The 71,514-nt window shown below is 39.1% G+C and overlaps 3 protein-coding genes across 4 annotated transcripts; 2 read left to right on the top strand and 1 right to left on the bottom strand.

Moving 5' to 3' along the window:
- Positions 1–19,235: 19,235 nt before the first annotated feature.
- Positions 19,236–32,872, top strand: SYF2 (SYF2 pre-mRNA splicing factor). Its single transcript, XM_031962570.1, has 7 exons — positions 19,236–19,274; positions 19,386–19,538; positions 25,491–25,616; positions 27,094–27,211; positions 29,007–29,097; positions 30,834–30,932; positions 32,339–32,872. Exons 1-7 carry the CDS (start codon positions 19,251–19,253, stop codon positions 32,502–32,504), a joined length of 777 nt encoding a protein of 258 aa, XP_031818430.1. The 5' UTR covers positions 19,236–19,250; the 3' UTR covers positions 32,505–32,872.
- Positions 32,873–34,863: 1,991 nt separating this feature from the next.
- On the bottom strand, positions 34,864–41,791 carry RSRP1 (arginine and serine rich protein 1). The gene is made up of 5 exons (XM_031962567.1): positions 41,637–41,791; positions 40,716–41,221; positions 37,775–37,926; positions 35,817–35,900; positions 34,864–35,358 (listed from the first exon to the last, which is right to left on the bottom strand). The coding sequence occupies exons 2-5, from the start codon at positions 41,206–41,208 to the stop codon at positions 35,194–35,196; spliced, it is 894 nt and encodes a 297-aa protein (XP_031818427.1). The 5' UTR covers positions 41,209–41,221; positions 41,637–41,791; the 3' UTR covers positions 34,864–35,193.
- Positions 41,792–41,921: 130 nt separating this feature from the next.
- TMEM50A (transmembrane protein 50A) lies at positions 41,922–70,344 on the top strand. Of its 2 annotated transcripts, none has more exons than XM_031962568.1 (7): positions 41,922–42,079; positions 50,507–50,621; positions 60,553–60,665; positions 62,722–62,789; positions 65,008–65,100; positions 66,731–66,791; positions 69,807–70,344. In XM_031962568.1, exons 2-7 carry the CDS (start codon positions 50,529–50,531, stop codon positions 69,850–69,852), a joined length of 474 nt encoding a protein of 157 aa, XP_031818428.1. In that variant the 5' UTR covers positions 41,922–42,079; positions 50,507–50,528; the 3' UTR covers positions 69,853–70,344. The 2 variants fall into 2 exon arrangements, with proteins under 2 accessions (XP_031818428.1, XP_031818429.1); XM_031962569.1 differs by having other exon boundaries at positions 41,926–42,049.
- Positions 70,345–71,514: the final 1,170 nt, after the last annotated feature.

Below are 71,514 nucleotides of genomic sequence, written 5' to 3'. Positions count from 1 at the left end.
CACTTACTAGCTGTGTGACCAGTTGTAGAGAATAGAGAGATAAGTGAAGAACTTACAGGAATGTGTGAATTCTTTTCTGTATTTTATTTTCATTATTTCTGTGTTTCCCCTATGACCTGTATATGTGCAGGCTCATATTTAAGTGAGCCTTGGCCAGCTAGAAACATATTTACTTAACTTGAGCTGATGACATTTATCAGTATTTGACATTTATCGATATTTAGCCTATTAGCTGGACCACTATCTGCTTGATTAAGCCTGAAGGCCTGATTTTCTGTTTCCTAGAAATCAGGAGATTTCAGGGAAACAGAAACCTTCAATATCTTCAATCTCTTCAGATAGCAACAACCAATTAGATGCCTCCTACTCCCCTTCTCGATGCTCTCTTACTTGTGATATAATCTCTTGTATAAAAGCCATGTATCTTTACTACTTCTTTAGCCCTCCTACCTCAAGCTTTCTCTTTGTTATCTAGAGATGGGACGGCTCATCCTCCGGAGGTTTTCAATAAACAACTTTTCTGCCTTCTACTGAATAATCTCTGAGTAATCATTCTGGGTAAAGGTCTTCTACATCCCTCACACCCTGAGCAAGCACTTAATCCTATTTGCCTCAGTGTCCTCCTTTGTAAAATGAGCTAGAGAGGGAAGTAGAAAACCACTCCAGCTTTTTTCCAAGAAAATTCCAAAGCTTCCACTTTTTTTGGGGGGGGGAGGGAAGCAATTGGAGTTAAATGACTTTTTTATTTACCTGGATAAATGGTTTTCTTTTATATCTTCTGTGTGGGTTCATTGTAGAACTGCTATTTGATCAAGCCTTGAATATAGAGCTTGGGGTCTTCCTTGCTCTCCCAAATGACAAAGTGATCACAAGTTAACTAGAATTTGTTCATAGCCCCTAGACTAATAATAAAGCTATTTTCTGGGGAGAGCAGAATGGTAACCTCCAGTCCCAACCTCCCGTTTCCCCTCCTGGTCGGAATGAAAGTCTTCCTTGGAAAAGGGTGAAGAGAAAAGTTAGAAATGTCTGCACTGTCTCCCTTTGAGACACATAAAAAGACAATCTCTTGAAACACAGAGGACTTCATTATATACATGGGGCTCCATTCCTCTTACTTCCATTAAAAAAAAATCCTTGACCTTGACTCCTAGGTTTCACTCAGCTCCCTGGAACTACCACTGACCTTCCAGAAAAACTAATTGCTCTTTTCTCACTACCCATTCATTCCTAAATGCCCTTTGATCTGGCTTCTGCCCCCTACCACTTTACTGATGTCTCTCCAAGATCACCCTTTTAATTGTCAAATCACAAAATCAAAGACATTCAAAATTAATTGGAATTCAGCACTCCAATTACCTGAAAAATCAATCAATAAATAAATGTATTTATTAAGAGCCCATAATGTGCCAGGGACTGTTTTCCCAGGTACTCTGAAAAGCAAAGGTAACAGTGAGAACAACTCCTGTCCCTCAAATGCAGAAAATACAAAGGAGTCAATTTAGGTGTGATATCCAGAAAAGCTTCCTAAAAGGGAAAGCTTGTCCAGAAGAGGGATGGACACCCTTAAGAAGGGAATGGGTTCCCCTCACCCCCAACCACCCACCTAGGAGGTCTTCAAGTAGAGGCTGGATAGATACTTATTGGAGGTATCATAGAGAAGCTTCCATGTCCATATGGGTTGAGCAAAGTGACATTTTCTGTGATTTTGTAATTCTTTGGGGGAAAAAAAAATTGTACACATGTAACAATCCTCCCTCTACCTCCTCCCTCCTCCTCATGGCTACCACAGATGTGGAGCCAGATTGCTGCTCACGCCTCTGGAAGGAGTCTGCTCTCAGGGTTCAAAAGCAAGTGGCATAAGAAGCAAGCAAATGTGTCTGTGCCCTGGATCCCCATTTTTTCCTTCTCCAATATCTTTCTTCATATCACTGTTTGAATCATGCATGTGCTAATTAATAACAATGTGACTATAAAAATCACTTAGCCTTTTTAAGACTCATGTTCTTCACTTCTAAAGGAATTGTACTAGATTAAGGGTGCTTAATTATTTTGGGGATCTTAGACCCTTTTGGCAGTCTGGTGAAGTCTATGTATTCCTCAGAATAATGGGCTTTTAAATATATATATATAGAGAGAGAGAGAGAGAAAATTGAATGAATAAAACACTTATTAAGTACTTATTGTGTGCAAAGCTCTAGGAATGCAAATTATATATATATATATATATATATATATATATATATATATATATATAGTTCCTGTTCTTAAGAATCTCACATTCTAATGGGGAAGAAACAGTTATATGAAAAATTTCACCTGAAAGTTAGAAAGCATTCCCATGATGCAAAGCAGAGACAATGTCTCTTCTTTAATGCCATTATTGATAAAATAGTATCAGTTTCTGATTTTGGAGCATTTGATAATGCTAAGGACTTTGCTTCCTTTCCAAGTCTTCAGCAGCTGAGATTGTATTTGAATTATAATTATAGAAAATACTCAATTTTAATTAATGTTTAGCAAAAGATAAAGATGTTGTGGGCGGGGGTGTTCTCCTTCCTTCTCATGGATCTCCTTAAGTCTATCCAGAGGTTTCTGGACCTCAGATTAATATCCCCTGGACTAGAAGACCTCAAATAGCCTTCCCAGTTCTGTATCAGTGACCAGAGAATTCAGAGCACAGAGCAACTGACTTGAACTTATTGAGGACCCCTGCTGTTGGCTGTGGGTTATAATCATTTTTCCCCCAGCCAAAGGAAAATGGAGCTAGAGCTGAAAGAAAGGGAGATCAGAGATCATCTAGTTCAAGCTCTTCATTTTATGGTTGAGGAAACTGAGGCTCAAAGAATTGAAGACTGACTATCCCAAGGTCACACAGATTGGTTTCCAAGGTAGCATTTGAACTCAGGTATTCTGTCACCTTTTTTACATCCTTTAGTTGCCACTCCTTTTGATTTCTGAAGTTATTGGGAATCTTCCTTAATGTGGAACAATTAGAACTTCCCTCACTCTCTCAACTACTACAGCATTCTCCTCAAAAAAAATTCTCCCGCCCATCCTTAGATATCTCATAGAATCAGAACTCTCAGAATGATAAGGAACTTTTTCTCTTTTTGGTTGAGATCTATGATTTACATCAGTTTGGAGGATTCGGGGTATAGAAATTCTCTCCCTTGCTATATAGATCAAGAATTCAGCTATAACCCACAGGGTGAGAGGATGTCTGGAGGGCAGCAAAATTCTACAATCTGTTGCACAGTAAATATTCAAAGAATTCATCTTCTTGGCTCTAAAACCAATCCAGTCTCTATAAACAGTGTTACATCTGGAAGGGCCAATCCCATGGAGAATATTCATGCTGGAGGGGCCCTTTGTATGTAAATAATCAATACTAGAGAGCCTTAAAACTCTGAATGTCAGAGCTAGGTGGAATCTTAGAACACAAAATGTCAGAGTGAGAAGAGACTTTCAAACACAGAAAGTTAGAATATGGGATGTCAAGAGCTGGAAAGGATCCTGGAACAACGAATGTTACGGATGGACTCAAACTCTTGATAATATGTATACCTACAAATAAACTTTTAAAAACTGGACCTGTAATTTTAATAGCACAGGGAAATGCCAGCATAGAGGGGTACCTGCTATGGAATTTAACGGTCTGTGGCACTGAGAGCATCAATGACCTTTACAAGATCAAACAGCCAGGGAGGACTTGATTCCAGGTGATCCTGAGCTCAGACAAGCTCACAACTCTCTACTGTATACCAATAAAGTGAGGATGACTCATTGCCTGTTATCTCCTCCATTGGATTGTAAGTTCCTCTAGGGAAGGGACTGTTTTTGACTCTTTTTGTATCTCCGATGATTAGCAGAGTGCCTGGTACAGAGCAGGCTCCCAATAACTGTTTATTGATGAATATAGCTTTTACTCTGAAGAACTGACAGGGAGTTGTCTTTTTGTCTTATCTCTTTCTACTTTGTCCTTTCCCCTTTGAAGGATGGGGGGAGTTGTCTGAAAGGGCCCCAGGAGGCTTTTTAAAAGAATTCCCCTTTTAAACGTCTCTTCCGCAAAGAGCTATTTTCTAGAATTGTTGAGTTATAATCCTCTTTATTGTGTGAGCTCTGGACTTAGTTTGAAGCCAGGTGACATAGTAGTAATAATAAGAATCATGGATATAACTCTTCATGATTTTCAAAGCGCTTTAATATATATTATTTCATTTGATTGTCACAGAAACCTTATGGGGAAGGTGGTGTGCAATAATATCCCAATGAAGAACTCATTTATAATTGTCTGATCAATTATAATATATTGTGCAATGGTATAATCACCCATAGGTGACTGCCCTAGAGCTACACAGCTAGTAAATATTGATGTAGGATTCCCACTATCCCTCCCAGCTGTTAAAATAAGAGATGTTCCAAGGGATGTGACTCCTCAACCTAGATTAAAATTCTGCTGCTCTATTACCAGAGTACCACAAGGAGGCGTCAAAACAGCTGAAATCCTACTTGCTCCCATTGCTCCACTGAGTCTTGCAGGTTATTTAATTCTAGCTCCCTTCCTTATTTTCTCCCTAAACTCTTGGTTTATGACACTTTCCCTTTGTTTACTTCCTGTCACAGAAGCCCCTGCTCCCTTGTTCTCAAATTGTTTTCGGATAATTATCTGACCCTGGTACACACAGAATGGTCCTAAGATTAACTTCTGGCGGGAGTAGGGACACAAAAGGGGCTTCTGTGTTTCTGTCTGGACAATCACCCCCCAGTGATGACTGACAGATCTCAGTCCCACCTTTCTTCTTTATCATCCATCAAAATATATTACCGGGAATGCTTTAGCCTAAAATGGAGCCATCCTATTCTTTCTCCCTTAATTGTCTCTCTGAAGAGATGTCCTTGCAAAGTGTGCTATTGGAGGTAGGGAGGGTGAGAGGAAGTAGTGTAGAGCCAGAAGTGGTGGCCATGGGACAATTAACAAATTAATTAATTGTCAAATAGGAAGAGAGCATATCACATTCCCAAGTGGGCCCAAATAAAATTTAAATATAATTGGGAAAGATTTATCAAACTGAATAAATATACAATAGAATTTAGATATTAATATGACATTTTTTTCTAAATTAATAAGTAGCCTGCAAGGATCTTTATGGACAATTATGGTACAGTAACCTCCATTTTTAATTGAATTTGACATGACTATTTCATTTTTTTTAATTAAAGCTTTTCATTTTCAAAATATATACATGGATAATTTTGACATTCCTCCCTACAAAGCCCAGTGTCTACTTTTTCCCTCCTTCTCCCCACCCCCTTCCCCAATTGGTAAGTGATTCAATATATGTTAAACATGTGAAATTCCTCTATACATATTCCCACATTTATCATGCTAAACAAGAAAGATCAGATCAAAAAAGGAAAAAGTGAGAAAAAAAAACAAAATGCAAGCAAACAACAACAAAAAAGTGAAAATACTATGTTGTGATCCACATTCAGTTCTACTGTTCTCTCTCTGGGTGCAGATGCTCTCTCCATCACACCACCATTGAAACTGGTCTGAATCACCTCATTGTTGAGGTGCCACATCCATCAGAATTGATCGCTGTATAGTCTTGTTGTTGCCATGTATAATGACCTTCTGGTTCTGCTCATTTCACTCAGCATCAGTTCGTGTAAGTCTCTCCAAGTCTCTCTGAAATCTTTCTGTAGGTCATTTCTTACAGAACAATAATATCCCAAAACATTCATATACCACAATTTACTCAGCCATTCTCCAACTGATGGGCATCCACTCAGCTTCCAATCTCTGGCCACTACAGAGGGCTGCCACAAACATTCTTGTACATACAGGTCCCTTTCCCTTCTTTAAGATCTCTTTAGGATACAAGCCCAGTAGACACTGCTAGATGAAAGGATATGGAGAGTTTTATAGCCCTTTGGGCATAATTCCAGATTGCTCTCCAGAATGGTTGGATCCGTTCACAATTCCACCAACAATGTATCAGTGTCCCAGTTTTCCCACATCTCCTCCAACATTTGTCATTATCTTTTCCTGTCATCTTAACCAATCTGACAGGTGTGTAGTGGTATCTCAGAGTTGTCTTAATTTGCATTTCTCTGATAAATAACGATTTAAAGCAACTTTTCATATGAGTAGAAATGTTTTTAATTACTTTATGTGAAAATTGATATGACTATTTTAAAGCAATTAATTATCTTAGTGATCAGTGAAGTTCTGGGTACCACAGTTTAGAAAGCACATTGATGTTCCATTAGATCAGCAGCTCCTTGAAGTCAGGGATTGTCTTTTGTATCCCCAACCCCTTAGTACAATGCCTTAAACATGTAATAAATGCTTAATAAATGCATATTGACTAATAGGGCATGTTTTTTTAAAAGTCCTTGATTCAGGAGGGGGAGGGGAAGAATGATAAACAGACTGGGTTCAATATTGAATTACAGCTCTGCTACTCATTAAGTATTTGATCTTGGGTAAATCATCTCTTTTTAATTTCTTTAATTGTAAAATGTCAGAATCAGACTTTTGTTTGATCATTTTTCAATTATGTTCCACTCTTCACAACCCCAATTTAGGGTTTTCTACCAGAATAGCTTGCTATTTTCTTCTCCGATTCACTTTACAGACAAGGAAACTGAGGCAAACACAGCGAAGTGACTTACGCAGGGTCACACTGCTAGTGTCTGAAGCTGGATTGAACTCACATCTACACTGTTGGAGTAGAGATACAGTTGTTCTGAAAAAGATGTGGAAGTCTTAATGAACCAGAAACTCAATATGAATCAGCAGTGTGAGGGGGCATCCAAAAATGCTGCTACATTAAGAGAGGCAGGGCTTCCAGAGACAATACCCTCACACCCTATTGCTCTCATCAAGCCTCATCTGGAATATTTTGTTTAGTTATCAGTGCTTTGGCTAAATAAGGATCTTAATAAGCTAAGTGAAGGTCCAGAAAAGAAAGGCCGCGATGGTGAAAGTCCATGTCATATGAGGGTTGGTTGAAGGAAATGGGTATGTTTAGCTTACAGAGGGGAACACTAGGGATGAGGTTGGGTTTATAGATCAAGGTTGACTTCAAGCAGAAAGAAGCTTTGCGTTTGGACAAGAAGGCAGAACCAAGAGTAAGTTGGAAAGAAGGCAACTGAGACTGAGGTTTGCAGTTCCAATTGTTCAGTGATGAAAAGAGCCATCCTACACCCAAGAGAGGACTGTGAGAACTGATTGTGGTTCACCACATAGAATTTTCACTCTTTTGTTGTTGTTTCCTTTCATTTTGCTTTCTTTCTGTTTTTTTCCTTCTTGATCCAATTTTTCTTGTGCAGCAAGATAACTATATGTGTGTGTCTCTGTGTGTAGATATATATAATATATATATATATATTGGATTTAACATATATTCTAATATATTTAACATGTATTGGATTACCTGTCATCTAGGGGAGGGGGTGGGAAGAAAGAGGGGAAAATTTGGAACAGAAAGTTTTGCAAGGATCAATGTTGAAAAATTACCCATGCATATGTTTTGTAAATAAAAAGCTTTAATAAAATATAAAAGACTTAGGTTTGGCATGAGGAATAATTTCCTACCAAGAAGAGTTGTGTACCAGATGGATGGTACTTTAGAATTATGTGGGATCCCCATCCTGGAGATCTTCAAGCCCAGGTTGGATCACCCCTGTCCAGTATATTACAGTAGGGATTCTTTTCATGACTGAATTAGAATCAATGATTGTTGAACTTCCTTCCAACACAGAAAGGAATTTCTATGAGCCTGTGATTCTCTTTAAATTTGTTCTGCTAATCTCCAGGGGTCAGAACCAAGTGAAATGGATAGAAGCCTCAGAAACACAAATCTAGCCTTCAAGTCTCCCAACAATCATAATTATCCAAAAATAAAATGGGCTTTCTTGGAAGAGAATGAGTCTCATTAGACCTCATTAGAGATCTTCAAACTAAGACCTGGTTGACTGTTAAAAGGAAAATTCTTTGCTCAGGCTTTTGCCCTGATTAGCAAGGAAAAATTGGTAGGGGAAGGGCAATAATTTAAAAAAAACGCCAAGGCAGAAACAAAGCATTGGTCACTGAGAATCAGCCCCAGGAATTCAAACAGACTGAGTCTCCACAGCTGTGGATCATAGCATCTGAAGGAGTTGCAGGGCAGCCTTTACTGATACAGGTGTTGCAGAGGGGGAATGAGATCAATTGGAGGCAGAGGGAAGAGGTCAGACAAAGCAAAGGCCTCTCAGGAGAGAGGTTAGAGAACAGCAATGGCCTCTCAGTCTCCTTGTATCATCCTCTCATAAGAGTAGATCCATTATGCAGGTCTGGGTTGGCTCTCCAGCAGCCACTGGCTCCCATGTATACCAACTAATTCTGATAAATATACATTATAAAGGGGATGGGTTATCACATCCCTGCTGCACCCCAGTTAGACTTGCAGGCAACTCTAAAGATAATTGGATGGGCTAGTGTTATCTCAGAGACAGATTACAATCCAGGCGAGGGCCGTCTTGACCTATATCTGGCCACTGGACCCAGATGGCTCTGAAGGAGAAAGTGGGATAAAGACTTGTCTAGTCCTTCCTCCCTTAAATCCAATTCATTTGCATGCCATGACATCACACCTCCATGGTGTCATGGTCCCCTTCAAGAATGAGGGACAAACAACAACCACCAGTACAATAGTAATCCAGGCAGATCCAGATTTCTAAACTGATTTCTAAAAAAAGGATACAAGCAACATATAGCTGCTCTTTCCTCCATGAGTCTTAACACATCCTGCACCCACACTGAGGAGCTGTCGCCCCATCTGTAAGGGGAATGGGAAATCATGGGTTCATCCAAATTTACTTGGCAGTAGTAACTAAATTCCACATAATAATTAAATATAACCATATGATCATATATTTCAAGTCAACCAACATTTATGAAGCATTTACTACGTAGCAAGCACTTTCCTTAGTCCTAGGGATACAGAGGAAGGATAGACTTCAACTGAAACTTGAAGGAGGCCAAGAGTTGGAGGTGGGGAGGGAGGAGAGAGAGAGAGAGAGAGAGAGAGAGAGAGAGAGAGAGAGAGAGACAGAGAGAGAGAGAGAGACAGAGAGAGAGAAACAGAGAGAGACACAGAGAGAGAAACAGAGAGAGAGAGAGACAGAGACACACACACACACACACAGAGAGAGAGAGAGGGAGAGAGAGAGGGAGAGAGAGAGAGAGAGAGAGAGAGAGAGAGAGAGGAAAGAAGCTATGGATGTTAGAATTGGTCATCTATGGACTGTAACAGGGCTGAATGCCAGTTAGTCATTTGGTAGGCATTTATTAAATACCACTATATGCCAGGCGCTGTCCCAAGTGCTGAAGCTATAAAGATTCCAAAAGCAGAATGAACTTCCTTGGAAAGGAATGAGCTCTCCCTCATTAGAGGTCTGCATATAAAAAATTAGAGTACCACAGTGTATCTCAAGTCAAACCAATAAGCATTTATTAAGTGCCTTTTATAGGCTAGGCACTGTACTAAGTTCTGGCAACACAAAAGAAGGCAAAAAACAAAAAAATAACAACAAAAAGTCTTATCTGCCCTCATGGAGTTTACAGTCTAATGGGGAGACCACATGCAGACAACCATGTATGACCAATTTCTGAATTTAGGGAGACAACTATAGGGACCAAGAGAGCCAGAGACTCAGTATCACCTACTAGGGGTCAGAGATCAGCAAATTTTAGAATATACTAAGAAAAGAAAGATTATCTGATATTTGCCTAGGGCTTTAAAGTGTACAAATTGTCCCATTCCTCATCTCATTTAATCCTCACCATAAGTTTGTGACACAAGCACTGTAATATCCATTTTACAGATAAAGAACCTACAGCTCAGATTGGTTATTGGATCTGCCCAGGGTCATAGAGCTAAGTAAATGTCAGAGGCAATATTGGAACCCAGGTCTTCCACAGCTGGTTCCAAGTCAAGTATTTGGCAACCAGGCCACCTCTGACCTCAGCCTAAAAGCCAGTTACCTCCCCCTGTTTCTCCTCAGTTCTGATATTTAGGTGCTGAATTCCGAGAAAAGTATTATGATCAGCAAGGATTATGCCTTAGCTAAGAGCTACTACGTTCATATACATTGAGCTTGTAAAAAAAAAAAAAAAAAAATCCTGGGCTCTTTCATAGGGAATCACTGACTAAGTGGAAGGCTAAGGTCTATTTTTTTTCTTATCAATATTCATCTATTGACTCCTCTGCTGTCTGTTTGTATCATTTCTCAGAAACTAGATTTTGAATCTAACTCTTTTTGAGTGGAGAAGAATTCCAGAGAGGGCCTTGAATTAATCCTGCCCTAACTGATAAGCACCAACTATTCCCAGTGGGACAAGCCCATGGAACTGTAATGTATCATGCAGCTGCGGATGCCTGATTGACTGCTATCCAGGGGCAACTTGAGTCTTGAATCCTCTAATAGGCTTAAAAGCTTTAGAACTTAGTTCTCTTCAGAGGATCAAACTGACAAGTATAAAGACAGATGCTGTACTAAGAATATTTACCAAAAGAAAACTGAAAAAGACTTTTATTGGCACATACTACATTGGAATCTTACTTCATGGTAGCAAGATTAAAATCTGGGGACCAAGTGGAAAATGAGCCCTTGCTTTTTGGGGTGAGGGTGGGGCGAGGATACTCCTGAATAAAAGAAAGGACTGTTTGAAAAAGATTCAAACAGAGAGGAAACATTATAGGCACAGATAAAATCAATGCAATTAAAATTAGAAGGAAAACAGTTAACTGGGAAAAAAAATCTTTGAGGTAAATTTCTCTGATAAAAATCTGATATTCAAAATACATTGGAAATTAATGCAGATATATATAAGATCAAGGGTGATTCTTAATTAACAAAATATCCAAAGGATATGAATAGGCAATTTTCAAAAGAAGAAAAGCAAACTATGGGTGACCATTTAAAAAATGCACCATTGCCTAAACTAATCATTGAAATAAAAATTAATGCAGTTATGAGAGTCTGTCTCACACCTATCAGATTGAAAAAGATGACAAGGAGAGGATGAAAAAAATTTAAAAATTAAAAAGGGGAAGGAGAGAGGTTGTTTGGAAGAGAGGGTCTATGGGAGGATAGATACTGTTAGTGAAGCACTAATTTGATCCAACCATTATGGAAAGTAATTTGGAACAATTCCCCAAAAAGTTATTAAACTATGTATGTCCTTTGACCCATGATACCACCATTAAGCATATACCCTAAAGAAGTCAAAAACAGGAAAAAAAACCCATGCATAAAGAAATTTAAGGCAGAACTTTTTGTTGTAGTAGTAAAAACCAAAACAAAGTAGGTGTTCACTAATTAGGAAATGGCTGAACAAATTACAGAATTTTTCCCACCACAAATTTTGTTTTCAATAAAAATTAGATAATAATAATAGCTGGTTTCCAGGTGATGCAGTGAATAGAGCACTGGTCCCCAGAGTCAGGAAGAGCCGAGTTTGAATTTGACCTCAGCTTAATAGCTATGTGACCTTGAGCAAGTCACTTAAGCCCTTGTTTGACTTAGTAAAATGGCTGTGAAAGGAAATGACAAACCACTTCAGTATCTCTACCAAGAAAACCCTAAAGTCATGAATAAACATGACTGAATAACAACAACAATAAAATAGCTAGTATTTAAATAGCACTTTAAAATTTACCAAAAAAAAATATACACACATATATTTACATACAGATATATATATATATATCCATAATATGTATAATCACACAACTAGAAAGCGTCTGAGACAAGATATGAATTCTTGATTCTAGACAATTAAAAAATCTGGGAATATTCACTGGAAAGTTTCAAGCTGACCAAAAGTGAACAAATATATCCTTTCCCAAAGAAAAGTAGAAGCAAAGACCAAATGAATTCACCACACATCAGATAGAAAATAAAGGAGCATGAAAGGGCACTTCTTCCCCTGCCAGGCAATTCTCTTGGGCAAGAAGAAGTAATGAACCTGAAGGAATTAGGCTTGATTCAATCTGTCTAATCCAACAAGTATTTATTATTCCTGCAACCAAGAGTCCAGGGAAGATGGTGAAACAATGGATTTAAAGCCAGAGACTCTAAAATTCAAACTTCAGCTCTGCCCTCTATGACCTGTATGAGCAAGGTCACTTGACCTTTCTGGGTCTCAGTTTCCTCATCTGTAAAATGAGAAGATTGGGCTAAATGACCTCTTCCAGCTCCAAATTTATGATACAATGAGAAGCTTCCTATATTGAAAACTATCCAAAGAGGGAATGAGCTATCTTATGGAGCAGCAAGGTTCCCTTGAGTCATGTCTTCTGCTAGAGTCTGAATGTTTGCTTTTCCAAGATAGTGTAGACCCTGAACTAAATGACTTCCAAGATTCTTTCCACTCAGGAGATTCTTTAATTCCACAAAAGCTCTTTGAATTGTTCAACCCCTAGAAAACCATGTATCACAAACCTTCTATTTGGCCAAAGCTTTTGTGGAGGATGTAGTCATTGGGTGGGAAAGAACAAAGTATTCACCAGGGCTTTTTGCTGATACTGTTGCAAGATCTTCAAATGTTTCCTTGAAAACCCATTGTACACAACGCTCCCAATATTAGAAGGCCAAAAGGGGACCAATCATCCAAAGCATAGTATATGGTTTACAAGTTCAACAAGGAGAAACAAAAGAGAGAGAATCTGTAGTAAAGAAAGAACTGGATTTAGATCTCACTTCTGACACTTAGTCATTGTGTGCTCACGAATGGGCAAAGCACACAATCCTTCTGAACCTTGGCTTATTCATTATAAAATATGAGAGGGGGGCAGCTAAACTGGGTCTGGCATTAGGAAGCCCTGAATTCAAACCCACCTTCAGACACTTACAAGTTTTGTGATCCCTAATCTTAGTTTTCTCATCTGTTAAATGTGGATAATAACAGTACCTTCCTCCCAGGGTTATTATGGGAATCAAATGAAATAATCACAAAGGGTTTAGCACAATGTCTGGCACACAGTAAGCACTATATAGGCATTTGCTATGATGATGATGATGATGATGATGATGATGATGATGATTACTGAAATAGATGCCAAAGGAAAGACCCACATATTCCACCTTGGTGACTTTCTCAAAACTGCTTATCCCAAGAAAATAAATTTAGATCATAAGAGCAACTATTTAGAGGCAGAAGGGACCTTGGAGGTCAATGAGTTCAACTCCTCATTTTACAGATGAGGGAACTGAGGCACAGAGATGTTAAATAACTTGGCCACAGTAACACAGCTGGTGAGTATATTAGGAAGGATATGAAATCAGATTTTTCTGATTTTGAGTTCAGCCAGCTACTCTAGGCCAAAGAAGGGTTGTGAGCAAGTCTAAAATCATCTGTAAAATAAATAGTAATGGCTAGCATAAATGGCTAGCATAGTGATGTAATGTTTGCAAAGCATTATAGGTTATTTCATTTAATCCTCACATAACCCTCTGAGATAGAGGGCATTATTATACCCCATTTTATAGTGGTGGTGGTGGTGGTGGTGATGATGATGATGATGATGAAGAGAAGAAAGAAAAGGAGGAGCAGGAGGAAGAAGAAAAGGAGGGAGGAGGAAGAAGAGGAGATGGGAGGAGAAAGAGGAAAAGTTCTTTTAGCTGGAAATGATCTGATTAAGCTATTTACAGCAAAGTGTGAATTACTGATAACCTAATGTGTTAACTCTTACAAGAGTGTTGCATCACTTTTTCCCTTGTTGTGTTAATCAATTTGAGTTTGTATGTAGAAATATTCTCTTAGGGATTAAATGTTCATAAAACACTTTGCATGTTTATCCTGAGAAGTAAAGTGGGAATATTAAAAAAAAACACAGCTCTTAAAATACCAGGTCCTTATAGAACATAGATGAGACCGTATTGTATATAATGATTTAAAAGCTAGACTTAGAGGTCTGAAGAACAGCATACAGATCTGCCTCTGATACTTCCTGACAATATGATCATGAAGAAATCATTTAACTTGTCTCAATCTCAATTATTTCTTCTATTTTAAAAAAAGGAATAATAATACTTGTCATACCTACTTAATACAGTTGAAATGAGACTTAATGAGATAATATATACAAGTGGCTTTGCAAATTTTAAATAGATATATAAATCTTTATTGTATTATCTCAATAATCATATGACAAAAGAAGGCACATTCAAGATTCCAAGAATCTTTTTTTGCATAATTTTGTTTGACCCACAAAAAGAATTCTATGAGCTAAATGTAACAGATATTATCCCCATTTTATTTATTTTTTCTTAATTCTTTTTAATCAAAGCCTTTTATTTTCAAAATATATATACATGCATAATTTTCCAACATTCAATCTTATAAAACCTTGTGTTCCAAATTTTTCCCTCCATTCCCCTCATCCCTTTCCCCAGTTGGCAAGTGATCCAATGTATATTAAAACATGTGCAATTCCTCTATACATATTTCCACAAATATGCTGAACAAGAAAAATCAGATCAAAAAGGGAAAAAATGAGAAAGAAAACAAAAAGCAAGTAAACAACAACAAAAAGAGTGAAAATACTATGTTGTGGTCCACACTCAGTTCCCACGGGTCCTCTTTCTGGGTGCACATGGCTTTCTTCATCACAAGACCATTAAAACTGATCTGAATCACCTCACTGTTTGCGAGAATTGATCATCATCAGAATTGATCATTGTATAATCTTGTTGCTTTTGTGTACAATGATCTCCTGGTTCTGCTCACTTCACTTAGCATCAGTTCATGTAAGTCTCTCCAGGCATTTCTGATATCATCCTGCTGATCATTTCTCATAGAACAATAATATTCCATAACATTCATTTACCATAACTTATTCAGCCATTCTCCAATTGATGGGCATCCACTCAGTTTCCAGTTTCTTGCCACTACAAAAAGGGCTGCCACAAACATTTTTTATACAAGTGGGTCCCTTTCCCTCCTTTAAGATCTCTTTGGGATACAAGTCCAGTAGAAACACTGCACAGTTTTGATAGCCTTTTGGGCATAGTTTCCACTTTTTAAAGTTTTTTTTTTGCACTGTAATGTAGGTATTGTGAGTAGCCAATATGCCAGTGTTTTGTTTACATATAGTTATGTGGGTCATATTTTCTCCTTTATTAAATTGTGAGCTCCTTGAGGGCAGGATTTTTTCTTTATATTCTGAGCACTTGTTCAGTATCTGGCATGTAGTAGGTGTTTAATAAATACCTGTAAAAAAAAAAAAAAAGAGCAGGGAAGTTCCAACTCTCTTCAGTCATGATGAGGCTCTACAAGCATTAAATTGTTTCAAGCATTTCTGACTTCCAGCTCTGAGAGGGAAGATGGAAGAAGCTAATTCCACTTCAAGTTACAGACCCTAGAGAACATAAGGAAAGTCAACAGTTTTCATCATGTCCCTATCCCTAGTCTTCCATAATAGAAACTTGGGGAGTTTTGCCCTTATGTAATGGGCTGAAGCTGAGCAAATACACTGAGGTCCAGTCAGAGCACTTGAGGCTAATTAGCAATTGGATAATACTCTATTAATATATTCTTGGAGAAAGAATGGCCCCGCCCACTCTGTGCAAGTTTGACGGGTTGTATAGGTGGATGGAGTGTGAGAGCCAAAGGCACTGCTGGCCGGATTCGTGTAGCAATTGCTCTCACTTTGTATCGCCATTCCTCTTCATCTCCACAAAGAACAAAGATCAAGCATTTTCCCTTATTCTGACTCTGGCTGATTTTAATATACTCTGGGTGCTAAATGCGGTCATCACACCCTTGGATGAAACCCAGGATTCTATTAGTTGAGCTGAGTTATCTCATTCCCAATGAGACAGCTCCTTTATTCTGTATTATCCAATATATATTCTTCTCTGGATACCTTTTCTGATTTTTGGTTAGCTGTTGACTTGGATTAAGTTTTTTTTGGGCTAATTTCTATGTGTGTTCATTATAAAACTGGTATTTGGTGGAGAAAAAGTCAAGTCTTGGATAGATATCTTAGGGTTCCATTCTCTTCAGTAAGAGAAATCAGAAGTTAGTTTAAACCTGATCATATTCCCCTTGACTAATAATATTTAAGGAAGAACATAGATATACTTTTAGTCTGTTACATACATCTCCAGCTTCCAGGCCCAACTTCCTCTTTCGCTCCAGGCAGGAAGAAAAGTCTCCCTTGAAGAAGGTAGGGGAAGAAGGGCACTCAGGATCTTAAATTCCTAGCTTCTTCTTCTGTTTCTTTCCCTGACTCCAGATTACCAATGATGGCTGCCAAAGGAAAAGTGGGGTACACAGAGATAGCCCCTCTTCACCTGCTGGAAGAACAACAGATTGCTCCCCGAGTCCCAAGTTAGAGGCTTAAAACACAGGAACCTTTCTATATTATTCTTGTATATCTTAAGGACAAAGAAGAGAATTGAGAGTCTATTCAATTTCCTTCTAAAGAAAGATTTAGCATCGACAAGAATCAGAAAAGTCTAGAACGGTCACTTGCCATACCATAAAGAAACTCCACAGCCCAAACCTTTCTATCACGCTGTTGAACCTAACAGGTAGTCAGAGATCCAAACAAACAGCTCAGGAAAATGAAACATGTGCTATTTCCAATATATGCATACAATTCCAATAGGAATGATGTCACAGGCTTTATATAATGTTACCGATCATGTTTGGGCAAGAATCACAACTGCTAGTGACTTGCACTTGGGAACTTGTGATGAAAGAAGTGATCACACTTATACTTGTATCTCTCACTTGAGAGAAAAGCTGAAAGAAACTTTTTATTCATGCTCTGAGACAGAAAGCACATGCCTGGCAGCAGCCCACTGAACTTTCACATGGGTCTCCTGTGTATGTTCCCAGGACTGAATTTTCATTGTAATACTGTGTTTTCTATTTTTTTTTCCATTATTTTCTATGACTAACCTGAAAAGTTTTTGAAGGCAGAATTTTGTCTTCTGTAAATTTTTGCACTACTCACATCATTTTAAAAAAATGTTAAAAAAAATTAACTTTAAAAAATTTCCAGCCATCAATAAGCCTAGACTAAATCGAGGAAGCATAAAATTATGAAATGTGGAAAGAGTTTGGGGTTTGAGTTTAGGAAGACCTAGATCCAAATCTTGTTTGATTTATTTACTAGGAAACTATAGGAAATATTATATCCTCAGTGACTATAAAATGAGGGGTTTCAATTAGATAAACCTTATGGTCCCTTCCAACTCTTCTATGTTCTATATATCTTCCAGCTCTGACATGATTCTGGAGCTTCTTCCGGCACTAACATTAGATGTTGTAACAATCTGTCCTAGTTGATGAGTGCCTTGAGTGGCCCTCTATGTCAAGGATGGAACCATATCACTTTATATTCTCTGCTTAGAGTTGCTTGGTTGTCCTTCATTCTAGAAGAAGACTCAAATGACATCACACGGCTGATGAGCCCCATGCAAGGGCTACAGATCACACAAATAATTTCTATGAACATTTGGGGTGGATTTTAACATTTTGTGCATCTCACATTTCTTTTGAGCTGTTGCCATTTGCTCATAAAGCACAGCAGCTTCTCTGATGAAAACATGCCATGCTAGGCAGTCTTGTGCCAGCGTCTCCAATGTCGTGCTATCAATTCTAAAGTTCTTAAGAGAGACCTCGAAGGTGTCCTTATATCATTTTTTCTGACCACTGCTTGAATGCTTGCCCTGTGTGAGTTCTCCATAAAATTGTCTTTTGGTAAGTGTACATTTGGCATTGAAACAACACGACCAGCCCCACAGAGTTGCGCCCTCTGCAGGAGAGTTTGGATGCTTGGCAGTTTAGTTGGAGAAATGACCTCAGGGTCGGATTATCTTATCTTGCCAGGAAATCTTCAGAATCTTCCTGAGACAATTCAGTTTCCCTAGGGAGTAGACACAGGTGTATCTCATCTCCTCCAGACTTCCTCTCAGACCAGCAGCAGATGAAGCCTCTCGCCTGGTTTTGGCGTGACAGAACCCACCAATATCTGGAGTATAACACATTTTCAGAAGAAGGCACTTTGGGAGAAGTTCAGGAAAGATCTGTGGTGGTGGAGGTCTCTCTTAGTCATTGCTAGCAAGATTCGTGTCAGAATCCTCCTTGATAGACTGACTGATCCTTCATCTGGAAGACAGTCATCTACCCGAGAGCGGGGAGAGAGCCTCCTAACTGGCTTGAGACGGAGTGCAGGGATAGTCGGTAAGGGGCTTATTGTCCCACAATTCCAGGAAAAATGTCAGGAGAAGACCGCGGTCTGGATCGGACCAAGTCTGGTCACAAGAACTTAGCGAAAATTGTGTCAAGATTTCGTTGCCCAGAAAAGCCCATCAGTATGTCTGTCAGTTTCACGACGCCATGCTTTCTGGGTAATGGATGATGCTCTGCGCCTTCCCAGTCACCAGTGGGATGAAACAGGAGCGGGGGGGCGCGGGGGGGGGGGCGGGGGGGGGGGGGGGGGGGGGGGGGGGGGGGGGGGGGGGGGGCTGGCTCCCACGCTTTCAGGACCAACATGGCGACAAGGGCAGCAGCGACACTTGATGGTAAATAGGCTTTAAAGCCAAAATTAAAGCGAAAGGAGCATTGGGGCGTGATTATTTTATTTGCAGATGATCGCGCGCTGATACAGCCTCGGAAGCTGAGATGTAACAAAGTGTGGGTCGACTCTGAGGCTTGTGCCGCTGTCTTTGGCTCTGCCCACGGATGTTCTCTCTAGCTGTCTGTGTTCTGAGCACGTTCTGATCTTCCCGGTTCTGGGATTAAGCGCCTACTATGTGTCAGGCACTACCAAAAAAAAAAAAAAAGATACAAAAAAGTAAAAAAAAATTCCTATTCTCAAGGAACTTAAAAGATACAATTTACAAATCACAATGATTGCTTAACTAATGTTTTTTTTTCTTTTTTTCTAACGTACTTCATCTTTCCCTCACAAACAATCCGCTGCAAATCCTCTACAGGAACCTTTCCCACGCATGCTCAGCTCGTCAATTACTGCTGCGCCTGCGCAAAGTCCTCTCCTCTTCCGCCCCTCCCCCCCAGCTCCGGCGCTTTCTCTACATTTGCGTCAGGCGGAGCTTCGAGAGGGAGCGGCCGCTCGTCTCAGGAAATACGTCACTGGCGGAAAAGCCTTGCACCGGATGTTTTAGGAGTCACTTCCTTGTTTTTGCCGGAAGTTATCCGGGCAGCTGAGAGACTCGCCGCGATGGCGTCGGGAGTGGAGACTGAGGTGGTGGGAGTGCTGACGGGGGGCGTGGGGGAAGCAGGAGGCCCGGGCGGTGGGGAGGCCGTGGGCGCGGGGCTCTCTGTGCCCCGGCTGACTCTCCCTTCTGCGTCGCAGACTCGCCCGGAGACCCTGGAGGAGGAGGAGGAGGAGGAGGAGGAGGAGGAGGAGGAGGAGGAGGAGGAACGGCCGCTGACGGCGGCCGAGGCGCTGGCTGCCCAGAAGCGAGAAGAGAGACTGAGGAAGTTTCGGGAGCTGCACATGAAAAGAGTAAGTCGGGCCTCGGAGGTGGGGAGAGGGGCGGCGGCTTGACCTGCCGCGGAGCCTCTGCGGTCCCGGAGGGCCGAGGCTGGGACGACCTTTCACCTCTCTGGAGTGGGGGAGGGGCGGGGCTCGAATACTTAAGTTCTTCCTTAGGCCTCAATTTTCTCCGCTGCAAAATGGGGTTGCCCCTGACGCTCAGACCGCGGGGGTGTTCGGAGGCCGTGTGTGGTAACGCGACAGGGCCCGCTCGCTGTTATTAACACGGATAATTAAGCGATTGACGAGGGGCAGCCAGCGTGACCGTTAAAGTTAAGAAGACCTGGCTTCCAATGCCTCCCCCGCCCCCCCACTTGCCGTGTCACCCGGGCCAGGCGCTTAACCTCTGGGAACCTCGGTTCGCTCAGCTGTCAAATGCAGGGGATGGGCTTGCTGGGGTTCGGACCCCAAATCTGCGTCCCATCAAGCATTTAGTAATAACGACCCGAATTTATATAGCGCTTTAAGGTTTGCAAAGCATTATGCACGGGGTGATCCTCCAAGCACCCCGGGAGGTCAGGCGCCTACTGTCTCCGATTCACAGATGAAGAAACAGAAGCTAAAGGTGGTCAGTTAATTTCTACATTTTGTTTTGTATTTGCCATTTCTTTTTTTTTTTTTTTTTTTTTTTTTGGCTGAAGCAATTGGGGCTAAGTGACTTGCCCAGGGTCACACAGCTAGGAAGTGTTCAGTGTTTGAGAACGGGTCCTCCTGACTTCAGGGTTGTCACTGGGCCATCCACTTGCCCCTGTTATTTCTTTTTGCTATATGATTTCTAAAATTATAGCGCAGAGCAGTTTAAAAGCAAAATGTCTCCCCTATAGCTCCCTTCCCAGTTGATTTCTGAGTACAAAAGAAGAATCAGAGGACTTAGATAGTTCAAGAAAATTGTCCCCCTCATTTTATCCTATCTAATAGAGCACTTAATGATGTTTAACAAATGCATGTGGACTGACTTTTAAAGAAAGTATCCACCCCTTCATTTTAAATAATCTTGCTAATAAAGACACCTGTTTTTCCTTTGTAAGAAGTGATAAGTGTACTCTTTTTATAATAAGTACTTGTAAAATAAGTACTATGTAGAAGTAAATTAGAAATAGATAAACTAGAAATTTTTTTCCATTTTTTTTATTATAATAACTTTTTATTGACAGAACCCATGCCAGGGTAATTTTTTACAACATTATCCCTTGCATTCACTTCTGTTCCGATTTTTCCCTCCCTCCCTCCACCCCCTCCCCCAGATGGCAAGCAATCCTATATATGTTAAATATGTCACAGTGTTTCCTAGATACAATATATGTGTGCAGAACCAAACAGTTTTCTTGTTGCACAGGGAGAATTGGATTCAGAAGGTAAGAATAACCCGGGAAGAAAAACAAAAATGCAAACAGTACATTCATTTCCCAGTGTTCCTTCTCTGGGTGTAGCTGCTTCTGTCCATCATTGAGCAATTGAAACTGAATTAGGTCTCTTTGTCAAAGAAATCCACTTCCATCAGAATATATCCTCATACATTATCGTTGTTGACCTATTTAATGATCTCCTAGTTCTGCTCATTTCACTCAGCAGCAGTTCCTGTAAGTCTCTCCAAGCCTCTCTGTATTCATCCTGCTGATCTAAAATAGAAATTTTGTATGGGAAGGTGTGGTGCTAGGTGCTGGTAAACTAGAAAAGGTCTCCGATGGCACTTGGTAGATGTTTAATTAGATGCTTGATTGGCAGTTGAATTGTGCTTTAAAGAATTTAGAATGTCCAGGAACATCTGTAATAAATTATTTATTTGATACTCATTTATAAAGGACTTTAAAAAGGCCATTTCTAAATTAAAAAAAAAAGTTGAACAGACTTAAGTGTAAATATGATATAAGATTTAGGTGTAAATCTTTTTTTTTTTTTTTTTTGGCCTAAAGCTAAGAGGTAAAGGTGAAGGTGAATGAAGAAAGTGTGTATTCTAGGAGAAGAAAGGGGAGGGGCAGCCTGATCCAGGGCTCTGATACTCAAGTTGATTGTATGAGAAGGAGCCTGGAGAGCCAGTGGGCTTGAAAGTAGAATTGGTGGCTTCTTAGAAAGGTAGGCTGAAGCCTGATTGTGAAAAAATTTTGAAGTCTAAGAAAGAAAATTGTTTTGTATTCGCAAGGCAGTAGGAAGCCTACTGAGTCTTTTAGAGATCTTAGGAAATAGTATGTCAGTGCTAGAAGAGAGCTTACAAAATGGCATGTCAGATCTGGGACTCTTAGTCCTGGAGAGGAACTTGGGAACTTTGGAATAGTGTTTCAGAGGTACAAAGGACCACAGAATATAATTCATACTCTCACTTTAAATGAGGAAACTTGAGTCCCTGAGAGAGAGAGAGAGACAGATTTTTTAATTGAGATTATTTTGGCTCAATGAAAGAGCATATGAAAAGTGTTTCAGGTCACACAACTACATTGTGACAGTACTGTAAGAACTCAGATCTAATGGGGAAAAAAGACACTTTCCCCTCCTTTGTCCATTCATTAAGCATCTAATTCACTAAGCATCTCTTAAATGCCTACCAGGTCTAGTCTTGGACTTTGGTCAATACATGTAGTGATACAGGTTGCAATCTCTCTGCAGCTTAGATTTTTAGGGAGCTGCCCAAAGCCCTGCAAAATTGCAGCTGTACCTGAGCCCAAGGTCCTTGTATGTCAGAAATAGGTTCAGCAGCTAGGTTTTCCTGCCTCTACTGTTTTGGAAACAAAGATGACACATCCCTGTTCTTAAAGAGCTTAAAACTTAAATATAAACAAACAACTGTTTTACAGGTTAAGTTACTAAGTGGAGCTTCAGTCAGAGAGTCAGTAAGCTTTAGAGAGCCCATGGGGCAGTAGTTGACAGATTTCTGGAGATCCTGGTACCTGTGCTGGGCCTCAAAGGGAAGTAATAATTTCACCAGCCAGAATTGTGGGTGTCTTCTAAGCCTAAATGAAAGGCATAGTAGCAGATGGTCTGGGCATGATCCCAATAGTCTTGTTATTAGGCTTTCTCTGTACAGGCTCTTTCTAGTCCTCCAGGCAGCTGCCAGAACAGTCATTACCTCTGAAATAAAATAGAATTTTTTTTTTTTTACAACATTATCCCTTGCACTCACTTCTGTTCCGATTTTTCAGAAAACCTTGTATGTTTAAGGTCTTTTGCAGTCTGACTCCAATCTGCTTTTTCATTTTTTACATCATTCAGTTCATACTAGATGTTCTAGTGAATCTGGCTTACTAGCTATTTCTTGAACTTTTTGTTTTTTTATCTGCTACACCTGTCGATTTAAATTGCACAAAAATAGATCCCTGTGCTTCATCTTGACCTCTCAAAATGATTCCTTATTTTTCCTTAAGATTCAGCTCATGTGTGATTTCTGTAAATACTTTCCTAATCCTCCCATTGATTTTACTAATGTCACAGGGATAGTAAGTGACACAGCCTGCACTTCAGTCCAAGGCTTCTGGCTATAAGTGCATTATTTTTTGATTTTTTTTCAGTGCACTGGACTTGTCTCCAGTAGTGACATCAGAGTTTCAATTTCAGATGATTGAAAGAATAATGGGCTCATCATTGATATTAAAAGGGAAGCTGGAGAGAAGAACAAGTACACAGAGAAGATCGGGGTCATTTGGGTCATGTTGAGTGCTAGAGATTCGAAAATAGAGATAATCCCATAGGAAGTTGTAAACTCCTGCAGAGTTAACTTTCTATGTTAGAGAATCGTGGACACAAAAAACCAACTTGATGTAAGGACTTTTTTGGTTGATGGGAAGCAGTAATGGGAAGAGGGGGGCTGGGGATTAGGAAAGGTCTAATGTAGATGACATTTTGAACTGATCTTTGAAGGAAACTAGGAATTCTAAGAAATTGTGGTCTGGCGGAAACAGCCAGTGCATATGCCCAGAGTGGATGAAGCAATACCATGTTTGAAGAACAGTGAGAAAGCTGTTTATTTAAGAGCATGAAAGCAGGGGAGTAGATAAGATTGGAAAGGTCATTAGATGCTGTCATAAAAGGGCTTTAAGTGCCAGACAGAAGAGTCTGTATTTGAGCCTAGAGATAATCTGAATGCCGCTGAAGTTTACTGAAAAAGCGGGGCTGACATGTCACCCTGTGCTTTGGGATAACAATTGAGTGCTTTGTGAGGGATGACTTAGAGAGGGGAGATCCTGTTTGCAAGGAAACCAATCAGGAGACAAGAGGTAACTAACCATAGTAACCTGTGCCCTCACTTAAAATGGAGAGAAAGGGCTCATCAGTTTATGAGAGTAATTAGTCATTCATTAAGTGCTGGATATGGGCCAACACTGTGCTAAGTACTAAGATACAAAGAACAATGTTCCATTCCCTACCTTCAGGGAGCTTATATTTTCGTGGAAGATATTAGTAATTAGGGGAATTGGGAAGGACATCATATTTAAGGTGTTGCTTGAACTGAGCTTTAAAAGAAACCATTGTGTGTGGCCACTGGACCCACTTGGCCCCAAAGGGAAATAGAGGCTGGTGACTCTGCATAGCTCTACCTCACTTCAGTCAAGTTCACCTCCCTGATGTCATGGTCCTTTTGAGGAACAAAGGATAAACAGTAACAACAAAAGATATCAAAAGACAGAGGTCAGTGTATCTTGCATTTAGGTATGGGGATAGCACATGGAGTTTTGCGTATGGAACATCATGTCATTCAATATGGCAAGGCCTAGATTGCAGGGGAGAAATGCTGTGTAACAAGAATAGAGAAGTAGGAGGAGCCTAGCTTGTCAAGAGAATTAAATGTCAAACAGGGAAGATTCAGTTTGATCCTGAGTAATAAGCAGCCAACCACTGAGGTCTATTTAGAAAAGGGGCTGAGATAAAGACTTTCACAGTAGGAAATTTTAGTGGCTTTGTGGGTGATGGAGTTAGGAGAAGCTCGAGGCAAGGAGACCAAAGAAAAAACTTTTGTAGTTATCTAGGAGAAAGAGCATGTTGGTTAGAAGGAGGAGATTGCTGTGGGAGGAGAGGAGGATATACATTTCTGAAATATTGTGGAAATAGCCAACCATCTGCCCAGTCTTATTTCTATTTTCACAACATAGTAAGATTGAAAAATCAAGGATGAAATCAAGATTACTAACAGAAAAGATGGGAGGTCATTGGCTGAATGGTGGGTCATTGCATGTACACTTGAGAATAATGAAAATATTCACCGAGTTTGAATGTTCACTTCTCTTACTAATTTTAGTGATCTGAAACATTCTGTGTGGTTAAGAGTGTGCAGTTCTTTTGAGAACTGTTTGTTCATATGCTTTGAACACTTATCTTATTTTCTACATTTACAAAGCATTTTCCTCTCAAGTATTCTGTAAGAATAATAATGTGAAATATACCCATTTTTCAAGTGAAACTGAGATAGACATGAGATAAATTGCCTAGAGACACATAGCTAATATCAAAGTGGAATTCACATAGCTCATCTGATTCTGTGTTCCTAGCTCAGCTTCTTAGTGCTATTGTCACCTTAAGCAAGTCTCTCTTTTTGTGACTCTTAAGCAAATCATTCTTTCTGAGCCTGTTTTTTTCATCTGAAAAATGAAATGAAGGTATTTGAACAGGGTGACCGCTTAAATCCTCTTCTTGTTCTGAATCTCTTCTTTCCACTAGATTGATGCTATGTCGATTTCTGTTTTTCTCCCATTTGCTTGTGTCTAGCCCTTTGTAACCATTTAGTAAATTCATTTGAAAAGATGCCTACATCTAAAACTTGCCCTCATCCATCAAGTTTTTACAATGAATGAGAGACTCTGGGAGAATCTTCAAAGGGGTCTTTGACCCTGAGACTCTTGGCTCACATCGTTGTGTTTAGTTCTGATTTTTTCATCTTCCAGCTGTTTATCTAGGCTGGTCTTTTGTGGTGGTGACACATTATCCTCATATTTTTAGAATGAGGCCCGAAAATTAAATCATCAGGAGGTTGTGGAGGAAGATAAAAGGCTCAAGCTGCCAGCCAACTGGGAGGCTAAGAAGGCTCGTTTGGAATGGGAGCTACAGGTTGAAGAAAAGAAGAAGGTAAGTCCCATTGTCGTTTACTTCAGTGTGGAAGAATGTGGAGCCATGGAAAAGTCTTGGAGTTGAGCACAAGTTTCTTCAGCAGTAAAAGGAAATGGTTCCATCTCTACAGGTGATAGCAACTCTAAATCTGTGATTCTGTGTGGAATCAGGCTTCTTTTTTTATAAAGCTGATTCTCAAATTTTAAAACATTCATTACCTACTGTTAAAAAAAAAACCGCTGTGAAAATGTGTTGGGGTCATTGTTTTTTTAAATTCAGGTCATTAAATGATAAGATTTAGAGCTGAAAAGTAATTTAGAGGAAATACCCTCTAACTATGGTTTTAGAGAGAGAATTCATTAGATCCAGGAATGGAAGTGACTAATGCCGAAGACAAAGAAAAACTGGGATCCCAGATCAGGGTCATTAGATCATAAGATATTTAGGTGGGAGAGATTAGAATGGAAGAAGGCAGAAAATCACTTTGGTGGGTGTGTGGAATGGGGACAAGCTTGAAGTTGGGAGGTGATTGTAATTGTTTGAGTAGTAAACTGGGGATGGATATGAGAAATGGTCAGATAACAAGATCTGGTAAGATATGTGGTATGAAGAAGAGTGAAAAGTCAAAAATGACACATGGATGTTATAAAGGTGGGTGACGAAGAATGGAGGTTCTCCAAACAATGAAAGGAAAACTAGAAATAGAGTGGGCTTGGGAGATGGGAAGGGAATAAGTTGTGGTTTGAATTTGTAGGTCCTAAAGTTCTTAACTTTAAAATGTCCAGCAGGCAATTGTTGATGTGGGACTGGAGCTCAGGGGTGACATGAAAAGGTAGTGATTGAACCTCTGGAAAAACTAAATTTGAAACCCATCATCATCACTCAATAACTCTGTAATGTTGGCTCACCTCTTAGGACTTCAGGTGGCTTTTGCAGAATGTGGTGGTGATATTTGCCTTATAAAGAGGCAATATAGTATAGTGGCTGGCACTGGACTCAGAAAAGTCAATTTTTTTCAGTCATTTTCGATTCTTCATGGTCCTGTTTGGGCTTTTCTGGGCAAAAAATTTTGGAGTGGTTTATGGTTTCCTTTTCCAGCTCATTTTACAGATGAGGAAATTGAGGCAAACATTGTTAATTGATTTACACAGTATCTGAGTCCAGATTAAAACTCAGGAATGGGAGCCTTCCTAGCTGCAAGCCTTTCTGCAAGCCTTTTGCTCTATCTATTTAACTATTTAACTGCCTTGAAGTCAGAAAACCCTGAAATAAAATTTCACCTTAGTTACTTCCTACCTATATAGGTCACTATATCTCTTGATCTCAATTTCTCATTGTGAAATAAGGAAGTCTTTGAGGTCCCCCTCAGTTCTCAGTCTCTGCTCCTTTGATTTAATATCATATATGAGGCCTTTTGTAGCTGAAAACATCACACAAAAATACAAATTCAGCTATTAAATTATTTAAAAAAAAAAAAACAACTTTGGTCTTTTAGGAATGTGCTGCAAGGGGAGAAGACTATGAACGAGTGAAATTACTGGAGATCAGTGCTGAAGATGCAGAAAGATGGGAGAGAAAGAAGAAGAGGAAGAACCCAGATCTAGGCTTTTCAGGTAAATCCTTTTCATTGACTAGATTTGCTGTAGAAAAACATCCAGTGATTCTAGTGAGGCATCTCCTCAGTGGGCTAGATCTTCAAAGAGTAAATCAGTAAGAACTCTTACTGTCAAGAGCTTACATAGATTCTCATCCTGGAGTGCTTCATGTCTGTGAGGTGTATAGTCCATTCATGTCCACTGGTCATAGTCTCTTTTAAAGTCCTCCATCAGAGATCTGACCAGGTTGTTCAAGGTATCCATCAAAGCCCTTCTCATTTCAGGGTTGCCAGTGCAGCATAGAAGCTGTCCTTTGCTGTTACCATGTAGCCTACCCACTTCTCTTGTCAGCCCGACCCTTCCTTCTTCAGGGATGCCATCTTCACTACCTTTAATGGGTCACCTTTGGTAAAATGCCACGGCCTGTTTGTTCTCACTATATATCTCTCCATTTGCCTTTGAATCGCTCACAATTTTGATTTTTCAGTTATGGTTGTGTTTTATGAATTATAGCCAGGTGGGATAAACAGAAGAACATTGCTATTAAAGAAGATGGGCTCTTGTGTGCGCACATACATGTGTGAGTGTGTGTATGGGTGTCTGTAAGAAGAATTTGAGATCATTGAAAAGCCTTGTTCTAAAATGTAATTCTACCCATAGTCAAAAATGCTAACCTTTATGCAACCAAGAGCCATCATCTCCCAGTTTGGATGTAGGCTGTTAATAGACAGGTATTTTTCACTTTGTAGGTTAAACTTGGTTAAACCTTCCTAAGGACAGGGACTGTGTCCACCATCCTGTCATTTTTCAGATATCTTGTCCAGGAAAGCTTGGGATTTTTGCTTGATTAGGGATTACTCCTACCACATGTACTCTCATCCCCCAAACTAAAGTCATCTTATGGCAGGGAGGTGAGCCTAGTTCTGCATTAGAGGAGTTCAAGTTATTTGATATTTGCCAATCAGTGAAAGTTTTAGATGTCAGCCTGTGCTTAAGAGCCAGCGTGAGTGAGTGTAGAAAACTGATTAGCTAGGCCAGCTCCTTTTGACCTTTTTCTAGTTGTTTTTGTTTTGTTTTGTTTTGTTTTTTTATCAATGAACAGGACTGATAAGAGAGTTCTTCATCCATAAAAATGTCTACTCCACAGTACTGGTCAAACCAGAATTTTCAGGGTAACAAATGGAATGGGTTAAATGTTGGAGTTAGAAAGTCCAAATCTAAGGATGTCCATAGAGTAAGTCAAGGAGATATATTGTTGCTGGAGCAAAATAATGGTTTATCTCATGCAATGTCTCTGCTGTTTATAGTATTTTTGAAAACCAAACTAACCTTTCTCCCCATCCACCCCCTTTCTTCTTGGGGCCTGGAAGGGATCTTAGAATCCAGCTAGTCAAACTTATATCTGAACAAAAAAACCTCTTTAGTGTAATTGACACTAGGAGTCATTTAAGAAGTAAGTCAAAAAGTATTCTGCACATATCATGGGCCAGGCCTATGCTTGCAATAGCCTTTGCTTTAAGACTTCTGGAGAACCCTGCCTTCTCACCTCCCCGAGCAGAAAGCTTTTTTCTTACATCCAACCAAAGGACACTTCTCTGCAGCTTTTTTCCATTGCACCTGTTTCTGCCTTCAGAAGCATTATTGGCCACTAAAGCTTTTTTTTTTTTTTTTTTTTTTTTAAATCAACTGATGAAGCTAATTTCCTAACGATAGAACCCTCACTCCATTGATGCTGTTGTTTCTTCAGGACCCCAGCAGAGAAATGAATAATTACTGTCTCCATAACCAAACAATTTCTTGTTGTATTTTAAAGATTATGCAGCTGCTCAGTTACGCCAATATCACCGGTTAACCAAGCAAATCAAACCTGATATGGAAGCGTATGAAAAACTGAGAGAAAAATAGTAAGTAAGACCCAGAATCAATCAGCCTTTGTTTCCTTTCCTAAAATAAACACCATTTGCTCTATCACTAAGGTCTCTGCTGTCCCTACCACTGTGTATCCTAGAGGATGTCCTTAGGTCCCAATGAGGAGGCTTTAGTCTCCATCACCACCTGGAGCAATCATCTAAGTACTTTCTGTTTCAAAACTATGCAGTAAAGTGTTTGCATTTTAGATGGAGGCTGACAACATGTATGATCTTTGGGAAGATTGTAGTAAAACAAGAAGGCCAACATAGCATTGAGGAGGATGGATATTTCAGGCTGGAGAATAGTGTGGACCAAGGAAAGGATCAGATCTGTGGCCTAGCTTCAGACATTTCTTTTACTAGCATGAGGAGTGGGTGTGGGTGAAGACCCTTCCCAATAAATTACAGAGCTTCAGAATAAGTGAAGTAAAAAGGAAAGTTTATTAGAAAGGACAGTCCCCAAAATACCAATGGTAGCGTCAACAGGATATTGGGGGTGGAGAGAGAGGGTGGGTGTGGGTGGGTGTCTGTTTGTGTTCAGCAAAGCATATTATATATACCCTTATCTCAAACTCCTCCCCTCCCTTTTTCCCCTTTAACCCATCTGCTGGGTCTTAGGAGATACAATCTATTCTTGGAAATCTACCCCAGCACAAAAGCAAAGAAAACAATGTTTCTCTTAACATGTCTTACATAACATGTAAGGCGACGACCTCCTTCCCTTCTAGGAAATTTCAATTTTTCGTTTTGGTCAGAATGTACTTTAGCTGTCAAAAACGATTTGATTTACAAGGCAAGATACAGGATATGCTGGGCTCTTCGGAGTGAGAGATTCTCTCCTAGCATAAACATCTCTTTAACCCTGAAAGGACAGTATCAAATCATTCAGGTGCTATTTTGCTTAGCCCCAGAGGCAGACATACTGTTGTTGGCCATGTTTCGAACCTCTGCTCTAGTCCAAAGTGAATCCCCTCCCCAGTGTACTAACAAAGTGGTCATCCAGCCCCTGCTAGAATCTAGACTTTGGATATGATTTTGGCCAGTCTATACAGCTTAGGTGTCTATGGAGACGTGCCCTTTTCTCTTGTGTTCTTCTGCATCCAAATGACATGAAGGATGGTGCACTGGGCATGGAATCAGCAAGGTCTGAATTCACATCCAGCCTCAAGTCCACTAGCCGTGTGACCATGGGCAAGTCACTTAACTCTGCCTCATAATAATAATGCTTACCCCCTAATGTTGTTCTGAGGATCAAATGAGATAGTTTTATAGTTTAATGTAGTGCCTGATAAGCCTTCAGTTCCTTCCTCCACATCTCACAGTATCTGCTCTGGGTACCTGCCAGCCAAATATCACTTGTCTGTCTGAGCCATTGTTCAAATGGTGATTGCATGACCACTTACTTGGGAAGTTGTAGAAGACATTGATGCTTTAGATAAGAATTGAACTTGATGACTTCAGAGAGGGGCCTTCAAACTCTGGGATTCTAGGATTTTGTGATCTGGCTTCTAGTTCCCCATTCCCCATTTTCTCACATGTAAAATGAGGAACAGAGGTGGGAACTGTGGGAAAGTTGGGCAAGATGGTCTCTGAAGTCCTTTCAAGGTTTAATATTCTTGGGAATTCTATTTAATACTAAATAGAGTGTTTCAAAGTAAATCATTTTATTCCCATAGCTCAGCATTTGTGACAAAATATATGTTCATGTTATTAATTTTGATTTCTTGCAGTGGAGAAGAATTCTACCCAACATCCAATAGTCTTCTTCATGGAACACATGTACCTTCTACAGAAGAAATTGATAGGATGGTTATAGATCTAGACAAACAGTAAGTACCTAGCACAAACCTCAGGTTTGAGCTGTTCTCATGCAAACTCCCAGAAGTTCCTTACAGTGTCTTTTCTGATTTCATAGAGGCAGTTATTTATTCCAGTGATGCAAAGCATAATTCTTCTGTAACTTTTTTTCCCGTGAAACCATTGTCTTGTAATTGCTGCAGTCTACTATAGTGCTTAATTTTTATCTCTTGATTTTGCATGTCATATACAAGTCTCCCATATAATAATTTGTAGTTGTCATTTCTGTGAAGTGTTATGAACACTTCAGCAATAGATGAGATATTATGAAGTTAGATTTCAGTATTTTTAAAAATCAAAGGTTTTGATTTAACTATTGTAGTCGTTGAAGGAGTAAGTTCTGAATTGTCATTCCCATTTCCAGTATCACAGTACATTGGGGCTATATCTGAATTGTGGATATATTGATGTGTTTGAACTGTGTATTGCTTATTTAATACATATTAGTTGTTGAGAAGTTCTCAGAAGGGATTGGGAATGAAAATTGACCTAAATGAGGTATATTCCAGGGCTTCTTGGGCTAACTGCAGATACTTTGGCTCTGCCTTCAGGAAGTTTAATGTCTAGTAAAGGAGAAACTAGAGTGTTGAGCATAGGAGTTGTTTTGTTTTGTTTTTTTCTCTCTCTACACTAGGATCAGAATTTGAGGGTTGTAGGGTTTGGAGTAGCTAATCCTTGAAGTCGGTCAGTATATGCTAGGCTCTGTGCTAAGCACTGGAGAAAAAAAGAACTACCTGTTCTTAAAGTTTATACAGTTGAGAAGGGTAGAAAAGATACTGTGTGGATGAGGAGGGGGAAAGCAGCTCTCAATAAAAGTCCTGAGTTTTGTCAGTGAAATAAGCAGCATAGTTCTTATCTCGTATGGGATGGGGTGTGTGAGGAAAGATGAAAAGGTTTAGAATGGCCACTATCATCAGGGGATAGGGAATTAAGATGATGCCAAAAAAAAAAAAAAAAAAAAAAAAAAAGTATGTAAGTTGATGTATTGGGCACAATTTCATGATTTTCTCCAGCTTGCTTCAGCACAGAAATAGAAGCAAAGACAGTACATAGGAGTGATCCAGATCTGAGGTTTGGGAAAGCAAAATGGGGCAGGGAAGGGTACAATTCAACATGGGGGAGGAAAGTAGTCAGTGTAGATAATTAAGCCTGGGAAGGAACTGAGAGGTGGGTTTGTAGGTTATAGTGAGAATGAAGAACAGGTTTGGGGGGTCACAAGATAGAGGAGGAGAGGTCAGATTTTTATGGACTTAAAGTCCTAACTTCATTTTTTTAAGGTTCAGAAAACTTTCTACATGGGAACATGTTATTTCCTTATGTTTTTTGTTCTCATTTCCAGAAGACCAAAAAGCTTAATTTTTAATATTTTGTTTTTCAGAATTGAGAAACGAGAAAAATACAGTCGGAGACGTCCTTATAATGATGACTCTGATATTGACTACATCAATGAAAGAAATGCCAAATTCAACAAGAAAGCAGAGAGATTCTATGGAAAGTATACAGCTGAAATCAAACAGAATTTGGAAAGAGGAACAGCTGTTTAAACTTCAGGAAATGTTGAACTTGGTTGTAAATCGAGTCTTCGGGTAAATTACCATCAGTGAACTGTACAAATAAAAGGATTTCTACTCTTATATCTAACACTCAAATGCATTTTTAAGTTTGTGTATTTTCATACTTAAGAGTACTGCTATTTTAGGAAAAATACAGTCTTAGTAAGGAAACTTTTCCCATCTCTGATCGGTACCAGGCCAGGACACCACAGATGACACTATTTCCAGGTGTAAAATGATAACAGTGAACTAGTCTTACCTATCTCACAGGGTTGTTGTGAGGCTAAAATGAGAATGTATTCAAAATGTTTTGTAAACTTTATATAGAAGTTCATTCAATAAAGTGAAGTGCTACTTCAGTCATTTTCTTCTGTGTTGTTATTAGGGATGGAGGCGTCAGCTGCCTGTTCCCCGGGCTTAAATGAATCATAGAATTTGAGTTATGAGATTTTGAGGCTATTTCCTTCCTCTGCCTGATACCTGAACCTTTTTCCATGCAGCCTTTGCTGCAACACCTAGAAAGGTTATTTTGGCAGAGCACTTATTTGTGTCCCTAGTATGTCTTGAGTGATCCTTTTAGCAGCTAAGGCTAAATACATTGTCTGGGTTTTGTTCACACTTGGCTAATAGTTCAGATTGTTTACTACTTCCTATTTGTGAATGTATCAAGTATAGGAGTTTAAAGGTTGATAAGTAAAAATCACTTCTAAGTAGAAGGCATTGGGAAGAACTCTAGGCAAATCATTTATGTCAGCAAAGGTATGAGCCAAGTTGTTGGCTAAAGTCGTTTTGACTTTTCCTGACTCCATTGGGGTTTTCTTAGCAAAGATACAATGGATTTTGCCACTTCTCCAGCTCCTTTTACAGATGAGGAAGTGACTTGCCCAAGTCAACTAATACAACTAAAATCTAAAGTAAAATTTGAACCCAAGTTTTCCCTACTCCAATCCTGTATCATTTAGTTGCCTAAAGCTACATTTTGGCTTCCTTGAAAGTACTAAAGTTTCAATTTTACAAATAGTTGGAATCTATGTGTGTTAAAAAGTAATATGCTAACCTCAGAATTAGGATTAAGGATAAAGGTCCTAATGTATCTTTATATCCATATGCACTCACAAGTACTCCCATTTCTGGAATAAAATAATCTCTTTAAGCGACTGAACATTTTGAAAGGAGGAAAAGCCACAACCAAGACCGAGTTGGAAAGAAAATTCTCAGAAAAGATCTAATAAAAGCACTTAAAATTAAGTACTTAAGATATTAGCGGAAGGAACTCCATAATTTCAATTTTCATAAGCTTGTCCCCGCTTGGCCCCAACAATTAACTTTTTACTAACCCCTGCCTTGAATTTTATAAAGCTTTTTGGAAGCTGTCAATATCCTACTATGTAAAAATTTTATTATATCCCATTGTGGAAAGCAGGGCTCTCACCTTGTCAAGTGCCCCTTGGATAAAATTTAGCAGTTACAATTTGTACAGTACAGCAATATTGAAATGATACCAATAAAATTTAATATGAAAACATTAAGCCTTTAATATTTATCATACCTCAATGGAAAAATTCGTTCTCAAAATAAGAGAGTAAAAGGGACAGGGCAAAATATCACTGCTTTTTCTATTTGCATTATAGTCACAGCATAGACTTGTTTCCCTGGTTGTTTGCCTCATATCAAGTAGTATTTTTTTTTTAATAAATTAATCAGGAAGTTTGCAACAACTTTCAACTCTTTCCATGGATACATCCAGGTTCACTTCACATTCACAGGACAGCAAGATCAACAGAAGTGACACAGAAATGCTATAGAGGTAAATGGGCCATTATACAAGTGTAGTAGCCCAGAAGGCTGTATACATATGCTCCATGCCTTAGAGAGCTCTGCTCTAAAAAAATAAATCCTTCACAGAATCCTGTGACCACTTAGGGAATTACTCAAGTAAACAGCCAGGTCTCAAAACAGCTTCAAGCATACAAGAAATGATATCCTTCATCATTATTTGCACAATTGGCAAAATGCCTGGAAGTAAAACAAGGCACTATGAATTAAAATGTAAGCTGTTTGAAATTAATGTTCAATGACTAGGCCTATGTTTTCAATCTCTGCATTATTTGTGAAAAAAGCAAGGCAACTCCAACTTCAAGTAGGTCCAGTCCAGACCACAGATCTCCAAGTTCTAACAATTTCTACTTTTATAAGTTTGATTACTCCTTAGGGCTAAAATGTTTTATCAAATATTTAAGAGTTCAGGAAACCTCAAGGAAATATAATTATTTTGAGGAAACATTTGTTTAAGCAGGCTCCCCTCCCCCTCATTCATTATTACTTTGGCGGTAAAGAGGAAACAAAGAGGCAGAGACTAAAAAAAAATAAAACCACAAAAATTAGACTTTATTAACAAATGAAAATATATACAATATCAACACGTAGCTGTACAGTAACTGAGTTAGCACTGGTTATAGTTAACCCACTGGACCACCACTAAAGTATTTACAAATATTTACATACATAAATAAAAATCCCACCTGTGATTTCTGGTCCATTTTGTGCTCATTTCACTTATCTGGAAAAGAAATCTAAGACAGATTAAAGTACTTAATCTTTTCATGCCAGCATTTCAAACTGTCTTTTATAGCTAAATATAGTTTTTGCTATTCATGAAGAAGGGATGAAAATAGACATATTAAAATTTGAAAGACAGTGTTGTTTTAGAACTTAAAAGTAAACTATTTTCCTCTTTCTTGACAGGAATCCACTGTCCATATGAACTCTGGCTTTTCTCATCATCTTTAGGGGATCTTGCAGTTTCTTTAGTTGTTTTCTGAAGTACTGGATTTGCTACAGAGTTCTGCAAAATGAAAATCAAGTACCAAGTCAATCTTTAAAATTCAGTATGTTTAAGGAGATCCTAGTAAATTCTGAACATTTTTTCCCTACAAAATAACTTTGAAATAAGTAATTCTTATGAGCTACAAATTAATGCCCAATTATAAAGGTGACACTTATGTAAAACTTCACTTCAAATATTTTTCATATTGCATTTGAAAAGTGGCTGTTAAATTTGTTTGATAAATAATTTGGAAAAAAAACACTCCAATTTAGAAAAAAAAGGAAACAAGGAAACCAACCCACAGTGCGGTATTGGCATTCCCAAGGTCACACTGCTAAGGAGAATAGGAAACTGGTTCCTACATGACAGAGCAAGATGATAAACATAAGTTTTCCAGCTCTTAATCCATATTCTTTCCACTATCCAAGGTACTCTCCAAGAAACCAAAATGAAAATCATGTACACTATATACTTACACCAGAACTGAAAGGTAGGTTTCTTTGCAGGGAAGAACTTTCACTTGAGGTTTTAATTACATCCTCATTGAACCTTCCTGACAGCTAGAAACATGGACAAGGAAAAAAAACGTTTTTTTTAAAGAATGATTCATGCAATTGATAATTATTCTACAAAAGAATTCATCAGTATAAGTTTTATCTAGTCAGTAAGATCAGACCCAAACAACAGAATGGTCTGTTGAGACCAACATAAAAAAATTAACTCAACGTCCGACTCAAATATGGCAATCTTTGGAAGTTAACAAAGGGCTCTTTCTACTTACACCTCACTAAGGCATAGGGATCACGATAAATCCAATGAAATCTCAGTTATAAATTCAAATCCACATGGACATATAAAACACCATACCAGGTTAAGTAAAAACCTCATGCTTAATTTCACTGTTTTCTGTCATTCTTCACCAAAAATTAATGAAGTATGAATGTTTTAATTTTATCACCTGTTAATTTGCATTAAAAATAGTAAAACTAGCAATGTCTGACTCAAATATGGCAATCTTTGGAAGTTAACGAAGGGCTCTTTCTACTTACACCTCACTAAGGCATAGGAATCACAATAAATCCAATGAAATCTCAGTTATAAATTCAAATTCACATGGACATATAAAACACCATACCAGGTTAAGTAAAAACCTCAAGCTTAATTTCACTGTTTTCTGTCATTCTTCACCAAAAATTAATGAAGTATGAATGTTTTAAATTTTATCACCTGTTAATTTTGCATTAAAAATAGTAAAACTAGTTTAGTTAAGTCACCAAATATTTAACACTTTTGGCTATAACAGGTTATTGTCTTAAAGAAAATGAGTTCACCTGGATGGCATTTCACACCTTACTATATAAACCTATTTAGATATTAAAATATGTAACAAAAATCTATTTTAAAAAATCAGATGACTTAAAGAACTTAACTATTAGCAGCTTGTAAACACTCTTATTCACTTACATAAAATAATTAGACAATGACCAATGTTTGTATTAAAAAGATCCCAAAATCCAAGTCAAAACTATCCCTATCTTCTTAATCATAAAAGCTAAGGAATGTAAAGTTTTGATCTTTATGTAATGGGAAATTAAAGTACATTGCATTTGACTGATTCAAGTGCATATATTTTGCACAACTCTGGAGAATGACAATAAACTTATCTGCAAGTGATACAGGCCTCTTCTTCTGTTATCTCTCAAACATCTGGAATATATTGCATACATTATGAAAGGGACATCTATAACACAGATGCCTCCCCAAACCACAAAATGTACTTTTACAGTTATCTCTAAAAGACATATTTAGGTATTGTTTCCGAAGAATAGCTAAGTTTGCATCTGTCCAAATTCTAGCATGCAGATATTCTACTATCACAAAACTAAAATTTTCAATTCGTGAAAGTTAACTTTCAAGTAATTTAAACCTCTCTCACAGCAGCTTTAGCCCATGTATCAATTACCAAGAGATTCTCTTCATCAGTGTCTGGAGACCACATTCATGATTTCTATAAGACAGAAATAAAGCAAGTGAACTGCACTGAATGTTGGGAGTACATAATTTGTGGGAACATAATTTGTTGCAAATGAAAATTAATGAATAGTTTGCATTTATTAATCTAAATCAAGTGTTAAAAGGAAAAAAAAAATACAACTTTGAGAATTACATTGTGCTTGAGGTACTAGAGTGTTTGAGTCAAGTCCAATAAGTATTCCTTGAAATGTAGAGCACATAGAGTGCACTTCCCCCAAAACAAGATCACTACTTTCCCATCAACACTGTAAACTATAAATATGAGTTCATATTTTCTATAAAAATGTGAACTAAGGCATTTTGAAAATAGTCACTATGTATATTCCAAATTCATCCTGGAAGTAGTTTGTTTCTGAAGTTTTGTTTAAGTGAAGAAATATAAACACCAGATGATACTTACCTCAAGTTTTGTAGCATCACTCTGTATTTGTTTCCCATAATTTGCATCTTTAGATAGTAAACCAGTTTTGAGACTAGCTGGCAAGTCAATATTGGTTGTTCCTAAAGCTTTGGCTGCATTAGCTTTTGCTATTTCTAAAAGTTCCATCCTATCTGGAAAACAGAAAACAAAACAAAATAATTATTAATACCTAAACATTAACTTTTCATAAAAAAAAAAAATCATCATATAAAAAATCAAACATACTTCTTAAAAAAATTTCCTTTTTCTCCTCATTCCTTCAAGTTTGCTCTTTTAATAGATGGCACTGTTCAGTGACGTCTGATTCTTTATGACCTCCCAACCTGGGAATTTCTTAGCAAAGATATTGGAATAGTTTGTCATTTCCTTCTTCCAGCTAATTTCTACAAATGAGCAAAGTGAAGCAAACAGGGTCAAGGGACTTGCCCAGGATCATATAGTTTCTAAGTGTCTGAGACAGAATTGAACTCAGGAAGATGAGTCTTCCTGTCTCCAACAGTCTATCCACTTCCACACCTAGTCATCCCACAGCCAGTTATTAGCCATCCTAGCCATCCCCATTTTACAGAGATGGCAAAAGTATTAAATGACCTGCCCTTTAAATGTGAAGGGTCAAAGTTTGAGCCCAAGTCACTTATTTTCAAGAATTTTTGCAGTGTCTTAGAAAACAAGGGGGCCATATGATCTAATACAAAGTGATGGCTTCTGCCCAGCTGTCAACAACTAAGCCAGAATCACAACCATCTCTAGATAATGTCTCTAGACCATTAATATTTTTCTTGACTGTGCCCTGCTGACTTTGCTGCCCCTAAAAATGTAATGTATTCAATAAAGTGAAGGTAAAAACTTTTAAGCTCCTAGCCACTCTGCAACCTTAAAAGAGCTACTGCTGACAGTGGAGTCTGGGGTGTGGTCAAATGGTAAGTCACTGTGAGCAACAATTCTACAGATGGAACTTACAAAAACTTAAATTAAGGATCTCATATTTAGGCAAATTCTCTTGTTCTAGATAGGTAGGTTTATATAGACATGGCCAAATTTGAGAGCGTTAGTTCATACACATGTACATTAAATAACTTTCAACACTGCCTCAAATCATAAATAAATTGGAAGAGCATAGGATAGTTTACATCTCAGACCTGTGGAAGAGGAAGGAATTTATGACCAAAGAAAAACTAGAGATCACTATTGACTACAAAATTGAAAATTTTGATTACATCAAATTGAAAAGTTTTTGTACAAACAAAATTAATGCAGGCAAGATTAGAAGGGAAACAATAAACTGGGGAAAATTTTTACAGTCAAAGGTTCTGATATCAGGCCTCATTTCCAAAATATACAGAGAATTGGCTCTAATTTATAAGAAACCAAGCCATTCTCCAATTGATAAATGGTCAAAGGATATGAACAATTTTCAGATGATGAAATTAAAACTATTACCACTCATATGAAAAGGTGTTCCAAATTACTATTGATCAGAGAAATGCAAATTAAGACAACTCTGAGATACCACTATAAGCCAGTCAGATTGGCCAGAATGACAGGGAAAGATAACGCGGAATGTTGGAGGGGATGTGGGAAAACAGGGACACTGATGCATTGTTGGTGGAATTGTGAATACATCCAGCCATTCTGGAGAGCGATTTGGAACTATGCTCAAAAAGTTATCAAACTGTGCATATCCTTTGATCCAGCAGTGTTTATACTGGGCTTATACCCCAAAGAGATCTTAAAGAAGGAAAAGGGACCTGTATGTGCCAGAATGTTTGTGGCAGCTGCTCTTTGTAGTGGCCAGAAACTGGAAAATGAATGGATACCCATCAATTGGAGAATGGTTGGGTAAATTGTGGTATATGAATGTTAAGGAATATTATTGTTCTGTAAGAAATGACCAGCAGGATGAATACAGAGAGGATTGGCGAGACTTACATGAACTGATGCTAAGTGAAATGAGCAGAACCAGGAGATCATTATATACTTCAACAATGATACTGTATGAGGATGTATTCTTGATGAAGTGGATTTCTTCAACAAAGAGAAGATCTAAGTTTCAACTGATCAAGGATGGACAGAAGCAGCTACACCCCAAGAAAGAACACTAGGAAATGAACGTAAACTGTTTGCATTTTTGTTCTTCTTCCCGGGTTATTTCTACCTTCTGAATCCAGTTCTCCCTGAGCAACAAGAGAACCGTTCGGTTCTGCACACATATATTGTATCCAAGATCTACTGTAACCTATTTAACATGTATAGGACTGCTTGCCATCTGGGGGAGGGGGTGGAGGGAGGGAGGGGAAAAATCGGAACAGAAGTGAGTGCAAGGGATAATGTTGCAAAAAATTACCCAGGCATGGGCTCTATCAATAAAAAGTTATTTAGAAAAAAACAAACAAACAAACAAACAAAAAAAACCCACTGCCTCAATATTCTGTAATTTACCACTTCTATTCCAAAGTCGTTCATACGCAGCCTCAGACACTTATTTGCCTAAATTTCTCATCTATAAAATGCGGACACATTTAAGAATGAACCACTGCAGTAGCTTTGCAGGAAATTAAAAAAACAAACACAAACTTTTGTCAAAACAAGGGGTCATGCAGAGTCAGGATCGACTGAACAACAACTGCAAAGATCAATTGTGAATATAGAATTCCCTACGGATACAAAAGGACTGTTTTATTTCCTTTGCAAAAGGGGCGACCAGGAGAGGAGCCCATAGAAAACCCCCCCAAACTCTGCTTTTTCCTTTCTAAAAAGCACATTTGTTGATGAGTTTAGTTTCACACCGTCACCCAGCCAAGGGAAGCAAAGCGAGAAGGGAAACACGAGAGCCCAGAAGGGAGAAGAGGGAACAGGCAAGGAGCGAAGGCTGCAAACCAGGCCGGGGCCCTGAGCCTCCCGCCCGCCCCCCCAAACTCACCTTTGTCGCTGAGGCGCAGCGGCGTGTGGCTGCGGGAGCGCCAGCCTGGGCGCGGCTCGGGGTAGAGCGTCCGCCCCAAGCCGTAACAGCGACGGCCCCGGGGGCCCGGGGCAGGCCGGCGGGAGCGCGAGCGTCCGCGGGAGCGGGACCTGCTTCGCGACGGTGAGCGGCGGGAGCCCCGCGGCGGCAGACGCTCCCGGTAGCGGCGGCCGCGCGACCTCGACCGGCTCCGGGAGTAGGAGCGCGAGTAGCGTCGGTACTTGCGCTGGTGGCGCCGGCGGCTCTGGGAGCGCGAGCGGCGGCGCCGGGACGGGCTGCGGCTGCGCGAGCCCGACGAGCGCTCAGAACGGGGGGAGACGGCCCGGGAGCTTGCCGAGGACGACGAGCTGCGCGACCTGGACGCGAGCCGGCTGCAGCGGCCCGTGCCCGCGCCCGCGGGGGGGTCCTTCCTCTGGGGGGATCCGGGCCACATATCGTTGACATAGCTCGTCATGGTCCTGTTCCCCCTGCAAGGACGGACACCGGAAGCGTCACCCCGCCCTGCCCCAAGAGGAGTTGCACAAGCGCTCGGGGCCGAGACGGGCCTCCCGTAGAGGGGCTCAAGAGACCCCGCTCTCCGAACCGGAAGCCGCGAGGGGCCGCGCTCTGCTAACCCGGGGGGCTCCCTGACCTCCGCCCACTGCCACTCGCCAGTTCCAGAGCGCGCCCCTCTCTGCGCACGCTACTCCCCGCCCCGGGGGCGGCCCTTCCGACGGACCCCTACGTGCCAGCCTTCAATCCTGCCCTCCTTGTGCTTACTCCCTGCCTCTCGCGGCGGGCTGAGCACCCCGCGCCGTCCCTCCCGCGCCGTCCCTCCCCCTCCCCCTCCCCCTCAGCCCGGTCTGAGGAAGCCGGGAATCCAGCCTAACAAAAGGGACTTACACGAAGCCGACACGTAAAGAAGCGTGAGAGCGCGGGAGCCCTTTGTCTCTTCTTTCCGACGGGAGAAACTCTTAGAGATTCACCTTCGCTCTCCACCGAGGTCTCCGCCTTCTGAAAGCGCCAACGCCCAGGCGTCGCCGAAAGTACCAGAAACTCTCCGGGTCGCGCGTGCGCAACGGCCGCAGGCGGGACGAGGGAGGAGCTAGCCTTGTCAAATCCACCGCCGCCTAGCGCCGACATTGCCCGGCGAGCGCATGCGCGTCTCCCTACTCCCACATCCGGGCCTAAGACCCGGCCCTTAGTTGTTCGGTTCCTCTGGCTGGGCAGTGGATGCTCTTCTGAGCGGAGGCTGAGGCGGAGCCCCGGGACCGACCGACCGACCGACCGACCCGTGTCGGATTGACGGCCGCCAGGTCTGCGTCGCTGCCAAGGGCTGGGGTCCGGTAAGAGCCGGGGCAAGGCCGGGGAGCTTCCCAGCAGCCCGAGGGGCAGGTGTCCGAGGTGTCAGCCTCTTCTCACAGCTGAGGAAACTGAGGCGCGCCGGCCCTCGCTTCTCTGCTAGTGCCAGGGGCGAAATCCGAATGCGGGTCTCCCTGACTGCATACCGAACCGGCCAGCGCCCCCCTCCCCTCGGGGGTAGGGGATCAGGGAGCCCGGGGGTTCCGGAGGAGGAGGAAGGAGACGGGCCTCCCCCTCCCGCCCCGCCTCCCAGGACCTGGGGCTGAGAGACCTTCCTGCCGAGCCCCGCCCCTGGGCGGGCTCTGGCAACCGACTCGGCCGCCCCCCACCCTGGACCCCTGGACTCGGGAGCGGGGGGAGCGGGGAGAGCGGGGGGGGAGGGGCTGGGATAGTGGCGGAAAGGAAACCGCCCTTCCCGGGGGACCGGGGAGCCCAGAAGGTCGAGGGGCGGAGCGGGCTGGACCCCCCACCCCCACCGTGGCACTGGGCGGCTCCGCCGGATGGATGCGGGAGCAGTGGCGCCGCGGGGGAGCTGGCGGGACACCGCAAAGTGTTGGGAGCCAGGAGTCCGGTGGCTTCAAACAAAGGGCTGCCTCAGTTTCCCCAGTTGTGCAGTGATTCCGGACTCCTGTCCAGTTGGAATCCTGGAATTCTAGTCCCGGCGCCGTCCTCCTGCCTCCCCCGCTCTTTGCGGACGGACGAAGACAAGTTGGGAAAGGCTGTGACCGCCACTAGAATTTTGTTTTTCAGAGTTTAAGAAACCCCAGTTTTAATCCTCCCGGCATTGCCACTTGAGGGGGTGACCTCCCCATGCTTTGGTAAATGTTTTCGGAAGGAATGATGTCTGTGCTGGTTGTTTTAGTAGACATCACCTTTCAAAGTTGGTTACCTACCCATCGGCGGGGTGGGAGGGAGTCGCTGGCCAGCTACAGGGCAAAATGAAGGCTGGGGGTGACCTTACAGTTTTTTTTATTATTTTTATCGATTTCTTTTTTTTTAATCACCAGAAATTCTTCCCGGTTTCCTCTCTCCCCCCTAGAGCTGTGGATCTTTCTACTTTTAATTTTGGAGCATATTGCTACATATAACACCATAGGTAACATCCTAGGTGGGACTAGAGGTATGAGACAATTGTAGAGTCCTTGCATCGGAGTTGGGCAGAGGCTGGTAGGGTTAAAGTCGATGAATTGGGAAGGTTGTTTTTGTTTTTAAGGAAAATAGCGTGAGGTATTCAGAGGATTTGCTTGTGGTGGAGATTACTTGGGAAATTTTATTTTGAGATAAGGCTGGAAAGGGTTAGTGCAAAGGCAAAGAAAGTGGTTAATGGTAAAGAGTTACTGGAGATCTCTGAGTGGAGTAGTGACCAGAGCTTTTTGTTAAGGAAGCATAGTGTTTACCTTCAGAAGAGTATGTACTTTTTGGAAAAGACTGAACAAAGGTACACAAGTGGATTGTCTAGATGGATAGTGTCTCCAAAACAGCCGGAATCTATGAACTGATTGGTAGCTTAGCTGAATCTATATGTAGGATTTGTAAGGTAAAATGGAGTAGGAATGGTGACAGCACTTTGGAACATAATCAGAACATCACTCATCAGATTCCTCCCTCATTTGGGCCCATCTTGCTTTTTTTAGAGTCTTGTTCAAACTAAGGAGGAAAGGCAAGGTGATATAGTGGGAAGAGTGCAATTCAGCTTTTAAGTCAGGAGACCTGGACTTGAATACCAGGCCCAGCATTTCTGGTTTTGTAACTAGAGAGTCAGTCTCAGCCTCAAATTTACCTATCTGTAAAATGGGAATAATGCCCTCCAAAGGGTTATCATAAGGAAAGCACTTCATTATTAAAAAACAAACAAACAAAAAAAAAAAACTGTCTACATGATAAAAATGGGAACCTAGCACTATCAGATGCATGAGAAGCATTCAATCTGTGAAAAACATTTTCATAATTTGCTATTTTTTCATGGATAGCCATAATTGTTAGGCGTTCCGCCTCCTGTAAGAAAACCTAGAATCTCACCAGTAAAACCAGAACAGCTAGTCCACATGATTAGCAAGTTGCTGCCTTTCTTCATATGACCAGTAGAACTTGCTGGCTCTGGTTTGGTAGGTCCCACATTATCAGTGTTTGCCTCTATTGAAATCCAGCTTGTTAAAGTCAGAGATAAGTACAGTAATAAAATGGTTAATAGTAATCGTAGCCTTCCGACAGCTTTAACAGATTTGTCTCATTTGCTGTTTACAAGCCTAGGAGGTAGGTACTGTTATTATTATCCCCATTTTACAGATTAGAAAACGGGAAGCTGAGATGGGTTGAGTGACTTGCCCAAGGCCTCAGACTACATGTCTGAGTCATCAAGAGTCAACTCAGATCTTCAAACTCCAGGTACAGTGTATTGTCCACTGTGCCCCATCTAGAAGTGAGTAAAGAAAACAAGAAGCAAAGAATGATAAGATAGGACATTTAAGTAGAGTGAGTAGAAGGAAAGTAAAAATGAGATGGGTGGAGATGAGCACAGAAAAAAAGCCCTGTGCAAGAGAACATCTAATTTCGTAGAGGAAATTTGAAGAAATATAATAGTTAAAATGAAAAAGGTTTGAAAGAACATAATAGCTATGCAATAATCTTTTTTGAAAGAAAATTTCTTCAGTTGCCTGAAATGTGGAACACCATCTCTAGAGTTGAAAGCAACCTCAGAGGCTAAACCTACATAGCTGAACAGAAATGTCTTCTGCATTTTACCTGACTCATCAGCGCAGCCATTGATGGAAGACTTCCAACAAGGTCAAGACAAGGGCCTCATTTCCTCCTAAGACAGGCCCTTCTGCTTTAACTCTATTAGGGAGTCTTTTCTTACATCAAGCTAAAAAATTTTTTCTCTGCAATTTCTGCTCTTTTTTCCAATGTCTTATCCTTTGTGGCCATGAGAACAAATATATTTTCCACAAGTGCAATACTTGAAAGCAACTCTTTTGTGCCCCTTCGGCTTATCTTCCCCAGACCAAACACCCACAGTTGCTTCAAATAGTCCTCATGTGACATGGATTTGAGAATCTTCAGAATCCTGCTTATCCTACTCTGGAATACCTCCTAGCTCAAGAATTCTTCTAGGATCTATGAACTTGTTGTTTTAATATTTTGGTAGCTGGTAAAATTTCAATATAATTGGTTTCCTTCATAATCCAATATGTTTCATTTTATATATTTAAAAGCACTATTCAAAGAGGAGGTCATCAGGTTTCAACAGACTTCCAGAGGGGTACGGAACACACAAAAAAGTTGAGAATCCTTGTTCCAGTTTAAGTACTCTAAAATGTGTGGCCCAGAGTCCAGATGTGTTTTGACCCTGGCAGTGGCATTTCTTATTCTCAACATTATCGCTCTTAATGTGAACTCAGATGCATGGAGTATTCCACTGGAGATCTTCCAAACTGACAGGACCATTAAGGATTTCTTGAAAAAGACTGTTTTTGCTTTTCTCTTATTCCTAACACTAAGCACATGGTAAGATATTATGAAATGCTTGTTGACTGACCCCTACTCTTTGGATTATCACATGGATCTATGTATCTTGTCCACATAATTAGCATGAGAGAATGTCAAATGCTTAGCTGGAATCACGGTAAACTACATTGTTTCCCCTAATATACTTGTCTTTTAGCCCTGCCATTAAAGGAAAAAGCTTAGTTTCTCTCTTGTGTGTCTGTCTCTATTTCTGTCTCTCTCTCTCTCATATAATTGGCACTGCTTTTGACAATGTGGAAATCTTATAATCTGATGTTCTGATTCTTAAAATTATCTAAATTCCTTTTGACTCTACGATGTTTGTGTTAGAACAGTCAGTATATCATTTAAAACTAGTCAAGCAGCTGTATAGCTCTAGAATACCAACCATCAACTTTCAGTAAGTAGCCAATCAGCAGTTAAAACATTTTAATGTTCTGGCAAGAATCACCTTCATGTTTCATAACTATATCAAAACTATCCTTTAAATAAAAGATATAAGATCATTGATTTAGAGCTAGAAGGGCTCTTGGAGGCTTATGTACACATATGAATGAATATTGTGTTTCTCAAAATTAGAAGTGTTCAAACATTTCCCCATGCTTCCAATGATGTGGGTTATCTGCTTCCAGTTCTGCAGTTTGCAATCCATATGTGACTTTCTATCTTGGCCATATCCTCCCATAAATACTCTGGAGAAAATTTATTCATTGTACTGAAAACATTCTCCAAGATCTGTTAATTTTTCTTTCAGTACCAATACAATAACAATAACAAGGCTATCTTCTGGTACCCTAATTGTCTGCTTGATTTTCCAATCATATATTTCCCATGTGATTTTTTTAGGCCATTTCCTACATGCATGTCACCATTGAGTAATCTCTTACATAAGTCTACTAATAATCACCATATAGATCCCCATCATATCATGTGGGGATAAATAGTCACTCCACATCAGCTGGAAGACCACTTGTGAAGAAGAACCCACTATTTCCTAAGGTAGTTGGTTTTACTTTTAGGTAGGTCTAATCATTAGGAAGGTTTTTCTTTGGTAATAAAAATAGTTATAAAAACTATCAGATCTGTTTCATTTTTTGCCTTTTTGTTATTTTTGTTTTTGAGCTTTTATCTACAGAAAGTCTTAGATGAGCTGGCTTAGTTGAGTCATCTGGCCACACTGTCTGCATCCTTGTTTTCCCCTCCATCACTCTTGTTTATTTTGTAAGGTGATACAACTGTAATCACCCACCATTGTCATCAGCCACTAGTTTCCTCAATAACATTTTGCAGATAAATTTCTGTTCTAACCAATATTGACTTTAACTGCTGTGTCTATGTGCTTGACAAAACAGTTCAAACATTGGAGGCATTTTTGGAGTTTCTTAATCTCCTTGTTATGGCGATTACTTTACCTCAGTTAAACTTCTGGGGAAATCACTATCTGTGTGTTTTCCTTTTTCTGTCTTTCATAGCTTATTTGACTAAGTCAGTAGGGCATTATGACTGTGTGTAGTTTTGTGTCATCTTTAATCTTTCTTCCATGATGTAAGATGCAAGGAAGTCACCAAAGGTGTCTATGGCCTCTTTCCACCTCAACTCCAATACAATTGCCAAAATAGCATTGCTTAAACACAGCTATGATCTCACTCCCGCATTCAGGAAACTGGGGGATAAAAGACAAACTCTTGCCATTTAAAGCCTTTTACAATCTAAATCCTGCCTGCTCTGCCAGGCTGATTCCACCTTATGCCCTATACATTTCAGTCAAATTTTCCTGCTTGCTGTTTCCCCTACTTGGGATTCTCTCCTTCACCTCACCGAAGTTCTTTTTGTTTCAGATCTCAATTCTCAAGGCTACTTCAAGAGGTCGTTTTCTAGTTGTTAATCCTTCTTCTCCCAGTTACTTTGTATTTATTTGTATTTATCCCATATTTACTTATCTATGAACATATTATGTCATCAGCACTTAACATAGTCAATGCCTTTTATATAATAAGTACTTCATATTGCTTGTTTGATTGACAGGTATGTTTATTGAGTTATAGTTGATAGCAAACTGGGAAAGGTAGCTGTTAACACACCAGATGTGCTAAGATTCAGAAAGATCATTGCAGGTTAGAACATGGAGTTGGAGCTAATAAAATATAACCTAATGGGGATTAAGGCAAAATCTTATATTTAGGTTAAAAAATCAATTTCACAAAGATGAGATATTCTTGAGTTAGATAGCTATTCAAATAAAAAGATGGGGGGGGGGGTTGTTCTAGACTACAAATTGAACATAAGTCAATTTTGTGTTATTGTAGTCATGAAAGCTGATGAAATCTTAGATTCTAATCAAAGGAGCCTTGTTTCCAGAATTGGGAGGGAATAGTACTGCTACCCTCAGCCTGGGGCAGACCACATGTGGAACATGAGGCTCGATGCTCGGCGCACACTTCAGGAATGATACTGATCAGCTTGTTCTAAATTTCTCTAGGGTGCTCATTACATGGTATTGAATTGCATCAAACCCCAAGATCTCACAAAGCCTCACAAGAGACATGTAATGGCCTGGCCAACCACACAAGTAGATATAGAATGTCTGTTGCCCAGACTTGAGTATATGTCTAAATGGACATGTCCTTTTAGACATAGTTTATTCAGTACAATGAACATCTGGGGCACACAAGTATAGAAGAAAAATGAGCTGGGTTCCCAGTGTAAAAGGAGAAGGAAAATATGCTAAATTCTTTTTGGGAAATTGTAATGTATCCTTACCTAAGTTTCCCGTAACATCAAAAATCCATTTAAAAAATTATTTATTTTTAATGCACATTGCTTTATGAATCATGTTGGGAGAGAAAAATCAGAATAAAAGGAGAAAACAATGGGAGAGAAAAACAAAAACAAAAAAGTGAACCTAGGATTTACATTCAATCTCCATAGTTCTTTTTCTGGATGCAGATGGAATTTTCTATCCAAAATTTATTGGGGGTGCCTTGGAAGAAGTCCATTTTTTGAATACAAAACATTGTCTTGGTATGACAGGGAAACATAGAACACCACTCCTTCTGAAAAACATGATGAGGTTCACACAGGGAAATGGAAAGGCAAAAAAGTTATGTAACTGAGAAGCTGGGCTGATCATATGGCAGGATAGAAGGATAACAGCTGGTCCAATCCACTGGTCCCCTCAAGAATATACCAAAGGGGACATAATGGACAAAAATCCTCTAGCTCAATTTAGGTGTCAGAGTTTGGAGAGAAAATAGAAAGGGGTCAGGCATTATATATGCATTGTTAGAAAAACTCCCATATTGATAAACCAGACAGTAACTAGAATAAAGTTACTTGTTCACTAAAGGTCTTAAGTTCAAGCCATATGAGAATCAGTTAAATTATAAATGTTTAGCTAGGAGAAAAATACTTAAGGGAAATGATAAATAATTGTCTTCAAGTATTTGAAGGAGTGGTAGAGTTGACCAGATCTAAAATCAGGAAGAGATGGATTAAATCCAGCCTCAGATACTTACTAGCTGTGTGATCCTGAACAAGTCACTTAAACTTTTATCTGCTTCAAGTTTCCTCATCTGTAAAATGAGGGTGATAATAGCACCTACCTGGCAAGGGAGGTTAAGAAAATATTTGTAAAAATACTCTGTAGAGATATATAACTGTCAGCTGTCATTATCATAATTCTCTTTTCTTCAGAAAACAGAATATGTGTAGAAGCAGGGAAGCAAATTTAGGTTTGAGGTCAGGAAAATTTCTTGAGAAGATCTCTCTGAAGGGGAGTAGGCTGCCTTTTGTAGGAGTATGACAGTCTCTTAGCAAGAGGTGAATGAATAATTGTCCACTATATTCAAAAGAATATTTTTGTTCAGGTAAGGATTGATCTCGATGAACCCTGAAATTCTGTAATTCTCTTTCATTCCTTTGTCCTGAACCATATTTTCCAAATTTTTGCCTTGGACTTTCCCATCCATCTTTACATTGGAGTCACTTTAAGTTAAGCAATGTTTTGCTTTGGGAGATTTTATCAAGTTGGTACAATATGTGTATTTCTTCATCTCTGTCAGATGTTACTGCCACTGCTGAGTTATTGCCCATCATGGTTTTTTTTTTTTTTTGCTTGTGCAGATCAAGCACATTGTAAAACAGGATGATCAAGTATCCCGGGAAAAGCAGTTTTTGATTCCCCTAGATAGAAGAAGCCAACTCTTTTATTTGCCTCTCCAAAGAAAATTCATGAGACAAGACTTGAATTAAACTTCCTTATGTTTTCTGCTTTGTTTTCTAGTGAAGATGTTAATGTAGAAGTTTACCTTCTGCTGTATTCTATTATATTCTGGTAGCATGTCAACTCACTAGTCATTGCTTTATTAAATTAAACCTGTGTTTATTGATGGTGTAAGAGCTGTAATTTTTTTTACCTCTTGCCCCTTTTTCGTTATTCTACCCCTGCAGCAGTAGAAGGAAGTTATATAGGACTGCAGAGAATTTTTTAAATTGTTCTTTGTTTCATGAGTTATTGTTTCTAAATTATTTCATAACCATGCTACGCATGATGAACTTCTCTATCTCTCACTAGATTAGTCCTTTTATAACAGGGTCTGTCTATCATTAATAATGAGTTGCAGGTGTTTTCAGCTTAATAGAATCTCCCAAAATTTGTAATGCATGGGCATAACTTTTAAAGAGTCCAGGGCTACTTCCATAACACAGTGAGACATAGGAGTAAGCTTTTAATGAAGGCCAAAACACTGCAGATATTCTCTGTTGTGGGATAAGTAGAGCTAAAAGCATTCATTAATTTTGTACCTAATTTCTTCATAATATGTTATATACATTGACATGAATTGTCACTTTTTCACTAGGAACATATAAATATAAATATAGTTAAAATGATTGAATGCCTTGTTCAGTTTTTTTCTAGAGACTTGAAAAATGTCTGGATTTCTGGAAAGCCTTCGATGTTCAGAGTGCATTGACTGGGGAGAAAAGCGTAATACTATTGCATCTATTGTAGCTGGACTTCTGGTATGTATATGGCTATGATTGTCTCCATTTTTTGTTCTCTTCATTAAATTGCCAAAATTGTCTTTGCTTTTGTTAAATCTCTATTTTGCAATACCAGCAATAGTATAATTTACTAAACTCAAAAAATTATTGCTATGTATGTTTTTGTATCATCTTTATATGGGAAAGATAAAGAGCCTGTCATTCCCATCTCCAGGGATCTCATATTTGCTCTCTTTGATTAACTTAAGTTTTGCTTGTACTCACCCAAGGAAATCATGGATAAGAAGAAAATCCCTATATACACCCAAATAATCATAGCTTTTTTTTTTTTTTTTTTTTTTTTTTTTTTGTCATGGATAAGAATTGGAAATGAAGTAGATACTCATCTTTTGGGAAATAGCTTAACAAGTTAATAGTATATGAATGTAATATAATAGTAGTATACTTTAAGAAATGGCATTTGATTTTCAGAGAGGCCTGGAGAGACTTATATGAACTGATGCTAAGTGAAATGAACAAAACCAGGAGGTCATTATACACTTCAACAACAATATACTATATGATGATCAATTCTTTTTTTTTTTTTTTTTAATTTATTTAATAGCCTTTTATTTACAGGATATATACATGGGTAACTTTACAGCATTAACAATTGCCAAACCTCTTGTTCCAATTTTTCACCTCTTACCCCCCCCCAAGCCCTCCCCTAGATGACAGGATGACCAGTAGATGTTAAATATATTAAAATATAAATTAGATACACAGTAAGTATACATGACCAAAACGTTATTTTGCTGTACAAAAAGGATCAGACTCTGAAATATTGTACAATTAGCTTGTGAAGGAAATCAAAAATGCAGGTGTGCATAAATATAGGGATTGGGAATTCAATGTAATGGTTTTTAGTCATCTCCCAGAGTTCTTTTTCTGGGCATAGCTAGTTCAGTTCATTACTGCTCCATTAGAAATGATTTGGTTGATCTCGTTGCTGAGGATGGCCTGGTCCATCAGAACTGGTCATCATATAGTATTGTTGTTGAAGTATATAATGATCTCCTGGTCCTGCTCATTTCACTCAGCATCAGTTCGTGTAAGTCTCTCCAGGCCTTTCTGAAATTATCCTGTTGGTCATTTCTTACAGAACAGTAATATTCCATAATATTCATATACCACAATTTATTCAGCCATTCTCCAACTGATGGACATCCATTCAGTTTCCAGTTTTTAGCCACTGCAAAAAGGGCTGCCACAAACATTCATGCACATACAGGTCCCTTTCCCTTCTTTATAATCTCTTTGGGATATAATCCCAGTAGTAACACTGCTGGATCAAAGGGTATGCACAGTTTGATAACTTTTTGAGCATAGTTCCAAACTACTCTCCAAAATAGTTGGATTCGTTCACAACTCCAACAATGCATCAATGTCCCAGTTTTCCCGCATCCCCTCCAATAATCATGATGATCAATTCTGATGGAAGTGGCTCTCTTCAACAATGAGATGATCCAAATCAGTTCCAATTATTCAGTAATACACCCAGCGAAAGAACTATGGGAAATGAGTGTGGACCACAACATAGCATTTTCACTCTTTCTGTTGTTGTTTGCTTTGCGTTTTGTTTTCTCAGTTTTTCTTTTTCCTTCTTGATTCAATTTTTCTTGTGCAGCATTATAACTGTATAACTATGTAGACATATATTGGCTTTAACATATATTATAACATATTTAACATGTATTGGACTGTCATCTAGGGAAGGTAATGGGGGGAGAGGAGAGAAAAATTTGGAACAGAAAGTTTTGCAAGGATCAATGTTGAAAAATTACCCATGCATATGTTTCATAAGTAAAAAGCTTTATTAAAATAAATAAAAAATAAACAAAATATGTTTAGAAGAATTGTATATGTTTAACCTATATTGGATTACTTGGTGCCTATATGAGGGGGTAGGAGGCAGGGAGGGAGGGAGGGAAAAAATTTGGAACACATTTTGCAAAGGTGAAAACTATCTTTACATGTATTTGGTAAAATTAAAATGGAAAAAAAATTTAAAACTAAAAACTAAAAAGAAAAACCAAACAAACTTGTTTTTTAATGTTTTTATTGATGTTTTCTTTTTTATAAACACCATTGTCATTTCCAGTATCTGCCACTTGAAAACTTCCAAAATATCACCCCATATGACAAATAAGTAATTCTTTAAAAAAAAAAAAAAAAAAAAAAACACAACTAATTAACACATTTTTTAAAATCCAAAAAATATGTAATTTATAACCTACGGACCTGCCACCTCCATGAAGAGGTGCCACTCTCTCTGGGCGCAGATGGCTCTCTTCATCACTGAACAAGTAGAAGTGGCCTGAATTATCTCATTGTTGAAGAGAGTCATGTCCATCAGAATTGATCATTGTATAGTCTTCTTGTTGCTGTGTATAATGATCTCCCGGTTCTGCTTATTTCACTCAGTATCAGTTCATGTAAGTCTCTCCAGGCCTCTCTGTATTCATCCTGCTGGTCCTTTCGTACAGAACAATAATATTCCATAATATTCATATAACATAATTTATTCAGCCATTCTCCAGTTGATGGGCCTCCACTCAGTTTACAGTTTCTTGTCACTACAAAGAGGGATGCCACAAACATTTTTGCACATACAGGTCTCTTTCCCTCCTTTAAGATCTCTCTGGGATACAGGCCCAGTATAAACTCTACTGAGTCAAAGAGTATGCACAGATTGATAACTTTTTGAGCATAGTTCCAAATTGGAACTGGAGCAAGTCTCCAGAATGGTTGGATTTATTCACAATTCCACCAACAATGTATCAGTGTCCCAGTTTTCCCACATCCTCTCCAACATTTGTCATTATCTTTTCCTGTCATCTTAGCCAATCTAAGAGGTGTGTAGTAGTACCTCAGAGTTGCCTTAATTTTCACTTCTCTGATCAATAATGATTTGGAACAACTTTGCATATGACTAGAAATAGTTTCAATTTCTTCATCTGAAAATTGTTTCTATCCTTTGACCACCTATCAATTGGAATCAATAAGAATTCAATTGGCTTGAATTCTTATAAATTTGAGTCAATTCTCTTTGTGTTTTAGAAATGAGTCTTTTATCAGAACCTTTGAATGTAAAAATATTTTCCCAGTTTATTGCTTCCCTTCTAATCTTGTCTGCATTAGTTTTCTTTGTACACAAATCTTTTAACTTAATATAATCAAAATGATTTCTAGTTCTTCTTTGGTCACAGGTCTGAGAGGTAAACTATCCTATGTTCTTATAATTTATTTATAATTTCATTCTTTATTCCTAGATCATGAACCCATTTTTACCTTATCTTGGTGTACGGTGTTAAGTGTGGGTCGATACCTAGTTTCTACCATACTAGTTTCCACTTTTCCCAGCAATTTATGTCAGAGTGAATTCTTATCCCCAAAGCTGACATCTTTGGGTTTGTCAAATGCTAGGTTATTGTAGTCATTGACTGTTTTGTCCTATTTCACTGATCAAATAGTCTATTTCTTAGCCAATATCAAATGGTTTTGGTGACTACTGCTTTATAATATAGTTTTAGATCTGGTGCCAACTTCATTTGATTTTTTTTTTTTCATTAGTTCCCTTGAAAGTCTTGACCTTTTATTCTGCCAGATGAATTTTGTTGTTAATTTTTCTAGGTCAGTAAAATAGTTTCTTGGGAGTTTGATTGGTATAGCTCTAAATAAATAGATTCATTTAAGTAGCATTGTCATTTTTACTATATTCACTCGACCTATCCAAGAGCACTTGATATTTTTCCGTTTCTCTAAATATATTTCCCTATTTGTCATGCTGCACAAGAAAAATCAGATCAAAAGGTGAAATAAAAAAAAAAAACAATAACAAAAAAACCCTTACGTTTTAAAATTTTTATCAGAGTACCTTTAATTCCCAAGAAGGGTTACTTTTCTCAGAGTTTGTGATATGATATGCCACACATTCAATGTGGACTTACTTGTTGAATATAGTGTAAGACTCTTCATGATTATTGTGCATATAGCTTTTGAGCAAATGACTATAGAGAAATGAAACTATGCCTTCTAAAAAACAAGACTGTCACTTGGAGCTGGGTGACTTCACTTTCTCAGCCTTAATGCCTTAGCTCATTATAGAGTTTCAGAGGGAATTTACAGGACAGAATCCTTATTTGTATTGCATATCCCTTAGGGCATGGGTCTCATTCTGCTAACATTTTGTTGGTGTGCTGTGCTCTGTATGTTTGTTTGTTTGTTTTAAAGAATAGCGAAGTTGGACACCTTGAAATGGCAAAGTTGGAAGGATGCTTTTCTTTTTTTAAAAAAGGAAACCAGGATTCAAAGAGGAAAAGGGACTTAGACCCATATTTCCCAAGACCCTAGTAGCTATCTGTAAGCTCCTGGTAGGATAGTTATGGGTAGGTTCCATTTTGTTTTAGTATTCTTTGATAGGTATAAGAAATGCTTAGTAAATAAATGCCTGTCCAGTTGGACTGGATTGTTAGCAGTAGACAGGAACCATAGACCCAGGTCTCCCAAGTCCCATTTTGGTATACTTTGCAATACACTGTGTTGCCTTCCTTCAAAAAACTAAATTTAAACATTCTGTAATCTGCTCTCTGAATTTATGTAATTAATAAAGAGAACCAGCCTATATTTCCCAAAGAAATGGCACAAGTAAAACTTAACTGGCACTGCAAAATAAATACTGCACTCATAAATACTTTAGAAAAATTTTATATTTTTATCTCTGAAGTAGAATTATTATCTACAGTGAGCTGAAAATACCAAAAATGAAACTGTAATTATAGTAACCAATGAAAAATTACTACTGTATAGCAGCACTAACTATGGATATATCTGAAACCTGACAAATGAGAATGATGAATTTCAGTCAGAAGTGCTTTTTATTTTTGAGCTGTTATCAAATTGTGATTAATCTGAGAGTACAATCCCGGGAATTAACTCAAAAAGGGCTAATTCTAAAGTCCTTTTTTTTTTTTAAATGACTGTAGTACATAGCTAAATGAAGTATATTTATAAATTTTGTATACATTGTTTTACTTATATATGTATACATATTTGTCTATGTACATTCTTCAAGATGATGGTGTGGGTTCTCCCTTCACTGGTTTCAGTCATAATTCCTCCATGCCTTGGTATATGGTCTTCATGAGTTACCAAAGGGAAAAAAATCACCAACGGGTTGCCAACCTGGTGATAAAGCTCTCTGTGCTTGGCTAAATTGACCCTTATAAACAGATAGCCACTGTTTCTGAGGCTATATGCATATTGCTAGAATTGACAAGATCTTGTCCTCTGAGGGCAAGTCTTCAAGAGTTCTGATCACCTCTGTGGTAAGGTGAACCATCAAAGTTGAATGGTTAGTGGCCACATAAAAAATGTGTACATGTGTAGTAGAAAAACATCTAGCCACAGATTCCTGAAAATTCTGCTTTGTAACAGTTTAATTAAAATGTTTTTTATGGGGAACTTTCTGCTTAGATAATAGAAGAAGCTTCATGGGATCCCAAGCTTGTGGAATTTTGAGAATGTGTGTATTAGTCTCTCTTTGTCCTTAAAACCAAGTGTTCTCCCTTTTCTCTTTGTTTATATTTCTTAGAATTTCATTGTTTTTTTTTCTCATTATACTTGTAGATTAACTTTTTAAATATGCATTTCTTTATGAATCATGTTGGGAAAGAAAAATCAGAACAAAAGGGGAAAACCACTAGAGAGAGAAAAAAGAAGTGAACATAGCATGGATTTACATCCAATCTCTATAGTTCTTCTTCTGGATGCAGATGGCATTTTCTGTCCAAAGTCTCTATTGGGATTGCTTTGGATCACTGAACCACTGAGAAGAACCAGGTCTTTCATAGTTGACCATCGCACATTCTTGCTGTTATTGTGTACAATGTTTTCCTGGTTCTGCTTGTTTTGCTCAGCATCAGTTCATGTAAATCTCTCCAGGTAAAATCAGCTTTTTGTTCATTTTTTATAGAACAATAATATTCCATTACTTTCATATACTACAACTTGTTGAGCCATTCCCCATGGACATTTCCCTGTTTTCCAGTCCTTTGCCCACCACAAAAAGAGCTGCCACAAACATTTGTGCACATGTGGATTCTTTTCCCGTCTTTATTATTTCCTTGGCATTCAGATCCTGTAATGGCACTGCTGGGGCAAAGGGTCTGCACAGTTTTGTAGCCCTTTGGGCATGGCTCCAGAGTGCTCTTCAGAATGGTTGGATCATTTTACAACTCTACCACTGTTATTTATACTTGATAGTGTCTAGAGTCAAATTCATCAAAAGTAAGTGTTTGATGTATGCTTGAACTGAACACATTATCATAACTGAAACCATCTGTAAGATAAGATTGGGCTAGAGATAAGCCTGAGGTCTGGTCCAGCTCTCTGAGCCACCTTAGAATAGGAAGTGTTTAATGAATAGCCTGTCCTTTAACGTCCTGGAGTCTCAGGTAATTCTCTATAGTTTTAGGAGTTGTGACCTATATCAATGGAGAAAGTTTCCACACTGAAGTTGCGGGGGCTTGATGTCTTTCAGTTAATAAAGTCCTGTTTCGTTCATTGCTTCATTATGTCATGGTAGCGACCCTAGGTTTTCAAAGGGTTTGCTAGTGGAGTGTGAGTCGTGGTCCTCTGACCCTGTGAAGCTGACGAGCTTTCTGATATAGCTTCAAGATGGACCAAGAGCCAGCCCAGCTCTCGCTTCAGAAGAGAACCACATCTCCAGGAGATGGGCTCCCTGTGCTGGTGGCAGAACTTCCTTCACCAGTGGAGTCATTGGTCCTTCAAAGTACAGTTAATCCCTGTGATTGCCTCCTGAAGTATTGGTGATATTGATGTCACATGTGGTGTTAAATTTTGGAACGTGATATATTATGTCTTACTAGATAAGTGTTTCCTGATTGTTTTTATGTTAGAACTATGGTTAGTTATGTTAGAACTATATTTAGATCTATAATTAGAATTAATATGAGTGATAGAAGCCAAAAATATTTCTTCAAAACATGGCATGTTGAAAAGAACCTTTAAAGATTTGGTCCTACCTCCCTATTTTAGAGATGAGGAAGCTGACATATAGAGAAGGGGAGTGACTTACCCATGTTACATAGCAATTAATTGGTGCATCTAGGAGAGGTACCCAGGTCTCTGACCCGCAGGCCACTTGTCTGCATACCAGAAGGGAATGCACTCCATGTAGCCATCTGAGTGCTAGGTAGATGTGGCAGCTCCTGAATGTTTGTATAAAGGAGCAGCTGACTATATGTAGTCATTAGAGTAGACTGAGATTTGTTCCCAAATCCCTTTAGGATATAAGAATAAAAGGAGAAAGGTCAGAAGTACTATTCTACAAAAAGAAAGGAACAGGAGGTATACAAGAGGAGATTGGAATAGAAAATACATTTGTTCAGAGATGAAATGAGTGAACACTCTGACTGGGGAACCATCTATTTTGATTAGTTATGTCCATTCTCTGGAACATCAATTTTTTCTTCTACTTGGCTCCCTCCCTGTTGGACTATTGATATGGTTTTTGCTTTCAAGGCCACCCTCTGATAACCTTCAAGGTTTGCCCAAATGCATCATTGATTTGTTAGAGCTTTGGGGGTGCGGCACTTGGCAGACCTGTGTTCCTTTATGCTGGGGAGGACAGAAGGCGAGCCCAGCCCCCCACTCAGCCTGATCCTCCTCACACTGCCCACTAGGCTGACTTCCCAGGGTTGGCAGGAGTGTCTGGAAGAACAGAAAGGGGCTGTGCTGTACAGCACTTAGTCTTGTTCCTTGGACATAAAGTATGTCAGTTCAGGTATTGCCATATAAGAATTTTCTCTTCCAAAAATATCTCCTTTTTTAATATCCCTTTAAGGATTATAAGAACGTAAAACATTCATCACAGAAGTGTCTGCTCTACATGGTACTCAATGCTCTGGGCCCAAGCCCTGTGTCTGCCCCACAGCTGCCCGTTTTCCCTAATTTTCCTTCTTTCCTCCCTTCTTCCCACCCCTCCCCAGCCCTTTTCAAAGCCCCCTCCTTGATGAAGTCTGAGATCCTTCAGAAAGACATTAACTTTCTTCCATAGACTTTGTACAGTATCTTGTTTTTGTTTTTCGTGTCCCATTTTGTGTTGAAGTTACTGTTGACCATGTTGAACACATCCCCTGACCACGTGAGTTCCATAAAATCAGGGGCTCTCCTATGTATACCTGGGACTCCTGTAGTGGCCCAACACTGCTGTGTATCCAACATATACTCAGTAAGTCAAATTTGAATGTTTTATTGCAGCCTTGCATTTGGGCAGCTCAAAATTCTTCCTAAAAGCTGCAGCAATCAATCCAGTGGGATGTTGAGTTGTTCCTCACTCCTTTCCCTTCTACATGTTACTGTAGTTGTTGCTAAATTTCCGGTAGCCTTCAGAGTTTTTTTGTTATGTCACTGAAAAATAATTGTTCAGATAAGTTTATTCATAATAACAATCACAGTCACTTCCCTTAAAATTCTTTAAGAATGGTATATTATACTTCTTTTTTAGAGATATGAAAATGGAGGCTCAGAATATTAAGTGACTTGGCCAAGTCACATGAAGCCCAAATTTGAACACTATTTATTATGATTTATAATCCAGTATTCTTTCTGTTAAGAAAGCTCATTTTAGCACTGAAAATTTACTGTCATTAAGTGTTAAATCAAAGAACGCTTTCTCTGTAAGGAAGCATACTGAGCTGAAATATTTAAGAAATTTCTCAGTTCACTAGAAATGTGTATATTATATTAAAGTAGACAGCAGGCCTCCAACCTTGTCTAAATTGCTTTTTATATTAAACTTAAAATATTATTTAGAGAGGGTTTTTTTTTTTTTTTTTTTTTTTGAGCTTAAGTCAAAAAAATCTTCTTTGGACTAGAAGTACAACAGCTACTTTTAGGCCCAAACCATTGTTGATCAGTAAGAAAGTTCCTTTTCTAATCTGGTCCAATTTGCTCCTCCTCAAGTAATCTATTGGTCACCATTTTTGGGGGGTTGACTTTGTTGATGATAACTCAGCCGGGGATGATACTCAGCTTCCTCTCCCCTCCGATTGGAGCATTGGAGGCTGAGCTTACTAAACTCCCCAAAGTTTTCTTTTATAGAAGGAACATAACTTTTCTACCAAGTCCCCTTTCTATCTGTAGTTCCACTTGTTTTGAACTTTGTGGAACACAATGCCCCCATGCTGGCTAACCCCCAGTGTCCATTCCATCCTCCTTCATTGCATACCAGTTTCCTTTTGTGAGTTGTCTTCTGCAATTATTGGCTGTAGAGCTGCTCTTTCTTCATGACACTCACTGGCCATGTGACCCTGGACACATCACTTAGTCTCTCAGGAGCCCTCACACTTGCTAAGATTGTGAGCTTCAGAGCAGTGTCAGATCTGTACTGTGCACGGTCATCTCCTCACCGAGAGCTTTGTACATTGATGAAATAACTTGTGTACTCTAGGAAAAAAATACATAATGCGTGTTAAAGATTTTAATCTCCTTGTAGAAATATTTTTTTGTGTGATGATGATGACAGTAGCAGCCAGCATTTATAATTCTTTATAGGTTGCTTAAAGGCAAAACTTGTCTTCCTTTTTCTCATTTTTTTTCAGCGTTTAGCATAGTGCCTGATGCATAATAGACGCTTAATAAATGTTTATTAAATTGAATTGATACCAGACTTGTTATGGACATGTGATTGGCTTTAATCATGCTGCAACTAAGAACTCTGAAGCTCAAGCAATCCCCCAGCCTTATGCAGTAGCAAGAATTACGAGTATACAGTATCATTCTTGGCTGAAATTTTAAAATATTTAAATAAAGTATTCTATTTTTAGCTTATCAAACTGAAAATGCCTTCATTAGTCACTCAAGATAACATGTTGGTTTTTAATAGTTTTTTACAGGTTGGTGGATCATCATAGATGCAGCTGTTGAGTATCCCTCCATGCAAGACTTTAACCACTCCTATCATGCCTGTGGAGTAATAGCAACTCTTGCCTTCCTCATGTAAGCATCAGTCTCTTAATACGACTGTCAGGATTTAGATTATCAAACATTTCTTAAAGACTTCTGGATTGAATTTTAACCAAAAAAAAATGTCCAATGTCCCTATGCCCACTTATCTCTTGATTCCAAATTTTAAATTATAATTTTTTTCCATGTGATTATAGACAAATCTAGTTGTACCTTCAACTCAAAGGACCAAGACAAGTTAGAATCTGTTTGGCTAATGGTCTTACTGCTCAACTAATAGTAATTATTCCATCAAAAAAATTAATCATCCTTTTAAAAAATTAGCAAAATATCCAAATGCTACAACTTTTTTAGAAAGCCCAATAGATTATCTCCAGTACCTAGCACTTTGTTTCAATTATTCTACATTGAAACCATGTTAGAATATATTTTATTAAATGAGAAATTTCACCAATTCCATATTTATGAGTTTTGTTTTGGTTATGAGGGACATTGTGGCATAGGAGATAGAGTCAAAGCCTTCACACTAGGTCCAAAGCCTACCTATACATGTACTGACTTTGGAGCTGTTATTTCTTAGTGAGACTTACTAGCCATGTGATCCTGGACACATCACTTAGTCTCTTAGAGGCCCTCAAACTTAGGGGCTAAGATTGTGAGCTTCAGAGCAGTGTTGTACTAGCACAGTTATGTCACCAAGAGCTTTGTACATTGATGAAATCACTCATGTACTCTAGGGGGAAAAAATCATGTTTTTGCTAAAGTTTTCAATATTTCCTTGTAGAAATATTTTTTGTATGATGGTGATAACAGTAGCAGCTAGCATTTATAATTTTTTGTTATCTCATTTGAACCTCACAACAATCCTGTGAATCAGGTGCTGTTACAAGATGAAGAAACTGAGTCTGAGAGTTGCCCTTGGTTACATAGCTAGTAAGTCTCACTAAGATTTACTAGTTCTTAGTAGCTCTGTAGAAGAATGTAGGAAAGCATACCCGTGCCTTGGGCCTCATGGTTTCATTAGGCCATTCTGCCACGTTTCTGATGATCTGCCTCCTTTCTGATAGGTAACCATGGCATATTTTACTAAGTCACTTGTTAACTTAAGTAACTTGTTAATTACTCCTTGCCCGACCTTCCTAATACACCCTTGAGTCCAGCTGTACCCATAATGGATTAGCTCTTCAAGGCAGAAGAACTTACAGGATCCAAAGACTTAGATCAGACCTTAGAAACCAGCTCTCCCAGCTCTCCTCGGCTGACATCAGAGGAAATGGGCTCAGTGCAGTTACTCCATTAAGTCATGTGCCTGGAGTACTTATACAGAGCCAGGACTAGATCACTGACAGAAATGAGGGGTCAGCCTAATGTAGTATCCAGGTCTGATGAGCTGAACTTTTCCAGCGTGGCTCAAGAATCCAGATTTGAGACCACTTGCTTCTTCAGCATTCATTAGCAGAGGCAGAACGTATAACGGAAGTCCTGGATCCGGGGGCCAGAGGCCGTTGAACCCTGACCCTGTCGCAGGTATTCCTTAACCCTGAAAGGCTTTGGGCTAGTCAGTCTGCCCAGGTTTCTTCCAGCTTCAAATACTGTTGTTTTCTAAACCTCCACTGTTTGCAGAGCATTGTGGCAAGGGCCAAGCTAGACATAGAGTTTAAAGCAGAGTCCTTGCCCCATGGAATTTATAATCTCATAAAGAATAAGACACACGCACACAGAGTTTGCTATAATATTATTTATAAATGCATTTTAAACACCTTGAACTATGTGAGATCAAGCTCCTTAATTTCTCCTAGATTAGGCCTTCACAACATATCTGTTATTAATGTTATAATTAGGATTTCGCAGATTATCAGTTATTATGAAATGTGAATACAGAAATACCTTTTAAAAATAAGGAACTGTATCATGTTAAGTTCATTTATCTTTTTTTACACACACAAACTCAAGACATACACGCCCTCCCCTAATTAGTACAAATAGTTGAGAGTAAACAGTATTTATGTTCCAAATGTAAAAACTGAGTAAGACACTTTTGTAAACTTTGTTTAGTTATATCAGACTTCATTATGTTTATTTTATTCAGGATTAATGCAGTATCCAATGGACAAGTTCATGGTGATAGTTACAGTGAAGGATGTTTCGGTCAAACAGGTAAGCAGCCAATCATCTGGCATTTATTTAAAGCCTTTTGGGTTAAGACAAAACAAAACCCTGCAAGGCTCAAGAGAAGGTAGAGGGATGAATAATGTCGAGTGCCTGCCAAAGTGTACAAAATAGGAGGGAAGTTGTGGTGTGTGCACAGACAGCTGCTTCTGAATCAAGGATGCCAAGTACACAGGACTCTGAGCTCTGAGAGCCACACAGACACTTGGACCAGAGCTGCTCCAGCTTTTTCATCACAAGCTCTTTTTGCCTGAGGACCCCAGATATATAGTATAGAAAATAAATATATGAATCAAGTATTTACTGGCAGTAAATCATAAAGAAATTTATTTTAAAACAATTCTTTAGTATATATGTAATTTTGCCATTAAAGACAAATAAGTTGAGATGGATGTGCTTGTTTATTATTACAAAAATAATTAAATCTTGGGTGCATTATTAGATACTTTTTACTATTGCTAAATTTCTCGCAATCCCCACATCCAGTTATTGGACCCCATATGGGGTCATGACCCACAAAGACCCACAAAGACCTACAAAGAAACTTTGACTTAGAGGACTGGGAAGAAGAGTCAGCAGCTTCTTTAGCCATCACAGACTGAAGATGTCAAAGCTTATTGTAAAAGTCATTAATGAGTTTAGGTAAACATTTCCAGAGAATTTAGAAGTTGGGGGTCAGGAGGCCACAGTTCAGGGTCAGGCTCTGCCCCTGGCTGTAATCCCTCCTTTCTGTCTCTGCCGTAGTGAAATAAAGAGGTTTGGGATCAGGGGAAATTCCTGTACTTCTTTCCAGGAGGTTGTGAGCCAACCTCCTGTACATGTCAACTCACATTTTCTTTTGTCTCAACTCACAAAATTCTTTGTTATTTTTAATTAAATCATAATGGATAGTTTCTGTCTTTGAATTTCTCAAAATTAATATTACTGTCAGTCTTATTTAATATTTTACATTAAGTTTTAAACAAAACTCTGATCTCAAGGAGTTCATTCATAGATCTTTTTTTATAAAGATGGTCAACAGCTTTTTGATGATGAAGTGAAATTTTAAAAATCACATAAATTACCTTTAGAAGAAAAGTTTTGCTGAATGTCAAAGGCTAATTATTTAGTGATTGTTGAAAATAGGAAATAAAGGTCCACTTAAAAATACTCTTAAATTTGTACACTTGGGGAAATTTTTCTCACTCTGGGGCATATTTCAACCCACAATTCTCACGTTTCTACTGCCTCTTGTTTATTGCTATCATAATATGTTGAAATTGGTAATGTAGGAATTTGAAATCTACTTGTATGAATAAAAGAATACTGGATTTTAGGACGCAACTCTTAAGTAGGGCCTAAACCTTAAAGGTAATCAGTCTGAATCTAGATTTCATAAATAATGGCTTAACTCACATCTAGGATTTTATATTGTGGGCAGAAAGCCAGGAATTAATACATATAACCTATCATTTCTGCTATGCTTTATTGAGCTGTGATGCTCATGGGCACTACTTTTATTAAATACTTGGGCTAATTAAGTCAAGAAACTCATTTATTTCGGAATCCATTTTAGCTAGTCAAATGATTCAATTTATTTCACTTTGTAATAAAGTATAGCAAATATTCATAAATATTACTTAAATGTGACTTAAAAGTTGATTGTCCTCATCTGTATTAAAATTATAATGCAGCATTCCTAAGTGTCAGCTAGCACTGCCCAATTTGAATTCATTTCACTATCCTAAAATAGTGAAAGATGATGGTTTATATATTCTCTCCTCAGTGAATACAGATTTATTATGGGAGAAGATGAGGGGAAGGCTGTCTGAAAGACAATTTCCTTGCAAAAGAAATTTATATTTTCCCACATTGAATTCTTAAAGGAAATTATTGGCCAGCCTGAAAGAATGCATGAGCCAGTATTTTTTTGTGAAACATTGTTCATACTTGACATTTTATGAGCAAGGTTAGGATAGAGGTGGGGTGAGTTTGGTAAAGTAAAGATAGATCCAGACCTTGAAAGTAAGTAATGACAGCTGACAGAATTGTGGAATTGAAATTCTAATTCCAGGTTCTTATAGTTTCTGCAGCCATTTCAGATACTTCCTCATAGCATCTAACAGCTGATGAATTTCTTCCCTTCTTTCCCTTTTCTAATACACAACATTTGTAATCATATCACAAACAAAATATATAATTAATATGTTTACAATTTTTCTTAAAGGTGCTCGAATTTGGCTGTTAATTGGATTTATGTTGGCCTTTGGATCTCTGATTGCATCTATGTGGATTCTCTTTGGAGGTTATGTCGTTAAAGGTAAAAGAAAACAGTTTCTTTTATTTATTTAGAAGCAGTACCTGGACTAAGTATTTTATTAGATTTTGTTTTAATTCAAAAATTGCTGTTAAACTTTTAGGGCTTCAGTATTCTTTTGGGGGTGTTTTGTTTGTAGGTGAAATTTTGAGAAGACAATTAAGCCCTTTTATCTATAGGATCATTTTCAGTCCTCACATAGAACCAAAAAATCTTCCCCTCCCCCAGATCCTGCTTCCCTGCCTCCTTTATAATTTCTCACACTCAGCCTCCCTGCAAAATATCACCCATCTCTCTCTCTCTCTCTCTCTCTCTCTCTCTCTCTCTCTCTCTCACACACACACACACACACAGCAGTTTGAGCTTCCTTTTGAACTGTTGATAATCTCACAAATTGAAATCCATTCTTGATCTCCTGATATATCCCTTTGTATATCAAGGATGCCCCCCTGATCATTCATGAAGATTCTTCTCCAAAGGGAGGTCTCAACAAAACAAAATAAAGACTTGTGTATGTCTCTTTCTCCCTCTTCTCGGCCCAATTTCTCTTTGATTTTTATGTGGAAAAGCCACAGATCTGTTCAAAACCTCAGCCCAGTATTCCTATTATTACCTCCAAAATTCTATTTTCCAAAAGCCTGAAATGGCAAAGATGTTATTTATTAATATCCTCTTCCATGGGGAAAAAAATAGGAGGGAAGGTGGGCATGAGCAATATTGCCCCAAAGTAGATAGGTATGGGACTTGGGATTTCACTGCTTTCTCTATCCATGCAGATCAGCACCTTGCAAATGATTTAAGAGCTTCTTAAAGTGTAAAGTGTTAAAGTGAAGGCTAACCAGGGTCATGTAGTCAGCTTGACTCAGAGGCAGCACTTGACCTCAGGGCTTTCTGGCTATGTGGTGCTTTCCCAGAACAATTTCCCCTTTTTGAGGTTAGGAACTGTTTCTTTATTTTTTTTTCTTTTGTATCCTAGGCACCTTGTACATGCCTGGCACTATACCTGTTGACACTCAAATCTTTACAATTGAGTATTAAGCTCAGGGTTTGTTTAAGTCCTTTTTATCTCATTTTCAATTAAGAAGTCCTTAAATGCTGAGCTCTGAACAGCACATTTCATTTTCTGTACCCTACTCCTTATGTCCTCAACTTAGAAAATGTCTAAATATTCACATAAACAGTTTAAAAGCTGGGAAGTATTGTGTGTAAATAACTGTTGGCATCAAGGTGTGCTCTGATGAGAGCAGCAGGTCCACAGCCTAAAGGCACTATTTTTTCTGGCTCTTTTACTCTTCCAAACTGAACCTGAACTGGGAACTGACCAGTCTTCCCACTGGTCTCTTAATCAAATGGGGTTCCATTCAGATATAGTGGAAATTACTCTGCAGGACAGATGGGATAACTGAACTTTCATGGAGTCATTTTCTCTTCCTCTTCATAAGTATTCCAATGAGGAGATAATTACTGAAAGCATGTGGGGATGAAGCCTTAGAGGAATTTAAACTGAAAAACCAGAACAGATCATGCCACATGATTGCAAGAAACTTGGCATTTGCAATATATCAGAACCTACAAATAATTGAGAATTTAAACTACTAGGAATTTATTGTAAATTATTTTCTTTTTAAATCAGAAAAAACAATCGTGTACCCTGGAATTGCTGTTTTTTTCCAGAATGCATTTATCTTTTTTGGGTAAGTCTGTGTCTCCTGTCTTTTAAAAATGTCTATACTATGTCACTTGTTATGATTGTTCCCTAAACCTCCTGAGAAAATGAGAGGCCTGTGGGAGGACAGTGTTGTATGCATCCGTTCCACTTAATAAATGTGGCAAGCCTGTCTCGGGCAGCATTTCTATAGCATAAGCTCCTCCAGGACAGCTTTTAGTCTTTGCTGTAAGCTCTTCAGCCTCAGGCAGGGCATTTGGTCCTGGTAGTTTCAGTTGATGCTTGCTGAACTGAGCATATGAATTGTTACTTCATTTACTGAAGGATAACACTCAGGGTTACCCTTCATGGTGGCCTAGGCTTTCTTGATTGCATCATGTCATACTGGCTCATCCTGTGAGATTCACTTTTTCCTGTCCACACTGAAAAGGGAATGGGGGTGAGACTTTAACCTGATTCCATCAGAGCCTGCTAAAGGAGCCCTTGAAGCAGCTATCATGGGAAGATCACCTCCTCCACGCTTCCCCATTCGGAAACCATTGAGCTAGAGAACACTTAAACTCCTTTGATTGAAAGACTGCCAATCACACATAATGAAAGAATAGTTTCTGGGCACATGTGTTTTGGTGTAATGGTAATTTCACTAGCCCAAAATAGTAGGAAAAATGGGGGAGGGGAGAGCCCTGTTTCTAATAGTTCTTTTGATTGACATACCAGCTAGTAGGAGATAATAACATTTAGTCCTTATAAAAGGCCAGAGCTTTTAATAAAAATGTCAGTTTGACTCAATTCAGTCCTGGAGCACTCTTAAGATGCTAATTGCCCATGTGCCCTCATCATCGAAAATACATTTTAAGAAAATTTTTAAAATAACTTCAATGCAGCCTTCATGTTCTAGAACTTTAACAGGGCAAACTTCTGAAGTCACTTTGACACTTATTTAAAATATTAATTGCCTGTTCTGGAATAGCCTGTCTACTAGGTGCTCACCCCTATTTAATTCATGCCCTCAGGCATTGCAGCATTTTTGAGGCAATTTGCTTCTCTCATTAAAAAAGCCTAAGCACCCAGGTTGAGGCAAGATGTAAAAATAGCCTTATGGGGGAACCTTTTAGTGGTTGTGACTTTTATGCCTATGGAAGCTCCAGATCTGAATGGATTTGATTGAAGTTCATCATCATCATCATCATCATTACTGACATTCTGACATTTATTTTCATGGCACTTCCCATGCATGGTCTCACTTGTTCCTCACCATAGATAGGTCTGGGAGGTAAGTTCTCCAGGTATAGTTGTCCTTCTGTTCTCAAGGAGATAAATTATTTGTGTGAGGGACAGGATTGGAACCCAAGTCATCTGACTCCACTCCAGTTCGTGCCTACCTATTTGCAAAAGCATCAAGACCAAAATTCTACTCAGTTGACTAATGCTAAGCCTCTTTGAAAAGTGAGCACCCCATGACTGCTAAAAACCTTTGGGGGAAAAAAGCACTAAAAAGCACTGTTTGTCGGCCATTTTGCAAACTACTTCTTAGGAAATTATTTTCCAAACTTTGGAATCCAATAATTTGGATTTATTTTCAGCCTTCTTCCCATAACTAGGGAGAGGGACACTGTGAAAAGAAGCAAAAATATTTGTATTTATTGCTTCTCTTCATTTGAAATTATGGAACAGAGGCTTAAATTAACTCTTTAGTTTTGAAGAAAGAGTATTAGGCAGCTGCCATCTGACCTTGGCTGTAATGCTCTTGGCTCCTTAAAGTGACCAGAGGATGGTGGAAAGAACACTGGGTTTGGATTCAGAGAACTGGGGGCAGCTCTGCCATTGGCCATCCAGGTGTTTCCTTTGGATAAATTGATTAACCTCAGTAGGCCTGAGTTTTCTTAGGTAAAATGAGGAGGTTAAATTCAATATTCTGGCAGTCCTTTTCCCACTCTTAAAATCTTTGCATCTCTGATGACTCCTAAAGCTTGATTTCTTTTTGAGGAGGAGTCTAGCTGTGGGGGAGGGAGAGGCAAGAAGCAGCTGGTGGAGAGGAGAGAACCAAGGGCTGACCAGCCTTTCCTTGCTCCTGTCCAAGCCGCAATCTGTGCCAAGGACCTAGCGTCTCCTTATCCCCAGGACAGAACTGTGATTCCCAAATGCTAGAAATGGATCAGATCACTTGATCAAATTAGCTAAAGGAGGTGTTGGAAACCTTTGGATTGTTTTCCCATTAGCTGCTGTTGTACTTGTGAGACTAAGCAGCCTCTGGGAACGAGCTACTAGCTAATTGAAATGGGAGAATTCGACATTACTTGGCTTTGCTACCTTCGTACTATTTCATATTGCACGTTATTCTGAAATGTCAAAGAATAAGGTTCAAAAATAACTAGTCATCACAATTTCTAGCTTTTGAGTTTTCCCCATAAAAGCATAGACCATTCTCTAGCATATTACTCCCAGAATTAGGATCCAGATTTGGCCTTAGTGTTTACAGCTGATAATTAGAAGAGCCAAGAGCAAATCTTACAGCTCTCAGAGGTGCCTTAATCTGTCACAAAAAGTGCCAGTGTTGCCCACTCCTTGGGAGCAATCTTGTCATAACTAAAAGAGACGTGTCCTCCTTAGAAGGCAAGGTGGACACAAAGAGTCTCCTGTGGGCAAGGACCATGTCTCAGACATCTTTGTCGCCCCCCATACCTGGCATGGGCTTTTGTACATAATAAGCAAGATAATATTATGTTTGCTGAACTGACATAGTCTGAACAGAGGGTTACATTAAGTGAAACAGACTTAAAAGTTTAAATAAAAAGTTTAAAAGGGACATGAATTTGGATTCAGGGAACCAGGGGCAGCTCTGCATTGGCCATTCAGGTGTTTACCTTGGACAAATTATTTAACTTCATAGGCCACGGTTTTCTGCACTCAGACACAAGTGTTACAATCAAGCTTTACTTTAAGTATTTGGATTAAAAGTATAGAATCTCTGTATCTTGAATATACTTTCCTTCTCCCAGAAACCTTCAAGCACTGAAATCATGTTTTTTCCTTCTCTTAACAGAGGCCTGGTCTTTAAGTTTGGCCGCACTGAAGATTTATGGCAGTGAAGAGACCTGATTTCCCTCAGAAGCCCTGCTTGGCTTTTATGTTGTGTTTTGTTTTTATAACTCACTTCCAGTCTTTTATAATACTATTTTATAAACTTTGCTGAATATCCTCTTGAATGAAAAGTGACAAGCTGATTAAAAAAAAAAAAAAAGTGGTATAAGTATTGTTGTAAGAAACTCGGAAAGTTACAAAACACTCTAAAATCATGAATGTAGGATGTGTGTGTAACCATATGTTTAACATATATATATTATTCTGTCAAGTATTGATTTCAGTTATGAAGTGTTAATGGAAATTATTTCACCAAAGTGGCTTTGGTCAAGTTATGATGTAACTCGTTTTTAAAAAGTGGCTTTGGTCAAGTTATGATGTAACTCGTTTTTAAAAAGTAAGTGAAAGAACAATCTAGAGAAATAATTATGGGTGTATATGTATTTGACATGTCTGAAGTCCAAAACTGCAATTAAAAGTGCTTTAAATGATTTAATATATTTATTTAAATGTGGTATCTTATGTGTCAGTTATTAAACTAAATATATAAATATTTCCTTGTTTTATATAAACTTATCTGATGGTCGGAACTCTTTCTCACTGTAATTTGCTTCCATTTATTCAGTTCTCTGAAGGAATTGAATCATTGAAAGAGCTGGACAAGACTTGACTGTGTAAAATATTAGAAAGGGAAATGTACCCCTATAAAAATGGGAAAGAGCCCCGCCCCCAATAATATTGCAGCCATAGTTAGGAGTCTGGATTTAGAGCTGGAAGAGTTCTCAGCATCCATCATGAAATCTGCCCACCTCCATTTTTAGATGAGGGAATCGAGGCTCGTGCTGTGCTGCCACCTCCCCCCTTCCCCTCTCCTCATCCCTATACTCACTAGTGTGCACACATGCTCACACACACACACACACACACACACACACTCACACACTCCTTATATTTAATTAGAGGAAACTGGGCCAAAGAGGTGCCTAAGCAGGGTTAATAGTGTCCAAGCTGGGCTTCCGGCACCAAGAATATCCCTCTTCCTGCAATACCATGCTGATTTTCAAACTGTTGTTGATTAATTCAAAGGGATTTTTTGTGAAAATAGTCATCTCTAGGATTATCTGCCAAGTGTATCTTTATCAAGCCAGGTTCTCTGCATCTCACCCAGGCAGAAGATCCGTGGCAACTCATGTTCCTGCTGTTATCCTAATGACGGGCACAGATGCTTTAAACTGCTCTGTTTTTCCAGCCTGGCCTGGCCTGCCCCTCCATCAGCACCTAGGCTGGCTGCTGGCCAGTCACCATGGCAGTGCTGGACTCAGCTCAGAATTCCCAAACCCACCCAGTCTGCCCACTTCAGCCTCCCTTGCAGCAGGGACTACTGCTGCTCCCCTTAGGATGACCAAAGAATGGAAGGGGAAGGGGATGGCTACATGGGCTTGGCTCTTCATACTCCTACTTTGCCACTTCGATTTTGCAGCCTTTTTAAAAAATGAAACTAATGCATCTATAAGATCAAAAAGTTGTAAAGCTCTCTGACTCCATATGTACCCTAGCAGAAAAGGAGGGAGAAAAGGGGGGGGGGGACTGGATTTTAGGGTCTTAATTCGGATGGAACCAATTCTTGTTCAGTAATGGAATTGGATTTTATGATTTTATTTGCTTTTATG

This window comes from Sarcophilus harrisii, chromosome 3 (assembly GCF_902635505.1).
Source record: "Sarcophilus harrisii chromosome 3, mSarHar1.11, whole genome shotgun sequence".
Lineage (NCBI taxonomy): Eukaryota > Metazoa > Chordata > Mammalia > Dasyuromorphia > Dasyuridae > Sarcophilus > Sarcophilus harrisii.
The sequence above is the reverse complement of the archived record's forward strand: the minus strand, read 5'-3'. Positions and strand labels throughout refer to the sequence as shown.

Excerpts from the sequence above, each read along its gene's own strand:
- SYF2 (XM_031962570.1), top strand. The coding sequence starts at position 19,251 with ATGGCGTCGGGAGTGGAGACTGAG. Across the intron at positions 19,275-19,385 it reads CGTCGGGAGTGGAGACTGAG|ACTCGCCCGGAGACCCTGGA; the intron begins GTGGTGGGAGTG and ends TCTGCGTCGCAG. Across the intron at positions 29,098-30,833 it reads GAAAAACTGAGAGAAAAATA|TGGAGAAGAATTCTACCCAA; the intron begins GTAAGTAAGACC and ends GATTTCTTGCAG.
- RSRP1 (XM_031962567.1), bottom strand. The coding sequence starts at position 41,208 with ATGACGAGCTATGTCAACGATATGTGGCCCGGATCCCCCCAGAGGAAG. Across the intron at positions 37,927-40,715 it reads GCTGCGCCTCAGCGACAAAG|ATAGGATGGAACTTTTAGAA; the intron begins GTGAGTTTGGGG and ends TCTGTTTTCCAG. Across the intron at positions 35,901-37,774 it reads GTGATGCTACAAAACTTGAG|CTGTCAGGAAGGTTCAATGA; the intron begins GTAAGTATCATC and ends CCATGTTTCTAG.
- TMEM50A (XM_031962568.1), top strand. The coding sequence starts at position 50,529 with ATGTCTGGATTTCTGGAAAGCCTTCGATGTTCAGAGTGCATTGACTGG. Across the intron at positions 50,622-60,552 it reads CTATTGTAGCTGGACTTCTG|TTTTTTACAGGTTGGTGGAT; the intron begins GTATGTATATGG and ends GGTTTTTAATAG. Across the intron at positions 62,790-65,007 it reads AGGATGTTTCGGTCAAACAG|GTGCTCGAATTTGGCTGTTA; the intron begins GTAAGCAGCCAA and ends TTTTTCTTAAAG.